This window comes from Pinus tabuliformis, chromosome 2_1, assembly GCF_031772625.1.
Source record: "Pinus tabuliformis cultivar Carrire ecotype Pingquan chromosome 2_1, CPIR1, whole genome shotgun sequence".
Classification (NCBI taxonomy): Eukaryota; Viridiplantae; Streptophyta; class Pinopsida; order Pinales; family Pinaceae; genus Pinus; species Pinus tabuliformis.
Window position 1 is genome coordinate 845,959,105 of NC_142299.1, and position 72,089 is coordinate 846,031,193.

General features: G+C 37.1%; 1 protein-coding gene and 1 pseudogene across 2 annotated transcripts; one reads left to right on the forward strand and one right to left on the reverse strand.

The window, feature by feature from the left end:
- Nucleotides 1-41,468: 41,468 nt before the first annotated feature.
- On the reverse strand, nucleotides 41,469-44,228 carry LOC149203301 (transmembrane 9 superfamily member 4 pseudogene; annotated as a pseudogene).
- Nucleotides 44,229-52,998: 8,770 nt separating this feature from the next.
- LOC149203302 (uncharacterized) lies at nucleotides 52,999-57,123 on the forward strand. Of its 2 annotated transcripts, none has more exons than XM_089403384.1 (3): nucleotides 52,999-53,283; nucleotides 54,216-56,827; nucleotides 57,044-57,123. In XM_089403384.1, exon 2 carries the CDS (start codon nucleotides 54,240-54,242, stop codon nucleotides 56,811-56,813), a length of 2,574 nt encoding a protein of 857 aa, XP_089259510.1. In that variant the 5' UTR covers nucleotides 52,999-53,283; nucleotides 54,216-54,239; the 3' UTR covers nucleotides 56,814-56,827; nucleotides 57,044-57,123. The 2 variants fall into 2 exon arrangements, with proteins under 2 accessions (XP_089259510.1, XP_089259509.1); XM_089403383.1 differs by having other exon boundaries at nucleotides 57,059-57,123.
- The last annotated feature ends 14,966 nt before the right edge of the window (nucleotides 57,124-72,089 follow it).

The following is a 72,089-nucleotide window of genomic DNA, read 5'->3' on the forward strand; positions in this document are numbered from 1 at the left end:
TTTTAAAAAAATGCCACTTTTATATTTTGAGTTTCCTTAACTTGTGAATCAAAATGGAGCACTACCTTCAAGTGTTGCAACACAATGCATTCCTTAGTGTTTTTCCTTTCCTTTTCTTTTTCTTGACTTGAGGAATGAGACCTTGATTAAGTTTTATAACCATGACTATAATGGGACAATAATATAGTGTTCGTCCTAGGGTTTGATATTAATTAATTAGTAATATAATATCCCAAACTACTTAAGCATGTTCACTCATGGAGAAGATAAAATATCAAAACCTATCTAGTGAATGAATAGTTATGAAGGGAAAGTTACATGAATTAGGTTTAAATAGATCATGTGCCCTCTAAGGATTGGGATATAGTGAAATACAAGCATAATGCTTGTTGACTCAAGGGACACAGTGAAATGTGATGTAATGATGAATGATACTTAGGAAACATGATGGAAAGTGGTGAAATGTGAGCATGGAAAAGAGATAGTCAATGAAAACTCCCCACTGTGAAGACACAAACAACTAAGATGAGGACATGAACATACTATGAAAAAACCAAAGGAAAGTGGTGAAAATAACATCATGAGTAAGGAGAATAATAAGATGATCTCCTAGATAAGGATTAATAAGGACAAAGGAATCCAATAAGATGGTCATTTAACAACTCTAATTCATTTTTTTAAGTATGGGGGATTTACGCAGTGCATTATATTAGATATCATTTTTTGGGATTCAACTGTGTTAAGTAAGTCATTCAAAGTATGACCATTTCCATGAGAGGTAGTCGTAAAGTGACTAATTTCTCATGATTTTTGAATAGTTCACTTAGCACTCATTGCATCGGGTGATGCTCACAGGGGTGAAGAAGTGGGATTGAAACTAGGACTACCTCTCATGGAAATGGTCATACTTTGAATGACTTACTTAACGCAGTTGAATCCCAAAAAATGATATCTAACTCTAATTCATGTTGCAATCATGCAAAAATGATCACTGGTACTAGGCACTCCATCCATATGTGCAAAAAATATAAAAATGCATTGTCCCCATGCCAATTAATAGAAATATCTTGAAGGGTTAATTGATGTGTAATCTATGCATCCTTGACCTACAAACCATGTTTAATCATCAACATGCCAACACAATGGTGAGTAATATATTAGCAACTTTTGATCTTGATTGGATTGTTACATCATTTTTCATGATGATTTCAAGTGGAAATATTGGAGGACTCAACTCGTAGGACCATTTTCACTGATGTTTCCTAGTTTGGAAAATTGGAAGCACTCTGAGGCACTAAACAATGTTTTTTGGGGGAATTATTTTTCCACTAAAGTGTGGCACTCCATAATGTTATTCTACATTCAGAAAACCTTTCGAACAATGCAAGATATACCTCAAAAAAATTTGTATGAAAAAGTCACGCCTCCCGTAATTTAACCTTCATGTTTTTACCACCATGATTTGAGAGGATGCCATGCCAGCCCCCATTATTCATGGGAAAGGGGATATCCATGTGAGCATGATGAAGAAGATGCTAGAAGAGTCAATAATGTAACTCTAATTAAGAGTTGAAGGAGTCAAACTTAACCACTAGTAGGCTATTGAGTTGTGTCATAACTGGGCCACTATAAGGAAAAGGGGTTCCATTATATTCGAGTGCATTTGGTTCCATGGATGATAAGAGTAGTTGAGTGTGGATAAACAGAGAGAAAACAAAGAGGATTAGCAATAATTTAATATTAATTATAGAAAATAAATTCAATAATAAATTAATAAATTAACAACCCCTAATATCTGTCGGCAATGCATCTCTTACATCTATTTATCAAACTAAAGAATAAGACCAATTTTCTACTAATCTTTCACATCTTGAAGATGAACCACCGTTGATGGTTCGAAACTTCGATCAATAATAACCAAATGCGATGAATCCAGAAGATGATCTACACAAAGAGGATTAGTGTTGGGTCTCCATTTTTTGTATTTTTCCACACATTTTACATCTATCCATCATCCTTTTCTATCATATCATGGTCATTTTCCCACATTTTTTCCTCTTATTGCACTTTAAGGTAAAAATAATTGTCTTTTAAATTTTAGAAATTTTAGTAAAAATTTGGTATTAAAAATTATTTTGACTAGAATAGAATTTCTCGTAATGGCTCCTTTGAAGTCGTATGTGCAGGACACCTGGGTGGAAATGGAAGCTATATTCGAGAAGCTTGGGAACTAAGGATTGGCATACTCCTATTGGCACAGTCCAAATGAGTCAGAACAGGCTTGGTCAACGTTGGTCAAACTTGACTAGTCACCCAGAAATCCCTAACTAAAAGGGGCAGTTTTGTGATTTAGTGGGATTTTGCCATATTTTGTGCAACCAAAAGGATGAGTTCAACCTAAGTAGATGGATTAGGACTCTTATAGGTTGTTATAGCTATTTTAGCTAAGTTTGTTATATTTTTGGCTTATTTAAGCACAATATTCAACACTTATGAACATGTATTATGACTATTGAGACTACTTTACTTCTGAATATAATTTGAAGAGCTTGTTTTCCATTTTCTTGTTGTTCTTGCTATGGAATGTGATTGTTGATCTACAGTAGTTGAAAGTTTCAAGTGTATCAAGAAAGGGTGGAGGACCCCCATTCTGAGCTAAGTACACTGCAGTGTAATTCTATGCATAATTATGAATATTTTAGATTGTTGTTTTCTTTGCAGTTCTTGTGAATATTTTTTGAATAGATCCATTAAATGTCATGTTCGTTTATGTTTTTAAATGATTTTATTTCAGTAATTAGTTCAAGAAATGAATGACAACCAAGGTATCTAAATTAGATCCTCTTCCTTCTAGATTAAGAATTGAATTGTAAATTGTGTTTATGCATTTGATCTCTTATTGCTTTGGTTTTCTTATATTTTTTATGGTGAACTAATCTTGTTGGGATAAGCATGATGAGGGAGGACAAACAGGACCTCTAAGTTAGAGCCTCTCCCTCATTTCCTATGCTCCACAAAGACTCATTGCACTCTTGCTTTTAGATTACATTTTCAAATTTTCTTTTCAAGTAAATTACATTTGTAATATGCATTTCCATTATTTTTATTTGAACAACTACTTCCTACACTAGTTAATCTAAGCTTCCATAAACTTTGGTTTTCTTCTAAGTCTACCAATCCAGATTGATAAGAAAATACATGTTTTAATTTACCCAGTAAATTGAACCAACATTTTGGCGTCGTTGTCAGGGAAGCATACTTAGATATAACTAATTAGGAAGATTGTTTAAAAAAAACACATAAAAACATAAAAAATAAATAAATAATAAAAAATAAAAAAGTTTTTTTCATTATGGTTATTTATGCCTAGACAAAGAGATGAAAAGGGTAGATATACAAAACAAGACCCCCCAACTACTAAACCATTGGTGGGAGCAAGACCACCTACATTCGAATTAACTACACCAATTGTTAGAAAACCAACTTTGGAAGAGTTAGAGGAAAAACAATGTTCAGGACAAAGGTTAACTCTTGTTGAAAGACAAACTTTGTTGGCTTATGAAGTGAAGAGAAAACAAACACAAGCAGAAACATCTTCTATAGGAAAACAAAGAGAAACAAGAAAACCAATTGTTCAACCTATTCTTGAGCAACTAGAAAAACCAATTGATCAACCTATCCTTGAACAAATAAAACAAATTGAAGACACACAATCTCAAATTGTTACTGAAACATTTGAAATAGCTAAGAAATAAATGGCAGAAGAAGGACAAGGATCCAATATTCCTAGACTAACTCCAGAACAACGACAAGAATATGAAAGACAACAAAGAGAATGGGAAAGGAAAAGAGAAGAAGATAGGAAAAGAGAAGAAGATGCTAAAAGAGAAAATGAAAATAAAAGAAGAGAGGATGGAGGAGTAGACAATGACCAAGAAGCTACTTTTGGATTTCCAATCTTAGACACTAGAGAAATCTTGGGAGAAGAAGTAAAAATGAAAAATATTCCACCTTCTGTTTTACCAAATTTCTATGGTATGTCTTCTGAAGATCCTGACTCATTTTTGTTTGAATTTGATATTCTATGTCGTACTTATGGTTATACTGATGATACACATAAGCTTCGTCTTTTTCCTGCCACTCTGAAAGCATCAGCATTAAAGTGGTTCATGGGATTAGGTGAACATACTATTAGCAGTTGGGAAGACATGAGGAAGATTTTTCTTAAGTATCAAGCATATTGTACACCTAGAGATTCAAAGGAGGATGTTTTTAGGATGTCTCAACAAGAAGATGAGAGTTTGGAGGAATACTTAGAATGATTTCTCTATAACTTACAAAAATCTAAACAACATTCTTTAAATCCTGATACCATTTGAACAATTTTTCTCAAAGGCATACGAGATGAGTATCTTGATATTTTTAATGTGATGGGAAAAGGAGACATTTCATATTTTCCATTTGATGAAATTGTAGAATTATGTCAAAAGTATTCCAGAGGGAGAGCTAAAAGTGGAAAAAGAGATGCAAATTCAAAAGTTACTAAATCAGCAACATGAAGCATAACAAGAGTTAAATTAGGGAATTTGTTTGAGAATTTTAAAACTGATATCTTGAGCATATTAGGAACACAAGTTGATGTGATTAAGGCTAAGAAAAAATAAGATGAACAAGATCGAGTACTACAATTTTTTGTCATAAATATAGGAAGAAGCATCCACTAAGGGAATGTCCTTTAGATGGTATTCATATTTGTGGACTTTGTACTGAAAATCATTCAACTGATAATTGTCCAAAACTATGGGAATTACAGGAAAATTCAATAGAAAAAGGTCAAGGGATTGACTCTCTCTACTAATTAGCACCAAGAACACCTTTGCAACCACGATTTACAGGTATGCCTCAATTTACCTCAGCAATTTAGTCAACAAATTCCTCAAAATTATCAATATATTGCTCAAAATTCATGGAATGCTCCTTTTCCATGGCAGGCTTGGCCTCCTCAACAAAACCAAAACCAACCTTCACAAAGTTGGCAAGGATATGATTATGGATCCCAACCTCCCCAAAAATTTTACCCTCAACAACCATATCAAGAACAATATCAATCTTATCCTTAATAGTGATATCGTCAACAACGATTCCCATATCAACAATTCCAGCAACCCCCTCAATCAAATCCATTTCCACAACAGTCATCACTTTCACTAACTCAACCCCAGCAGCTTCAGTTTCCATATAATCAAACACCACTCAGACCAACTCAATTACCATCCGAGCCAATAGAAAATCCAAATAACAAGGTGCAAAGACCAATTTACAATACTGAAGAAGGAACTTCATCTTCAATTCTTCCTATTCAAAACATCCACTTAAGGTATGAAAAATCTTACAAAAATACTCTCCTGTGATTATATAAGAACAAGTTGGGGAGGAGATAAATCCTAAAAAACTTAATGTAGAACATAAATTTCAGAAGAATAGAATAATAACAACTCAAACACCTCATTTTCCATAAAGGTTAGTAGAGAAAAAATCTTTAGTCTCTCTTCCTGAATTTGATATTTTAGATCAATTAAAAATTTCTTATGTTAAAATTCATTTATTACGCGGTATTAAAAATATTCCTCTTTATACAAAGGCAATTAAGGAATTCTGGACAAATAAAATTGGAAAAAGAAAGCAAGATCCACCTACGGTTCATGTCATTGGGAAATTAGCTAGTCTTATGTCAACAAATAACACAATTGAAAAATATTTTGATCCCGAAATACCTATGGTAACAATTTCAATCAACAATTTTTCTGTTTCTAAAACTCTAATTGACTTAGGAGTTTCTATCAATGTCATGACAACAGAAACCATGAAATGTTTGAACTTGCCAAATATTCGACCGATCACTACAATTTTGGAACTAGCTGATAGATCCAAAGTAGTTCTTGGAAGAGTAATTGAAGACATCATTGTTTCTTTGGATTCTTCGGAATATCATGTAGATTTCCTATTCCTACAACCAAAGTCAAACTTAGGAGACCATCCCTTAACTCTTGGCAGAACATGGTTAGCCACAATTGATGTCTTTATCGGATGTAGATCAGAAAGTATGATCATATCACATGGAAATGAAAGAAAGCACATAACACTCTATCCTCCTTCTCAATCTCCTTCTTTATTATCTTGTCCTGATGAACAAAAGGAAGAAATTCAGCCTATTCTAAGCATTAATCAAGCTTTTGATTTTATAGAAGAAGATAATCAGGACTTAATAGATCTCTTCATTTCATAACCTGATATTTCAGAGCAGCTAAGAACCATCCAATATGAAGCTGCAAATCAACTTTTAGATCAATGTTTTCAGGAAACTTGCACTATTAATTCATTACAAACATCATTTGAAGCAATCTTTCCTGTTAACTCAATTACAAATTCTCAAAGTAAAGTGATTCAAATCAGCCTCAGAAAGAATCTTAACATTGGTAACAATTTACAATCATCACAAGTAATTGCACTATTAAAGAAATACTCAAAATATTTTGCTTGGGATTATACAAATATGTAGGGAATTCATCCAAAAACATGTATCCACCATATTTACACAGATGAAACTATCAAAACCTGTAAGACAACCAAAAAGAGAATGAATCCAATGATGAAGGAGATAGTAAAAGAATAATTGCAGAAACTATTACAAGTAGGATTTATCTACCCCATCTCTAATAGCCAATGAGTTTCTCCCTTAGTTGTGGTTCCTAAGAAAATGGAAAATGGAGAATCTATGTAGTCTATAGGGAATTAAATAAAGAAACACTTAAGGATCATTTTCCACTACCATTCATTAATCAAGTCTTAGATTCATTAGCAGGGAAAAAGTTCTTTTCTTTTCTTGATGGATTTACCAGTTATAATCAAATCAAGATAGCATTAGAGGCTCGGGACAAAATTACATTTACTTGTCCATGGGGTACATCTTACAATGTGTTACCTTTTGGGTTATGTAATGCACCTGCTACTTTCTGAAGAGAAATCTTGGGTATCTTTGTTGATATTATACATGAATGTGTATAGGTTTACATGGATTATTTTACTGTTTATGGAAATACATTTGATGATTGTTTAAACAACTTAGAAAGAGTTTTACAAAGATGCATTGAGACAAATCTATCTCTCAGCAACGACAAATGTTTTATGATGTTAATTGAAGGGATAGTGTTGGGACACCATATTTCATCATCTAGAATAAAAGTGGATCCAACAAAGATACAAATCATTATAAACCTATTACCACCAACAACTCAAAAAGAAGTAAGAAGTTTTCTAGGTTATGCTATTATCAAAGATTCATTGAAAATTTCAATAAAATAGCTTTGCCATTATTTAAATTGCTTACAAAAGGTATAGAGTTTCAATGGAATATTGATTGTCAACATGCATTCGATAAACTCAAACACAAATTGTTCATAGCACCAATTCTTAGAGGACCAAATTGGTCATTACCATTTCATATATCTATTGATGCATTAGGTACAACAATATGAGCATCTCTAGGATAGAAAGAAAATCAATTTAACTATGTTATCTATTTCACCAACAAAAATATAACTCCAGCTGAGTTAAATTATACAGTAACTGAAAAAGAAATGCTAGTTGTTGTGCATGTAGCAAATAAATTCAAACATTACATAATAGGATATCAAGTGTTTATTCATATTGATCATTCAACCATAAAATATATAATGAATAAACCAATTGCTAATGGAAAAATCACTAGATGGTTGTTATTAATGCAAGAGTTTGACATTACTGTTTTAGATTGACCAGGAAAAGATAATCAAGTGGTAGACTTCATATTTCTAGTGACATTGTTCTAGTTTTTGATAATTTTCTAGACAAACACTTATTTGCTATAGCAGTCAAAACTCCATGGTTTGCTAATATAGCCAATTATTTATCATCTGGAAAATTAGCTTCTCATTTTACAATCAAATAGAAAAAGAAAATAATTAGAGTTAGTTCTAGATATAGTTGATTTAATGGTGACCTTTTCTATACTAGATTTGATCTTTTAATTAGAAAATGCATAAGAGAAGATGAAATTCTAGATATTTTAAAAGCATGTCATGATGAAGCTTGTGGTGGTCATTTTGCAGACAAAAGAACAACATACAAGGTGTTGAATCTAGGCTATTTTTGGCCATCAATATTCAAAGACTCAAAGACTTATGTTAAAAAGTGTGACAGCTACCAAAGGATAGGCAGGCCTATAGTATCTGATGAAATTCCATTGAAACCACAAGTACTTATAGAACCATTTGAGAAATGGACTCTTGACTTTGTGGGTCCTATCAATCCACTCTATAATGGCAAGAAGTACATCCTAATATGTACTAATTATGTAACAAAATGGGTGGAAGCAAAAGCAATGTCAAAAGCAACAGAAGATGCAGTGGTATCTTTTCTTTTTGAAGAGATATTTGTAAGATTTGGAGTTCCAAGGAAAATTGTCACAAACAAAGGAGCACAATTCACTTCCAAGCTTATTCGAGACCTTACAGAGAAATATAAAATCAAGCATAGGAAATCAACTCCATATCACCCTCAGGCGAATGGACAAGTGGAATCAACAAACAAAGTCCTTGAGAACATCATGACAAAGACAGTGAAGATGCACAGGAAGGATTGGTCAGAGAAACTGAATGAAACATTATGGGCTTACAAAATACCATTGGATTTAGCCCTTATCAACTTATCTATGGTAAACAATTTATGCTACCAATAGAGTTTGAGATCCATACATATAGACTTGTAGCCAAACTAGGACTAGACTTGTCAAAAGCACATCAACAATTAATTCTGCAGCGAAATGAACTAGATGAGATCAGAAAGGAAGTTGTAGAACATACATTATTATTGCAACAACAAATAATGAAATGGCATGACAAAATTATAAAGAATAAGATTTTTCATATAGGGGACTGGGCGCTTCTATTTGATTCAAAATACAAAGATTTCAAAGCAAAATTTACCACTCATTGGCTAGGCCCATATGAAATAGAAGAAATCTTTGACAATGGATCAATGAGAATTAAAACAATAGACGAAGTTGCAACATCATTCTTAGTCAATGGGCATAGACTAAAAGTGTATAAAAAGTCAGTGAATAAGGAATATTTTATTAAGAAACTTTCAACAGAAGAGAACATGCAAGTTTTGGAAAAGCATAGTCATATGCCTTCCTTACTTGTAGAATAAAAAATAAATAAATAAATAAATAAAATAAAATTGGTTGTGGAAATCCATACTTTTGGCACAATACAAATCTGAATTCATATTGGAAAACCAGTCACTTGGCTAATATGAATTCTTTTCTTTTTAATGCAGTTTATGTTTCAGTTTGACATTCTATCCTCCAATTTCCAGACTTGAATAAAACAGGTGCATTTGTTTTAAAAAGTTGAGAAAATCAATGGACTGCTCAACTTGATATGGAAGCAACTCAAAATAGGAAGGACTTGTGGAAATTGCAAATTTTACTTAAGAGGGACCTAAAAGTTCAAACATCATGTCATAACGGACCTGAATAGGAGTAGCATCACATGAACAACCTACAAAGGGACCTGAGGATCAACATAGATTTTTTTGTCATAATGGACTTATATACAAAGATCAGCATCAGAAGGGACCTGTATTTATTCAAAGTTCATTATTCAGAAAGGGATCAATACTAATCAACACTCACTATTCAAGACTATTCAAGATCATCATCAACTGAAAAGAGCTACTCAATCAAGAAAGTACTATAAGTTACAAATTATTTTTAATACCATTTGATTTTGAAGAAAATTCTTAATTTATAAGACTAATTAAACCTTAAATGTATAAGAGAGAAAACCCTTCATTCCATGCACATTTTTTATAAAATCCTATATCCCTCTTTCATAAAAAAAATTACACCATCTTACACCCTACTACCTATTTAAGACATATCTCTTTACTACAAACCATTCTCTGCAAAACAAGCAAGCATGGGTTAGTATCATAAAGGAAAAACAAAAGAGAATGATGTATGGTTCAATGATATATTTTTACTCTAAGAATTGAAATGATCTTAAAAATGGTCATTTCAAAAGAGCTACCTCAAAATCATTTCAAAAGAGTAATAAATGAAGAATGAGAAAATATGAGCATCGTGAAAGGAAAAACATGCATCAACCCTAAAGTACAAGGGGGAAGAATAAATTATGACCAAGAAGACTTTGCAAAAATCATTAAATGAAATGTGCATGAATATGATTTTAATGGATATGAGTATGTAATGAAGGTGCACAATGGTTTCAATGATGAAAAATACAAAGTATGCATATAATTCAATATACCAAAGAGGGCGCATATAATTCAAAACCATGGTGGGTGCATAAATTTAAAAATATTTTGACAAAGTATATGGCACAAACAATAATACAAAGGAATGGAAATAACAAATTGATTTTGATTTCAAACATCGATTTGAGGCATAAAAATGATGCAAGGGAATGGTAATATAAAACGACAAAAGAGGTGACAGGTTGCCACGAACAAGATTCAAAGCCCAGTCAAACATCCACGAAATAGCATAAGCAACGGTCATCATCTACACAAAAGCAAAGATACAGAGATACAGAGCCAACACCTTCATGCAGAGGGGAGAAAGGAATTCATCATCTACGCAGAAGGGAGTAGCAAATACGGAGGGTACCTTCACGAGAAAAAAACAAGGAACTCAATGAGATTGTGACACCTCAGCTCAGGTAGGAACACAACTCTTTGATATAGAAACAGAAGAATAGAATATGTGTAATTTTTAATAATAGAAAGCTAAGGAGAACTTCGAGTGATTAGAATCCTACTAAATAAACGTTGAGATCTCCAAGCATATCCCAAGAATTCCGTAGTCAAGTGCGAGTAGGATTTCATTACAGGTAGTTCAGATCTTAAGTCTAAGATTGAGTTAAATTATGGCAGTCAAAGGAAACCAAGCAGTGTTGCAGTTGAATTAAACTCTTAGTAGCAAACGTTGGAGGAAATCCAATTTATGAATGTATGGTGGCATTATTTAGGCTCCAGGTGTGAGATTATTGCATATAAACTCTAGTTAAACAATGCTACAAACTCCAAGCAAGGAAAAGGTTGGTGGAAAATCTGAGTTCCTAACTACGTAGTGGCATCAAAATTCTACATTTAAACTCTAGGTGTGAGGTTGTTACACATGAAACTTTCGTAGTATTAATTAGACTCAACAACAAATCCAAAAATGAATGTTAATTGTTGTATAAACACGCAGAAATTAATTTCCTCCAAGATTTGATTTCTCAAGAAGTAGTGAACACAAATGCTAAGAACATAGATGAATTGACCTATAGATTGATTTTTATTTTTCCACTTGGTATTTTGAGGAAGATTATGCTGCTGAGAAAAATTGTGATTTCCCTGTGGGTTATTTTCATTCATATCTCCAAAAATCAATTTCTCAAAGGTAGTAAATGAATGAATGATTTTGTTGCATATAGTGGATAATTGGTACATCTCCAATTTCGATTTCTCCAGGTGAGAAAATCTTATCCAAAATCGATTTTTGAGGGACAAAGAAGAGTGTATTTACAAAATCGATTTTTGAGAGATAGAGAGTAGTATTCATTTCCAAAATCAAATTTTGAGAGACAGAGAGTAGTATTCATTTCCAAAATCGATTTTGAGGGACAAAGAAGAGTGTTTTATTCCAAAAATCGATTTCGATTTTTGAAGAAGACAAAGAACAATGTTTATTTCCAGAAATCAAATTCAATTTTTGAAGGATAGAAAGGAGTGTTTCATTCAAAATCAAATTCAATTTTTAAGGAGACAGAGAGGATTGTTCATTTCTAGAAAATGATGATTTCTAAAGGTAGAGTAAGATTGGATTTCTAAAACAAGTATGGTGTTGATTAAAGGAAAAGAAGGTTAAAATCAAACCTGAAGGTGTCCAGAACTCGGTCATAAAGAAGAGTAGGGATAAGAAGAGTGTTCTCAAAAGAATTTTGACAGAGTATCTTCCAGAAAGGGTGTTTTCAAAGACAAACTTAGAATATTTTTCTTTTCTCTCATCACAAAAAGTGTTCAAAAGTCCAAATCAAGTCTTGGTAAGTCACACTCTTATGATTTTTGAAAGCAAATCTTGTTTTTCAATACATATACCAAGAAAAATCTTTATCCTCTGGCTATAAATATGATTTCTCTATTGTATTAAACTTGCAAACAAAATTTAAAAAAAAAAACACAAAGTTATTTTTATGTCATGAGATTATTTACAGTAGAGGGTTATTTAAATTGGTATAGAAACCAAAAGGAACAAAGGCACCCATATTTCGGTATGGGAAGTAGGATTGAACCAAATGGGTTTCAATTGGAAAACTGGAGCAGAGAAACAATAGAAAGACTCTACCAAGCAAGGCTATTAGAATTCCTAAGAAAATTTAATGGGCACAGTGGAAAAGTAACAAAGGAATTTATAGCTAACTTTGACAATGAGAAAACCAGAGTAGGAGATATTTTTGTTCCTATTACTCCATAATACATTGCCCAAGCCACAAATTTGCCACTCATAGGAGAAGAATACCACAAGGGGCAACATTTTAGAGAGAAAGGGTGGAATTTCTTTTTAGAAAAATAGAGAAAAGGAACATTTGATAAGTCTAAGGGAATTCCTAGGGATTGGATAAGAGAACCTTGGGCAGAATTGGCCCTTGTTGCTCAAAAATACCTTACATGTGATGGGAGATATAGTGTTGTACACTTATATCACATTAAATTACTTCAACACATCAAAGGAGATTGCACAATAAATCTTCCCTATTTCCTTGCAAAAAGTTTGATAAAAATGATTGAAGGGTTGAAAGGAAAAACAAAGAACAGAGAAGTTAGTTACTACCATCAAGGGTTAATTAAGATGTTGATTGAGTATCAGTTGAAGAATAGGGGAGAAACATGGGATAGTTTCTTGGACAAACACCACTTTGTAGAAATCTATAAGGAAGAACAATCAACCAAAAATGAGGAAACACTTGAGAGATTGCATCTTTCAAGAAACCTTATGCAATCACCCTTGTATCCAAGAACAAGGTCTAAGAAGAAACAAGAAGAAATAGCCACTGAGAAGGAAATATCTCTCATATCCATTCCAAGGAAGCCAAGAAGGAAAACAATGGAAGAATCATATGAGAATGTTGAAGTAGAGATCCTAGAAGAAGTGCCTCCTAGTACACATGAACAATCACCTCAGGAAATCATTGAAAAACTTGAAAAGGAGGCACAAGAAAAACTTCGAGAGTTAGAGAAAGATTCATGCTATGAAGACATTGAAGGAGGATCATCATCATATGTAAAAGATATTGAAGAAGCTTCCAAGGAAGGTCACAATGAAGAATATTCCATGAAATTAAAATACTTAACCACTCAGCTTAAAATCAGTGAAATAATGGAAAGATGCCTTAAGAAGGAAAACGAGATGTATAAAGAACAAAACAATAAGGTAGTGAAAGAAAACAAAAGACTGACAAAGAAAATGAAGAAGTTAGAGACACAAAATATGTTTATTTCAAAACAAGCATACATGTGGTAGAGATAAAAGAAACTTTGGCAATATAAATATGAGAAACAAAAAGGGAAGAATGCCATCTACAAGGAAGAGGAAAAAGGACATGAGGGCATTGATGTCATTTTGCAGGTAGCTCAACAAGAAGATTCAACATCAAGGGGCAGAGCCACAGGTACATCTGCAAGACAATCATCATACAAAGGCATAAGGTCAAAGAGATAAAGGCAAGCATGAGCACATGCTTGAGACTTAGCAAGGGGGAGATATTGGCTCTCCATTTTTGGTCTATTTCCACAAACATTTTCCATCTATCCATCATAATTTTCTATCATATCATGGTCATTTTCCCACATTTTTGCCTCTTATTGCAATTTAAGGTAAAAATAGTTATGTCTTTTAAATTTTAGAAATTTTAGTAAAAATTTGGTATTAAAAATTATTTTGATTAGAACAGGATTTCTCGTAATGGCTCCTTTGAGGTCGTATGTACAAGACATCTGGGTTGAAACTGAAGCTATATTCAATAATCTTGGGAACCAAGGATTGATAGTCCAAATGAGTCAAAACAGGCTTGGTCAACGCTATTCAAACTTGACCAATCACCAAGAAATCCCTAACTAAACGGGAAGTTTTGTGATTTAGTGGGATTTTACCATATTTTGTGCAACCAAAAGGATGAGTTCGACCTGAGTAGATGGATTAGGACTCTTATAGGTTGTTATATCTATTTTAGCTAAGTTTTTTATATTTTTGGCTTATTTAAGCACAACATTCAACACTTATGAACATGTATTATGACTATTGAGACTACTTTACTTCTGAATATAATTTGAAGAGCTTTTTTTCCATTTTCTTGATGTTCTTGCTATGGAATATGATTGTTGATCTACAATAGCTGAAAGTTTCAAGTGTACCAAGCAAGGGTGGAGGGCCCCCATTCTGAGCTAAGTACACTGCAGTGTAATTTTATGCATAATTGTGAATATTTTAGATAGTTGTTTTCTTTGCAGTTCTTGTGAATATTTTCTGAATAGATTCATTACATGCCATGTTCATTTATGTTTTTGAATGATTTAATTTCAGTAATTAGTTTAAGAAATGAAGGAAAACCAAGGTATCTAAGTTAGATCCTCTTCCTTCTAGATTAAGAACTGAATTGTAAATTGTGTTTATGCATTTGATCTCTTATTTCTTTGGTTTTTTTTATATGTTTTATGGTGAACTGATCTTGTTGAGATAAGAATGATGAGGGAGGACAAACATGACCTCTAAGTTAGAGCCTCTCCCTAATTTCCTATGCTCCACAAAGACTCATTTCACTCTTGCTTCTAGATTAAATTTTCATGGTTTCTTTTCCAAGTAATTTATATTTGTAATATGAATTTCCATTATTTTTATTTGAACAACTACTTCCTACACTAGTTTGCTTCTAAGTCTACCAACCTGGATTAATAAGAAAATACATGTTTTAATTTACCCAGTAAATTGAACCAACAGTTAGTGTATTGTAGCATCCCATGGGCCACAAGTCTCACTCCTTTGAACTTGCATCCATTTCCATTCCAATAAAGAGAGAGCGGAGCAACTTCACCTTCTAGATGGTTTTTCTCTCATAATGGTTTCCAAGATCATATCTTGTGTTCTTTGTGGTTTTCTAGTTTTATTTCATTATTTTGTATTATTTTATATATTACATTTATAAGCATTACACAATAGTTAACCACAAATCCATAAATCTAAGGAAAAATTAACCCTCATAATGTGAATTTTGAATTTTAAAATATATTTTAGTAGATTTATTGTGACGAACTATCCAGTGGAATACTCATCACAATTTATGTATCATATTGGTATCATGAAAGGAATATTTAGCTATTCATGGGAGTTGTACTTAACGCAAGTCTTTTTATTATGGCTCTGGAAAACAAGTTGGGCATAAGGGAATACAAAGGTTCCAACTTAGAGGTTAAATCACATGGGAAACTGAGGGATTGGGAAGAATAAAAGATGGGGCTTAAGAAAAAATTCAAAAATGGAAAACCCAATTCAATGTCACGAACCATCCATAGTCCCTGCTCAATACAGAAGTAGAGTTTGACTTCAAGACATATCAAGGTGATATTGATGATTTAAAATTAAATCATTGGTTGTAGCAGTTAAAGGTTTATTTTAGTGTTAACCACATAGAGGAAAAACATAAAATTTCATTTTCACATCTAAAATTAGAAATTCGTGTCTTGACCTAGTGGGATAGCCATATGGAATCCCTAAGACTGGAGAGATATCCTTTAGTAACTAAGTGGGAGGATTTAAAAACTCTAATGCAGTCACAATTCTACCTTATCAGGTATGTGGAGAACTAGTGGATCCAATGGCATTACTTTAGGTAGAGAGGGGAAGATTGTACAAGAGTACACCATAGAATTTAGGAAGATTGAAATAATCATCAAGTATCTAGGGGACTCTACAAAACCATCGATCAAATCAAGTGATGTTGTTCAAACTCGGAATGGTGGATAAGGTTTGTGTATAGGAACAATACCTGGATAATAAAGGCTAAAGGAAAGGGAAATCAAGCTGGTCAAAGTAGAAGGAGAACAAAGAAATTTCCAAGTAGGGGAAGAAGAAGGGGAAATGTTGAAAAGAGAAAAAGACAACAACCACATCACACTAGTGAAAAGATCCCAACAACTGCTACAACTGCTATAACATCGATTATCATACAAAGGAGAAGTACTATATGTTACATATAAATCTCAACTAAAAGAATTGAAATAAATATACTAAGAATAATAATATCATGGCCATGGATTCGAGTAATCAGGTGGAAATTACCTTGGATGTGGATCAGAAGATTGTATGTGCACCAATGCAGAAGGGGGTGAACTTAAGTAGCCTTCAACAACAGGAAGAGAAGGAAGTGGCCATACTCTTGTTATTTTTTCTTCAATTATTATTATTTGATGCAACTATTACTTCAAGCAATATTCAATAGCATCCAATTTACAATTTCCACTTCTTCAATTAACCAATAATAATAGAGAAATTGTATATAGAACAATTATACAATGTGCACAATGAAATACAACCAAGAGACAAGAGATACAGTGTTTGCTCCATGACCAAGGAAAAAACCCCACAAGGGAGAAAACCTTTTGCAATTCTTCTCCTATTAGATTTCCATCAAATGTTTAGCAGAGAGAGTACATCATCTAGGAGTCATATTCAAGCTTTGACTATCCAATATCCAAAACCAATATCCAATCAAATCAATATGCCCAGCAATTTCCCAAACCAGAGACAAGAGAGGAAGGGAGTGAACAAAATTCAACTCTACAAATATGTCCAATTCATTAGTAGGTAACAACAGTGATGTGTACCCTAATCATTCAACAGTTAAAAACATCCTCCAAGGGCTCGCTTAACAATCAATGAATTCAACCTTCTTTTTTGTTCAATCAAAATTCAAAACAGTTCAAATCTTAGCGGTCGAAGCAATGATGAAGCATGCGATCAAAGTCTGCAAGGAAAGGAAATAAATTTGAATGGACAGAAGAATGTGCAACAAATTTTGAGCGGTTGAAGCAGTTGTCCACAAATGCGCTAGTTCTCAAGATTGCAGACCCCGATAAAGAGTTTGTGGTGTGTATAGAATCCCGTAAGAGAGGACTTGGTGGAGTATTGATACAGGAGGGATAGGTGGTATGTTATGAATCAAGGAAATTGAATGAGCATGAGAAGAATTATGTGACACATGATCTTGAGTTGGCAGTGATCATCCATGAATTAAAGATGTGGAGACACTATCTTCTTGGTGTAACACTCTCCTCCCACATTTACCCAAGCTAACCAGTCCACCAAGGTAAACATGTGATGAAGAGTTACTATGATATGTTCAACTCCCCAAGCACAGTTAAGGGAGTGGAACCGACAAGGCAAGACCAATCTAACCTTCCTTAGGAGTTACAAAACCTTCAGGAGACAACCAACCCTTCCAGGTGCCTAACCCCCGAGACAACTTGATGTTTTGTTGATCTAGACCTCCAGTTGCTCCTGTGAAAAGCCATGCATGTGAATAAAACCCTTCAGTCACTCCCACAACAAAGAATGCATGTGACTGTGGCCTTTTTCAGGTAGTTCTATTCCAGTGACCCCGAATTTTTTGCCACATTTTCAGGGCCATGATTGAAGCCACTGCCCAGAGCTTCATGAAACTTCTAGAATTGATAAATAAAAATGAAATAAGGCTACTAATGCAAACACTTAAACACAAAATTAATCTAAAGCCTACTAGCCATGATAGGCATTTTGTCAAACATATTGTAAACATGAAATCTACATGTCATAACAACATTTTTAACATAGGGATCTCATACTTATCTAAGAATCATCAAGGAGGATTGATATCTCCTCCAAATAGCTGCATTGTCATATATTGGGTCATTCATTCATTATTATTTCATCTACTAACCAAAACATGATGTGATCCATACATCAAGATTATCATAAAGCATGCTCATAACTAGGAAATAACCAGAGATACATCAATGATGAAACAACTCCTAAAGCAACATAATGACAAGCACATTTACGCATGAAAATACCAAAGGAAAAGGAGCTCTTATTAACATATGAAAATCCAACCAAGTCAAGGACGTCCACATGCCACCTGACCATAGATTGGGTTGAACCAAATCTCTCTTTCACCTAATCACCCCCATGCCATATTTCAAGAATGAATGTGCGATCTCATGGAATAAACCAAGAATACCAAACTAGGGCTTCCAGAGGCCAAACCATCTCAACCCTAAACCAATGATTCCACCTCACAATCGGACATCACTAACCATCACTAAATTAGTCTCTACCCAAGACGTACAGTGATCTAGAGTGTTTGTTCCAACTAAGGCTTCCAGGACTAGTAACTCAACCCACAACTGCTACCGAGCTCCAGAGCGTTTGTTCAATGAGGGCTTCCAAGACTAGTAAATCAACCCACCAAGGGCTCTAGAGCCTTTTCCCAACCAAGGATTTTAGGACTAGTAACTCAACCCAAGTTGTTACAGGGATTCCAGAGCGTTTGTCCAACCAAGGCTCCAAGAACTTGTAACTCAACCCACAACCATAAGGAACATGAGAACCAACCAAAAAACAAAAGGAAAGAAACCCACAATGCCATGTCCATCCAAGAAATGGCAAGGATAGGAAAAACCATTGTCAATCCAGGCAATCCTCCATGCCAATGACGGATCATGACCAAGAAACCACATGCATGTGCCATGCATGCCAAAACTAGCAAGGAAATCATACATGCATCTCGGTGCCTGCAAGAAAAAAACTATTTTCGTTGTTGATCTCATTGTCCTCTTGTGCTTTCCTACTTTTCCTTTGCCTCCTTGATCCAAATCCCAAGTATGCCACCATCCTTTAAGAGTGCTCCAAGAAAACTCTAAGTGTCCACGAGTATGAGAGAGTATAGAAGAGAGAGCTCCATGCTAAAACTAACAAAAATGCATGAACTGATCTTCAAAAGCCTTTTTACTAATGAGGCTCTATTTTCTTCATTTTCCCATTATTTTCCTTCATTTTCCTCTTTAGATGCAATCTATGACCTTTCACCTTCATTTTCTCCTATTTTCCATTATTTTCATAAACAAAATGTCAATTAATGCCACGTCACCTCTCCAAAGCCTTTGCCATTTTCAATAGCCATAAATTAATCACAAGTGATCTCTATCACTATGTTGTTGCCCAACATTCAGCTTGGAATACGTGTTCTGTGACCTTGGTTATTATTTTTCCTTTACTAACTTTATTACATGTATTTTTTACCAGGCTTGTTACAAAACCCTCACCTTTGGGGGAACACCATCCTCAGTGTTCATTGACACCTACAACTAGCAAGACTGCTAAAAAGCAAAACATGCTTCCCATGGAGCTTTATATCTTAGCTCATTGTAGTATTTAGAATGATAAACCTGCTGAGAAGCAAACCAACATAACCAACATGACAATCATAACGACATGACAACCATACCGCTTATTGGAGATTTATAACACAACTGATGGTGGTATTTACATCCATATACATATATACATATACCAAAGCACCACACCAAAACATATACCAAAAGACATCCTCTCAACTAGTGAACAGAGAAGGATACATAGCCTACATCTGATAAGCCATCTCCCAAGTAGTTTCATCGGGCCCAAAGTGCTTCCATTGCACTTTAACTTGCTCAATTGCTCGGTTCCAGAGCATGAGCATATTTCTCTGCAATATGCACTGAGGTTCTATATGGAATTCTCCTTCTGGCTCCACCTGCAATATAGACTAGTCAATCACATGATAAACATATCTAGCATACTTATTCAGCAATTACACGTGGAAAACATCATGGACTTTCATTGTCGGAGGCAGTGCAAGTCGATATGATATTGGTCCAATCCTCTCAAGAACCTTGAAAGGCCCACAAAACTGAGGTGCCAACTTGGCACATGATCTAATCCTCAAGGATCTCTTCTTGTGCTTGATGTGAAAATACACCTATTCCCCAACTTGAAACTCCTTAAACATCATTTTTTGATCTGCATAACTATTTTGTCTATCATGTGATACCTTTAGATTCTCCCTGATTACCTAAATTTCCTATTCCATCTCTGCGAACATGTCTAGTCCTATCAACACCTTGTTCACTAGATCAATCCAACTGATGGGAGTGTTACAACTCTGCCCATAGAGTGCCTCAAATAGACTCATCCTTAGTGACTCTTGATACCCATTGTTGTAAGCAAACTCTACTAGTGGAAGATACTCTTCCCACTTTCATTGTTGATTCATAACATACATCCTTAACATGTCCTCAAAAATCTTGTTGACCCTCTCTGTCTATCCATCTGACAATGGATGATAAGTTGTACTGAAGGCCAATTTTGTACCTAAACCAACAAATAACTCTTTCTAAAACTTGGAAGTGAACTCAGCATCCCTGTCTGACACAATATTCTTTGGAACACCATATAACCTCACTATCTCTCTGATGAAGACCCATGCTACATCATTAGCTAAATAAGTAGACTTCACTGGAATGAAGTGAGTTACCTTTGTCAACATGTCAATGATCCAGGTGGCTCCATAGATGCACACAGGGCAAATAGAACTCAGGAAATCTCAAAAATCAAAGTGTTTGGATTATGCTCGAACTGGGACCAGAGCGTAGATCTCGTCGTCCTAGTCGCGGTGGTGTGAACGGTTCATCAATCCGAGTCCGTATGCAAAAGTTAGAAGCAGTCAAAGTTGGGTTGACTTTTTGATGACTAGGCGAGCTTAAGGAGGCCAAAATTTGGAATTTTCTAGCCACTGGATTCTGGTCAACCTGGGTTGGATTCCGAGTGAAATTGTGGGGTCATTAAATGCACTCCTACAACTAAAATTCGAATTTCAAAAAAATGTGCATTTTTTTATTAAAAAACAAAAAATATATATAATAAAAGGGGGTGGGAGCCACCAACCCCACCATCCCCATGTAACCATCGCTCTACTAAAAGAGAGGCCTGTGGGAGTTGAACCTGCCTGGCCACATGGGCCGGCCCACCGGGTGACCCATAACCAACCATTAACACAATGTAACGCCAACCCATAACTATATTGCAACAACTATAGCACATTAATGCGCAAATGGATACAGAGGTAAGGGGCGGGCCGCCCAATGCAGACCCGACCCCCTTTTCTTAATTCATTTTGTTTAAAAAAAACAATAACATGAAAAAAAATGGAGGGTGGGGTTTGACCACCCAACCCCTCCTCAACCAATTTCTAAATTTACCATTATGCCATAACCGAACTCCTTGGTTAATTTGCCTTGGAAAAATATTTAACCTTCATTTGCATGAATTTCGAGATAGATGGAGGAACCAAGAGTGAGCACAAATTTCAAGACAGAGGAGGCAGAATCCTGGCACGCAGTTCGAGGCAGCATTTTGCAGGAGGGGTGAAATTTCATTTTGTTAGAATTTGACAAATTTTATATGGATTCAGCACCTCTCGACGCCACGAATGCAATGGTGTCGTCCATTTCTCCATCAAAGTTCTACATTTTCGGCCATTTTTTAATGTGCAGGTGGAACCATGATCGCTGTGAAAAACAGGGAGCGGACCCATGAGCCTTGAAATTTTCCCGAGGAGGTAACTTTTCTCCATGTCGGAATATAGTCAAGTTTATACTAGTTTTTCATGGTTTTCCACAGGGATCGCAATGGCAAGGTCAGATTCGCCATTTGAGTTGCAGATTTTCAGTCCACCCATGGAGTAGAATCTTTGAGGAATCTAGGGGGAATCTAAAAGATTCCTTGAGCCCCAGATTCTCAATTTCTCAGAATTCAGATTTTGGACAATCGATTTTGCACTACTTGATGCCACAAATCTGATGGTGCATTCAGATTTTTCATTCTCTCATTTCATTTTCCAGCCACTTTTCTAAGTGCTAGTGCAGATGTCCACACTCATGTGCGAGCAGTCATTTTCATGCGATTGATGTTGTGAGATTGATGGTCCGAGCAGCTTCAACAGTTTGACATCTAATTCTTCAGATGGCCCGTGGTTGTGAGGCATATGATGTGTTCATGTACTTCTTCTTTATGCATTATGATGCATAGATCCTTGATTGATGTTGATGTAGGATATTGTTTCTTACATGCTTTCATGATTCCTTGCTTGATGTGATGCGGAATCATCTATGTGATGTATTTGCTGTCATGATTCGTCATGTTATGTTTTGATATCCATTTGTTGTATGTTGCTGGGATACTCTTGTTGTCGTCATGCATGTTTTTGCATTGAGATCCCTTTTATGCCATGTTGGCAGCTCATCATCCATGAATTTTATGTCATACTGATAGGAGTCTTTTGATTGAGAGTTTCTGTAGCGGAACATATCTTAGAGCCACTCCTGCGTGAGGGCATTTTTCCTTGTATGATATCGATGTAACCTATATGTACATCATCACTATTGACAACACTTAATGCAGCGGCCTACACCATCTTGACACCGGGGCTCGGAGACATAGTCCCTCCTGGATGAACTCCGTTATCAACATCTGTTGTTTTTATGTGTTGATGATTGACATGTTCCTATTCTTTACAACATGCAGATGTATTCATTTATGTTCTTTTAAAAATGCAATTTAACACATCACGAAAGTAAAAGGTCTTGGAAGGGTCCTTCATCACACCAGGACCTGGATCAAGTGGTATTAGAGCGGTCTTTGTGTTGATGTGAATTGTAGTGTGAACAATGGAACGTGTAGCGACAGAGGATGAAAAAGCAATGTATGAGACCATGCTCAACATTTTGAAAAGAGTGGAAATAATGTATGAAACTCTACAGAAATAGACAGAGGAAAAGGAGCGATTGCAGCTTCAGTTGAGAGCCATGGAAGAGACCCTAGAAGAACTGAAGCAAAACAGACATAATCTTCAAATAGAGAACATTGAATTGAAGATGTGTCTACATGAAGAGAAATAGGAAAAACATAGTTTGCTACTGTTAGAGTCGGTCTTGAGCCCTCCATCAACGATCAAAACTCTTTGCATTTGCATAGGTAGGTGTCTCATCAGTGTCAATTCTTGCATCCCATTAGGCATGCCATAACCCTGATGGAGGAGCTGGTGTATTTGTACCCCTCTTGGCATTGCTGGATCAGGTCATTTCAGTCATTAAACTCTTTCAAGCTTGTCTTGAGGTCAAATTCCTAGGTCTAGGGTTTTGGTCAAGTATGTTTACAAGGTCATGTTTCGGAAGGTCAATAAGTGCTCAGCAAGCCAGAGGGAATATTGTAAAGATGTTTCTTCGAAATTTTTATCTTGTACAATTAATTTTCACCTTGGATTTAAAAACTTTGTTTTTAAAGCCAAGGTCATTTTTCAAATTTTTGTAAAAAGTGATCAAAATTTCAAAAGACTTCAGCGGATAGCATGTAACCCTGGTACTCTTGCCAAGATCCCTCAGATGATCTCCCTGCAAAAAGAATCAAGCCAAAGCACTAAATGAGTCAATTTCAGGACAAAGGAAACCAAAAAGTCAGTTTTATAAAATGTCAAAGAGAAACATTAGAAAGTGGGTTTGAGCATGAAATTTATTCAAATAAAGTTTATAAAGACCCAATCTCCCTCCTTTTACTCTCATTGTGCATCCAAGACACTTGCAAGAGAGATTGGGTGAGCATCCAAGCGATTTTGAGTGAAACTGGTCGAAATTGGGAGTAGGACAGGTGCGCGACCCGTCAGGCCAGGCGCACGACCCGTCAGGTGCGCGCGACCCGTCAGAGCTCAACCCGCAGTGCAATTTCATAACAGGCGCGACCCGTCAGGCGCGCACGACCCGTTGGGTGAGGCGCGCGACCCGTCAGCGACCTCCCTTCCAAACTCATTGCAAATTCGTTCAGGCACCCTCCAAATCATCAAGTTGCTTGAGGTAGGTTCTCCAAACTTGGAAATGGTTGCTGGTTATGTTTAAAGGACATCATGAATGTGTTTAAAGATCAAATTGTGCATGAGAAAAAGCTCCATATGGCTGTATGTTAAATTTGTAAAAATTTGCTAGGGTTTTATGCTGTTTCAATGGTTTTTCCCTTGTAATCATTTTTCCTCATTCCCATTTCATTTTCCTTGTATTTCCATGTAAATTTCCCTTTTAAATTTGTAAAGAAAATAAACCCTACCCCTTTTCCCTAAAAACTAAAAAATCAAACCCTAACCCTACCCCTCATAATACCCATGTAAACACATGTATTTAATGATGCATATGCAGTGATATTTGCAGTGTTTTTCCCTAAATTCCCTGTTGTATACATGTATTCCCATTTTCCTTGTAAAAAATGTCCCTCCCCTAACATTTCCCTCATGTTCCTTGTCCCCTTGAAACAGCATATAAATCAGCTTTTTACAGGCAGAAACAGCAGCACAGTTTGTCCACTTTGCTCCTTAAACAATGTCAGAAACCGAAACCTATGAGCAAAGTGATGACCAGTCATCAGCTTCAGAGATTGAGGTACAGAGGAGGCCCCATAAGGGTGGAAAAGGTGGTCATCATAGGCGAGAGGAGCCCACCTCTTTAGCATATTTACAGGCTTGTCCTATGGCAGTCACATGTTTCCAGTATATGTCTTGCTATGAATTTTGTGAGAGGATCTCTAGGATTCAGCACCACCGAGAGTTGGCTCGCCTTTTGTTTTACACTTGCATGATGGACATGTCAACCTTGCCGGGGTGGACTTCACTTTGACACCCGAGGTGATCTCACATGCCACAGGGATACCTAATGTTGGGGAGGTGTGGAATAAGCGCAAGGTGCTGGATAGTGTTCACTTTGAGCCTTTTGTCCAGCCACCATTCATGAGACATTTGGCAGGTGTGTTTCCATTCAGGTTTCTCAGGAGCGAGTATGCTCCCATGATGAGGCTCATCATGCACTATTTTACCTGTGAGGGCAAATTTTCACAGGTATATTCATATCATATTCGCCTCTTGATGCACTTCACCCGAGTGAGGATGATGAACATCCCTGTTTTCTTCTATCAGAACATTCAGAGGATGGTGTCCATGTTGCAGAGGAAGAGCCCGACACAGCAGTATAGGAGCCTGTACCATTATGGTTTGATTCAGCTTGTAGTATTGCATCAGTTGGCTCAGCAGGGCATCTCATGGGAGGAGTTCATCTCTCGTGAGTTTTTCACAGCACCACCCTCGCCACATCCTAAGGTTTTTCATGAGGAGGGAGGACCATCACAGCAGCATGACATCCCTGTCACTAGACATGTCAGCTCCTCACCTTTAGTTACCTATCAGAAAGGCCCGAGGGCCTTATTTGCAGCAGCTCGGCGAGTACTATCTCCACAGCAGATGGAAGGGATCTCGCCTTCATCATCAGCTCAGCGAGTGTTATCTCCACATCAGGTGGAAGGGGCCTCGCTCTCTTCAGCAGCACAGAGGGGCAAGCAGCCCATGATTGATGAGGGGCCATCAGGAGTTCCAGATATTGAGCTTATTGATCTTGAGGCCAGTTCTCCGAGCCAAGAGGCAAAGGAGATCATTCAGCACCTTAGAACTGAAAATGAGGTATTGCAAAAGAGACTAGAAGGTGCACAATGGAAAATCTCATACCTGGAGCAGCGCAACAAACAGTTGGAGGATGAGAAAACTCTTGATGAGTTGTGGAGGATTCGTAGTGACCGAATCTTGAACCGAAGAAGACCCGGTGATCCTTTGCCCGCTGACCGAGAGTCCATGCTCATCCGGGTAAATGCACACTTGGAGAGGCTGTTGGCTAAGGCCAACCAAGAGAAGAAATTGCTGAGGAACATGAAGAACCATTACTGGGCAAGGATGCATGTGTGCAAGGCAAAGATGAAAATGTTTCAAAGGCGGTTGACCGAGGCACTAAAACGGAGAAAGAGGCCCAATCCCCTCCGTATCTTGGCTGAGGCTTCACTCAAGGATCAAGGCACTAAATAGCCTAGTCACAGCACAAATCCCAAAAAAAATTGAGAATTTTGAGTGAATTTTGGCATTTTTAGGCAATTTGCAGGTTTTTCCCATTAACGGGTCTCACCCCCCGCGCGACCCTTCATCATGGCAACTCCATTTGACAAAAACTCAGCATTTCCAGATTTGTCATGAGAAGTTACATATGCTCATTAATGGACTTGAGATTTTATGAAGTTTTGGGCCTCCAGAAAGTCAAAAAACAAGCAAAAATTGACTTTCTGCCACATTTTTGAGTTGCAGAAAGCAGTCTTGGGAGATTGCACTTTTGGAGGGGAAAATGACCACCAAATTCAGAAATTCCAGTTGTGTTGGAAAGTAGACTCACAGACCTTTCCAAAAAGCCTACTGTTGCTCAATTTGGCCACCTGAAGTGCCCCAAATGTGGTCCCAAAGGCGCGCGACCTGTCAGGCAGAGGCGCGCGACCCGTCAGGCAAACTTCTCCATATTTTAGTGTACAGCTCAGAAAAACGCAGTTTGACCCTGTTTGACTTTTTGGGGTGGATTATTATCCTATTTGATTTAATTAATGTACTTTATTGACACTTTTACTCTTATGTACCTCTTCTAGAAGATTCATTCATGAAAAAGGTGAAAGTTTAATGAATGAATTGGTTTCCTAGCTTATAGAGGCAAGTTGTTTTGACTGCCTAGATTTTAGTGCTCAGTTTAGAATTGGTTGAAACAGCTCCTAGAAGGATGAGCTCGACCCCTAGAGACAAGGAAAGGTGTTAGCTTGCCTATATTATGTATTTTCTTAGTCATTTTCAGGGGTTGGAAGGTTGGACTCTTGAGGGAGAAGCTATCATTGTATTATTCACTGTATCTCTGCAATTTTTGGCTAAGGAAGACCAGGGTTTTGCAGTCCTCTTTGGGATTCTTGTGGACTCATGTGTTGATGGCGTGTTTCTCAATGTACTTGTAAGCTTGTTATATGACTCATTTCCTTTCTTTTATTTCTGCAGATTAAACAAATGAAGTGTTAAAGTAAGAATTCATGCCTGCCATGCTCTGCTTTTAAGTTTGTTTAATTTCAATGTTTTCTACTGTCTAAAGAGAATTCAAAGTTATTGTTTGCTCTCTTTAGCTCCTCACCTTTCATTCCTGACCATCCACCTCAAATCAAAGGCATCAATACTGTCTCCTACCTCGCCCCAAAGAACTCCCTGTAGAAACTGTGTCCAATCCCCGCACCCAAAATTGCCCTCTCCTCAATTTGCCACCAAAAACCCAAAAAACCCCAAATCAACCCTTTTGAGCAGTTCACTAGCCTAAAATCAGTGTTACCCTATTGGTTATCTCACCCATTGAAAATCTTTACCGAGGTAGAACGGAGAGAGCCCTCTCCTGCCCCGTAGGGCTAGCTACGAGGCTAAGTGGTTTGGTGTTGCCTTGAAGTTTACCTTTCTCATCCTGAGGTGAAATTTCAAGCGCTAACAGCTACAACAACTATAAGCAAAGGACGAGGCCTTGGAAAAGTGACAGCATGACCCATGCGAGGTAAAAAGTAGTTCTCCATCTTCATGTATGTTTCTTGATGATGATTTCGCTGTTTTTGAAAATCATACCACAGGAATTGGCTCCAAACTGTTGAAGAAAATGGGGTATGAAGGAAAAGGCTTGGGCATTAATGGCCAAGGCATTGTCAATCCCATCAAAGTAGAGGAATTACCGTGTCGAACAGGACTTGGGTATGTCAGAAATGAAGTTGGGGAATGCGCTGAGACAGTTAGCGAACCACCAACAACGGATGATGAGAAACCCTCATCAGTTCTTTCCAAATCGAAAGAGGAGGTAAAAGATGTTGATTTCCTTTCGGTTTCATCTTCACATAGTATGAGTTCTGTTGGAGATTTGGAGATCCCAATTACAGGGAAAAACATGAGGCTCCTTACAAGGATGAGGCATGAGGATAAAGAAGAACTTGGTGTTAATAAACAAGGCATAACTCAACCTTTGGAGGTTGTACACGAACATCGATTTGTAGGCTCGAGATATACTAAAGGAGAATGCTCAAAGGTGTCAGAGTCATCTCAGACAACGTTGAAATCGTCGAGGAAAGAGAATCATGGGAACACATCCCCATCATCCCACAACAGTGCCCATTGCAGGGAGAGAGCTGACGCAAGCTCTCATTGCCATATTGACATCAGAGACAGCAAGGGAAGATATAACCACTTTCAATCTTCGAATGTTCATTTCGATTATGATCATGTTGATAATAATGAACGTAAAACATGGCATTGAAAAACATGCACCTTTTGTGGATTACATAACCATACGTTTCCTAAGTGTTGGAAAAGAATGGCGGCACACAAAAGGATGAGGCGTGAAAGACTCTCTCAACAGCATGAAAAGAAACAGGTTAAGTAGATATGGAGGAAGAAAACCTAATGCATTCATTGTGATAAAAGTGGCCATCAAAGAGCCACTTGTTGGAGGCTCCATCCATAGCAACACCTTAAAGACAAAGCATTGATGCGTGAACCAGGTGAAGCAGTTGTTCGACAAGCAAGACCGCCACACGGAGGCGACCCATTCACATTAATAAGTGAAAAATGGTTTCTAGACATGTTGTCGTTTCATGGTCGTTCTTTTGTAAATCATTTGTTGCATTTTAAAATGTAAAAGTGATGATGTGTTTTCCATCACTTATTCAGCAACAATGATGTCTGGTATTATTTTGAGTTGCATGATAATCTGTGAAAGTGATGTTGTGTTTCCATCACTTGTCAAACAAATAGTGTTTGGACTTATCTTTGTAAATCATGTGTTGCATTGGTGATGAGTTTTCCATCAATTGTTGAAGCAACAATGATATGTTGGCCTTGTTTTCATAGCTGGAGTATTGTGCCCATCTTGTCGTAAACTTGACTGCCAAGTATGTGTTATAAACTGGTGGCAAGTGTGGGACGCTTGGGTCATTAGTTGGTCATGTCAATCAAGCATGTAATTTGCAAAACAATGTACTATAGGTTGTAGAGGTTATAGGTGTCGGCTCATTGCTTAAGGCTCCGAAGAACAAAGGTGAAGGAGATGGAAGCAAGGCCTTTCAGGATGCTTGCGATGCAAACAAGGTACACAGAAGTTGCAAATTATTTTTCATGCTTTTGGAGGACTAAAAGCTCCTTAGTAGGGAGGATTGATCCAGGTGGCTCAAGAGACGCACATAAGACAAAGAGGACTTAGGAAAGCTTAAAAATCAAAATGTTTGTATTATGCTCAAACCATGACCAGACCTAGATCTCGTCGTCCTGATCACGGTGGTGCGAATGGTTCGTCAATCCGAGTCCGTATGCGAAATTTAGAAGCAGTCAAAGTTGGGCTGACTTTTTTATGACTGGGAAAGCTTAAGGAGGCCACAATTTGGACTTTTCTAGCCACTAGATTCCAGCTAACTTGGGCCAAATTCCGAGCGAAATTGTGGGGTCGTTAAATGCACTCCTACGGCTAAAATTCGAATTTCAAACAAATGTGCATTTTGTTGTTAAAAAACAAAAAATATATATAATAAAAGGGGGTGGGGGCCACCAACCCCACCACCCCCATGTAATTATCGCTCTATTAAAAGAGAGGCTGACAGGAGTTGAACCCGCCCGGCCACATGGGCCGACCCACCGGGTGGCCCCATAACCAACCATTAACACAATGTAACACCAACCCATAACCATATTGCAACGGCTACAACACATTAATGTGCCAATGGATACGGAGGCAAGGGGAAAGCCGCCCAATGCGGACCCGACCCCCTTTTTTAAATTTTTTTGTTTAAAAAAAATAGTACCATGAAAAAAATTGGAGGGGCAAGTTTTGACCACATGACCCCTCCTCAACCAATTTCTAAATTTACCATTATGTCATAACCAAACTCCTTGGTTAATCCGCCTTGGAAAAATATTTAACCCTCATTTGCATGGATTTCAAGACAGATGGAGGAACCAGGAGTAGGCACGAATTTTGAGACAGAGGAGGCAGAATCTTGGCACGCAGTTCAATGCAGCATTTCGCAGGAGGGGTGAAATTTCATTTTGTTAGAATTTGACAAATTTTATATGGATTCAGCACCTCTCGATGCCATGAACGCAATGGCATTGTTCGTTTCTCCATCAGAGTTCTACATTTTTTGGCCATTTTTCAATATGCAGGTGGAACCATGATCACTGTAAAAAAATAGGTAATGGAACCATGAGCCTTGAAATTTTCCCGAGGAGGTAATTTTTCTCCATGTCGAAATATAGTCAAGTTTATACTTGTTTTTCACGGTTTTCCATAGGGATCGCAATGGAAAGGTCAAATTCGCCATTTGAGTTGTAGATTTCCAGTCCACCCATGGAGTGGAATCTTTGAGGAATCTAAGGGAATCTAAAAGATTCCTTGAGCCCTAGATTCTTAATTTCTCAGAATTCAAATTTTGGACAGTCGATTTTGCACTACTCGACACCACAAATCTGATGGTGCATTCAGATTTGTCATTCTCTCATTTCATTTTCCAACCACTTTTCTAATTTCCAGTGCAGATGTCCACACTCATGTGCGAGCAGTCATTTTCATGCGATTGATGCCATAAGATCGATGGTCCGAGCAGCTTCAGCAGTTTGACATTTGCTTCTTCAGATGGCCCCTAGTTGTGAGGTATATGATGTGTTCATGTACTTCTTCTTTATGCATTATGCTGCACAGATCCTTGATTGATGTTGATGCAGGATCTTGTTTCTTACATGTTTTCATGATTCCTTGCTTGATGTGATGCGGAATCATCTATGTGATGTACTTGTTGTCATGATTCGTCATGTTATGTTTTGAGATCCCTTTGTTGTATGTTGTTGGGATACTCTTGTTGTCGTCATGCATGTTTTTGCATTGAGATCCCTTTTATGCCATGTTGGCGGGATGCTCATCATGCATGAGTTTTATGTCATACTGATAGGAGTCTTTTGATTGAGAGTTCCTGTAGCAGAACATCTCTTAGAGCCACTCCTGCGTGAGGGCATTTTTCCTTGTATGATATCGACGTCACCTCTATGTACATCATCACTATTGACAGCACTTAATGCAACAGCCTACACCATCTTGACACCGGGGCCCGGAGATGTAGTCCCTCCTGGGCGAACTCCATTATCAACGTCTATAATTTTTATATGTTGATGATTAACATGTTCCTATTTTTTACAACATGCAGATGCATTCATTTATGTTCTTTTAAAAATTCAATTTAACACATCACGAAAGTAAAAGGTCTTGGAAGGGTCCTTCGTCACACCTGGACCTGGATCAGTCAACCACAACCATGATGGAATCATGTTGTCTATATGTCCTTAGAAAACTTGTAATGAAATCCATGGAAATGACCTCCTATTTCCACTCTGGAATTAGAATCAAATGTAGTAAGCCACCTGGATGCTTACATTTTTCCTTTATCTATTGTCAATCCAAGCATCTAGCCATAAACGCTGCCACTTCCTTCTTTAATTTCAGCCAATAATCAGACTTCTTCACCATTTTCAATGTCTTATGATATCTTGGGTGACTTGAATATAGCTTAGCATGAAATTCCCTCAAGATAAGCTTCCTGAGCTCATTATTATCCGACACATATATCTTGTCCCTAAATCTAACGAAACCAATTGTTGTGAGACTATAGTCCACAAATTGATCACATATACCCTATTGTAACCTATGCATAAGCTCCATATACTTGTCATCCTATTGTTTTTCCTGCAAGATCTGATCCTATAGATCTGTCTCGTATGAACTCATAACTTCTATGTGATTTATCTATACTCTCCCGCTAAGAGTATCTGCAACCCTATTCTCTTTACCTTTAATGTACCTGATATCAAAACCGAACTCACTGATCATGGCCAACCATCTAGCTTCTTTGGCATTCAGGTTTGGATGGTCAAATAGATACCCCAACCCACTGTGATTTCTCATTAATACAAACCTTCTGCCAAGAAGATAGTGTCTCCACATCTTCAATGCATGGATGATCGCTGCCAAATCAAGGTCATGTGTCAAATAATTCTACTCGTGTTCATTCAATTCCCTTGATTCATAGCACACTACCTGTCCTTCTCGCATCAAGACTCCACCAAGTCCTCTCTTGTAAGCATTTCTACATACCACAAACTCTTTGTCTGGATCTACAATATTTATTAATGGAGCATTTGTCAACAAATGCTTCAACTTCTCAAAATTGGTTGCACATTCCTCTGTCATTCAAATTTCTTGCCTTTCCTTTGCAATGATGTAATGGGATAGGAAATCCAAGAGAAGTTCCTGATGAACCTCATATAATAACCTGTTAACCCCATGAATGATCTTACCTCATCCACATTCCTAGGAGCTGCCCATTCCATAATTGCTTTTATATTTTCTGGATCCACTATTATGCCTTCCTTGGAAACATGTCCCAAGTAATGTACCTTTGTATGAAAGAAACTACATTTACTGAGATTAGCATACAATTGATTCTCTCTTAGCAGTATCAACACTATTGCTAAGTGTTCGGCATGCTCTTCCTCATTCTTAGAATATACCATTATATCATCAATTAATACAATAACAAACTTGTCCAGATAAGGATCCAACACATTAGTCATTAAGCATTTAAAAGTAGTCGGAGCATTAGTCAAACCAAATGGAACTACAACAAACTCATAATGCCCATACCTGGTCTCAAAAGCAATCTTGTAGATGTCTTCTTCCTTAATGCATACCTGATTGTATCATGATCTCACATCAATCTTCGAGAACACTTCTACTCCCTTCAACTTGTTAAACAAATCATCAATCCTCGGCAATGGATACATGTTCTTGATGGTCACTTTGTTCAATTTCTTGTAGTCAATGCATAACCTAAGAGTACCATACTTCTTCTTCACAAACAACACTAGTGCACCCCAAAGTGGTAGACTTGACCTGATGTATCATTTGTCAAGCATTTCCTTCAACTCCACTAACTCTAGTGTGCTCATCCTATATGGTTCCTTTGATGTTGGTGTTGCCCCTAGTACCAACTCAATAGAAAAGTCCAATTCCTTGTGAGGTGGTAACTTTGAAATCTATGTGGGAAATACATCCTAAAACTTCTATAAAACTTAGTACCTACTCAATACCTTTGCATCCTCAACATCCTTACCTTTAACACTAGAAACAAGCACTGCAAACAATACACATCCTTTCTTGTGACTATGCTTCACCTGCATAGTTGTAACCATTCTAATTGATGTTTCATTTTTCTTACCCTACAAAATTCTATGTTCTCCATTGTCATCCAAGCACTCAATTGATTTTTCATAACAATCCACCTTTTTCCTATGAAGATACAACCAATCCATACCCAACAACATATTGTATGATCCCAACGAAAGCACATTCAAATGTGCTGATGTAGACATACCATTCAATTCAAATGCACAAGCTCTTACCGAGTGATGAACTCTATTCTTAGTACCTGTAGCCAATTGCACTAAACAATACTCTGCACGCACTTCTTTATTCAAACAAAATTTATCCACCAGGTCAGGATTAAAATAACTATAATTAGATCTAGGGTCAATCAAAATAGAAACAACTTGATCACAAAGCTTACCATCCATCTCGATAATAGATAACTTGTGATATGTCTGTCTGTTATCCAACGCTGCATAAATATGAGGAAAACTTTGTCCAACATCCCCCATTATTTGTGCCTCCTGCTCATTGTAGATCTATAGTCTACCACCCTAATTTTGTGGACAATCTCTCATGTGATGCTCTCCTCCATAAGTCTAACACTTCAAGGGCTTCCTACCATCACCCCTTTTTCTACTCGTTAGACCAAAATCGCACTCCTCTGTCAGATGCATTGAACTTCTTAGGCGTTGTTGCATTCTCTTTGTTACCTATGTCCTGAGGTTGTGTTCGCTTATTATCCCATTTTAATTTATTCTTCTCATTAACTTTCCAAACCTGGTTAGTATCAAATATGTGCTTTGATTTCTCATAACAATGCTTTAGCTTCCTGATGGCTTCCTCCAACGATCTAAGCTCATCAAACTCAATCATGTCCTTGAATGCTTCCGACAAACCACTGATGAATCTCTAAATTTCCACTTTCTCCTCCTTAATATAAGGTACATGCCTCAATACCTCCAATAATCTGCTAGTGTACTCCTCATTAGTCATGGATCCCATCTTAAACTCATAGAATTATTTTTCCCTATCATCATAGTATCTCTCAGATAGATAATTCTTCCAAAAAAGTCTCTCGAACTCACTCCAAGTCAACTCCTCTTCATGAATACCTATGACATTCTTTACATCTTCCCACCAGATGTTTGCTTTACCTTTAAGACTGAATGTAGTTATTTTGACCTTCATGTTCTCTGAGTAATCATGTAATCTAAGAACTTATTTATCCCAAGCAACCACACTTCTTCATCTTGTGACTTCTTCATTTCCCCATCAAATGTAGGTGGATTTTCTTTCTTGAACTCATCCGAAAAATATCCCCTATCACTCCTCCTGTAAGGATGATAACGATGATGAACATGATACATGTCTGAACTAGAACTAGAGTAAATCCCATGTCCAATGCCTTGTCTATCAGGTGTATCCAAGAATCTACCATATCTAACCATTTCATCTCTATCCAATATTTTCCCACCATGTAACTTGCTACCATATGCTCCATTAGTCCTATCCTCCTGCCCATGTCTGATTCTAAGCAATCCTTATTTCTACAAGTATAACAAGCTCTAAAGAATAGATGCATTGATTTTTGCTTGTTTCTCATGTGCCATAGCAAGTCTCTCTTGTGATTGAATGATTCAGTCATTATCTTCCTTGCAACTCCTTATTTTTGCCTTCAAAATTCTCAAAGTGTCTTTTATGTCAGGAGAATATCCCTCACCATGTTGCTCATATGATCTATAGGGAGAATCTTGTGAGTTGTAGTCTACCATCTTGATAGTCATCTTTAATATTCTCTTCCTGTAAGGTATATCATGTAAACTAAACCAAATTATAAACAAACCAACATACCTTAGTGTATTTTAGGGGAGGATCTCTCACCTACAAGATCAACCAAATTAACAAAATACACGTATAATCATAATCATCACAATATATAGACATCATCTTAATCATTATCCAGTTACCATTCATAATTCCACAGTTGTAACATCGACTAGATACTATTCATAAAAAACATATGTATGACACCCCTGCATAATAATCAATACACAATCGACATACATTCATGACAACACATTCAACAACATCATCATCTTTTGCATGGCATCACAACAAAAACAATGAACAATACAATAAATACATAACAAACACATAAACCACAAGCATAATGGACACATATGCAACTGACATGTATGCATGACAACACATTAATCCAAGGAGAACGAAAAACAAACATCACCTAAGGAAAATGGAGCCATGCTCTGATACCACTCCGTAACACCCTCCTTCCACATTTACCCAAGCTAACAGGTCCACCAGGGTAAATGTGTGATGAAGAGTTACTTTGATATGATTTAACTCCCCAAGTATAGTTATGGAAGTGGAACAGACAAGACAAGACCAATCTAACCTTCCTCAGGAGTTACAAAACCTCCAGGAGACAACCAACACTTCCAGGTGCCCAACCCTTGAGACAACTTGATGTTTTTTCTAATCTAGACCCCTAGTTGCTCCTATGGCAAGCCATGCATGCTAATGAGACCCTCCAGTTGCTCTCACAACAAGGAATGCATGTGACTGCGGCCTTTTTCAGGAAGTTTCGTGCCAATGACCCCAAATTTTGTGCCACTTTTTCAGGGCCAGGACTCAGGCCACTACCCATAACTTCATGAAACTTACAGAATTGATAAATAACAAAGAAATAAGGCTACTAATGCAAAAACTTTAACAATGACTTGATCTGACCCCTACTAGCCATGACATGAATTTCGTCAAACATATCATAAACATGAAATCTATAGGTCATAACAACAGATCTTAACATAGGGATCTCATACTTATCTAAGAATCATCAAGGAGGATTGCTATCTCCTCCCAATAGCTACATTGTCACCTATTAGGTCATTCATTCATTATTATTTAATATACTAACCAAAACATGATGAGATACATACATCAAGATTATCATAAAGCATGCTCACAACTAGCAAATAACCAGAGATACATCAATGATGAAACAACTTTTAAAGCCACATAATGACAAACACATTTACTCATGAAAATACCAAAGGAAAAGGATCTCTTATTAACATATGCAAATCTAACCAAGTCAGGGACTTCCACGTACCATTCGACCATAGATTGGGATGAACCAAATATCTCTTTCAGCCAATCACCCCCATGCCATATTCCAAGCATGAATGTGGGATCTCATGGAATAAACCAAGAAAACTAAACCAAGGGTTCCAGAGGCCAAACCACCTCAACCCTCAACCAGTAATTCCACCTCAGGATCGGACATCACTAACCATCACCTGATCGGTCTCCACCCTAGTTATTCAAGGATCCATAGCATTTGTCGAACCAGGGATTCTAAGACTAGTAATTCAACCCACCAAGGGCTTTAGAGCATTTGTCCAACCAAAGGTTTCAGGACTAGTAACTCAACCCAAGTTGTTACAAGGATTCCAGAGCGTTTGTCCAGCCAAGGCTCCAAGAAATAGTAACTCAACCCACAACCATAAGGAACATGAGAACCAACCAGAAAACAAAAGGAAAGAAACCCACAACACCATGGATATCCAGGAAATGGAAAGGCTAGGCAAAACCATTGTCAATCCAGGCAATCCTCCATGCCAATGGCAGATCATGAATAAGAAACCACATGCATGTGCCATGCATGCAAAAACTAACAAGGAAATCATACAAGCAACTCGGTACCTACAAGTAAAAGTCAATGTCAATAATGATCCTGATGTCCTCTTGTGCTTTCTTACTTTTCCTTTGCCTCCTTGCTCCAAATCCCAAGTATGCCACACTCTTCCAAGAGTGCTCCAAGAAAACTCTAAGTGTCCAAGAGTATGAGAGAGTATAGAAGAGAGAGCTCCAAGCTTAAATTGAAAAAAATCCATGAACTAATCCTCATAAGCATTTTTATCAATGAGGCCTCTATTTTCTTCATTTTTCCATTATTTTCCTTCATTTTCCTCCTCACATGCAACTTGTGACCTTTCACCTTCATTTTCTCCTATTTTCCATTCTTTTCATAGATTAAATGTCAATTAATGCCACTTTGCCTTTCCAAATACTTTGCCAATTTCCATAGCCATAAATTAATCACAAGTGATCCCCGCCACTATGTTTTTTCCCAACATTCAACTTGGAATAGGTGTCTGATGACCTTGGTTATTATTTTTCCTTTACTAACTTTATGACATGGATTTTTTACCAAGGTTGTTACTCTTGGCAGGAGGTTTGTATTGATAAGCAATCATAGTGGGTTGAGATATTGATTTGACCAACTAAATTTGAATGAGGTAAGTTAGATGGTTGGCCATGATCAGTGAGTTTGACTTCGGGATTAGGTACATCAAGGGTAAAGAGAACATGGTTGAAGATGATATTAGCAGAAGAGTACAGGTAAATCACATAGCAGCTATGAGTTCATACGGGACGGATTTACAAGATCATACCTTATAAGCAGGATAACAGGATGACATGTATAAGGAGCTTAGGCACAGGTTTTGGCAGCAGGGTACAGGTGATCAGGATGTGGACTATTGCCTCACATAAGATGGTTTAGTCAGATTTAGGGACATGATCTATGTGTCAGATAATGATGAACTTAATAAGCTTATATTGAGGGAATTTCAAGTTAAGCCATGATATTCATGTCATCTGGGATATCAAAAGACATTGACATCAGTGAAGAAGTTATAATATTGGTCGAATCTAAAGAAGGAAGTGGCATAGTTTGTGACTAGATGTTTGGATTCTCAACAGGTAAAAGTAGAGTGCAAGCATCCAGGTAGTCTACTACAACTGATTCCAATCCCAGTGTGGAAACGGGAGGTCATTTCCATGGATTTCATTACAATTTTTTTGAGTAAATCTAGACAAAATGATTCTATTATGGTTGTGGTTGATAGGTTGACAAAGGTAGCACACTTCATTCCTGTGAAGTCTACTTATTTAGTTAGTGATGTAGCATAGGTCTTCATCAGGGAGATAATGAGGTTGCATGGTGTTCTGAAGAAGATTGTGTCAGACAGAGATGCTAAGTTCACTTCTAGGTTTTGGAAGGAATTATTTGCAGGTTTGGGTACAGAGTTGGCCTTCAGTACAACTTATCATCCATAGACAGATGGACAGACATAGAGGCTTAATAGGATTTTGCATGACATGTTGAGAATGTATGTTATGCATCAACAACGAAAGTGGGAAGAGTACCTTCCACTGGTAGAGTTTTCTTACAACAATAGGTATAAGGAATCATCGAGGATTAGTCTGTTTGAGGCACTTTATGGGAGGATTTGTTATACTCCCATAAGTTGGAGTGATCTAGTGAATAGGGAGTTGATAGGACTAGACATGTTGGCAGAGATGGAATAGGAAATGCATGTTATCAAGTAGAATCTATATTCAACACATAATAGACATAAAATTTATGCAAACAAGCTAAAGGAATTTGAGTTTCAGGTTGGGGAACATGTGTACTTCCACATCAAGCCCAAGAAGAGCTCCTTCAGGATTGGGTCATGTGTGAAGTTGGCACCTCGGTATTGCGAGCCTTTTGAGATCCTTGAGAGGGTTGGACCAGTGGCCTATAGACTTGCACTACCTCTGACAGTGAAAGTCCATGATGTTTTCCATGTTTCATTGCTTAAAAATATGTAAATGATGTTGATCATGTTATTGATTAGTTTGTACTAAGGTGGAGCTAGAAGGAGAATTCTATCTAAAAACTTAGTGCATATTGCAGCAAAAGATGCTCATGCTATGGAATCAAGCAATCAAGAAAGTTAAAGTGCAATGGAAGCACTATGGGCCCGATGAAGCTACATGGGAGATGACTAATTAGATGCGGGCTATGTATCTTTCATTATTTGTCGGTGAAGGAAAATGAGTTTTAGTATATGTAAATATTTAGGTATGGTAGTCATTGTAAATACAACAAAGAGTTGTGTTATAAAGCTCCAATAATTGGTATGGGTGTCATGGTTTTATGTTTGTCATGTTGGTTTTCTTTTTAGCGGTATGATAATTGTAAATACTGAATCGAGCTAAGTTATAAAGATCCATGGGCAGTATGTTTTTCTTTTCAGTGGTCTTGTTGGTTGTAGGTGTCATAGAACATTGAGGATGGTGTTCCCCTAAAAGGGAGGGGTCTCTACAAACCTTGAGGTAAAAGTTAATGTAATAAAGGAAAAATAAGACCAAGGTCATGGGACACTTATTCCAAGCTGAATGTTAGGAAAAGAATCCTAGTGGGTGTTCATTTGGTTTATTATGGCTAGGGGGGAATTGGCAAAGGATTTGAAAAGGAAAGAGGCATTAAATGACATTTTATTTATGAATATAAAATAAATTAGGAGAAAAGGAAGATGAAAGGTTAGAGGTTACATGTGAGGAGGAAATTGAAGAAAACGGAGGCCTCATTAATAAAAAGGATTCTGAGGATCAATTCACAACCTTTTTTCAGTTTAGTTTTAGAGCTCTCTCTATTCTCTCCCTCTCATACTCTTGCACACTTAGAGCATTCTAGCATTGGAGAAAGGAAGGACAAGGAAGTAAAGCGAAGCAAAGATCAAGAAAGGAAGAGTTGGATCAAGTAACTACAGTGGGATCACTTGTAGGTATCAAGTTGCATGTATGATTTCCTTACTAGTTTTGGCATGCATGGTATATGCATGTGTATTTGGTTCTCTTACTGTCATTGGCATGGGTTTTTCTAGGTGTGACAATGGTTTTAGCCTTGCCTTTCCATTTCTAGATAGCCATGGTGTGATGGGGTTATTTTATTTGGTTGAGCTGGACTATCAGATGGTTTTGGAACTGGGTGAAGTGATCTCAAAAAATCCCCAAAGCCCTATGAATCCCTTAACCGATAATGGTGGGATACACAGTAAATCCTGAGGGTGGAGACGAGAAAATTACTTGAGGTATTGGTGAAGAAATCCATAGGCATGCATGCTTGTTTAGGCATAGTAATCGCTTGACCGGTTTTTGTAGGATTGCAGTAAAGCCTGGTAATGTAGGTTTCTTTGTTTGGGCCTAGGAATCCATTGACCAGTAATGGAAGGATACACGGTAAATCCTAGTTGTACAGATGAGGGTTTCGGGCCTAGGAATCCCTTAACCGGTAATGGCGGGATACACGGTAAAGTCTGAGAAGCCCTGGTTGGTTTTGTTGTGAATCCCACATTCGTGCTTAGAATATGGCATGGGAATGATTGGGTGAGAAATATTTGGTCCAGCCCAATCTATGGTCGGGTGGTACGTGGAAGTCCGTGACTTGGTCAGCTTTTGCATATGTTAATAAGAGTTATTTTCCCTTGTATTTCACGAGTAAAAGTACTTGCTATTATGTGGCTTTGATGGTTGTTCTATCATTGTTATTATTTTGGTGATATGCTAGTTATAAGTATGGTTTTATGACAAAATTTAGTTTTGGCTCTCATCATGTTTTGATTAGTAAATGATTTCTTAATGAATGTATGACCAAATAGATGATATTGTAGCTATTTTGAGAGGGAATCTGACCTTCTTGACAATTCTCAAATAAGGATGAGATCCCTATGTTCAAATATGTAATTATGACTTGTAGATTGCACGTTCATGATGTTTTTGACATAATTTATATCATGGTTAGGCCTAGCTAGGCCAAGTTCTTGTTTAAGTTTTGTATGGAAGGATGTGTCCTTGTGTCATTCATTATTATAGAAAGTTTCATTAAGTTCTAGGCAGTGGTCTGGAGACTAGCCCTGAAAAGGTGCCTTGGATCTTGTGGTCATAGGCATAGAGCTGGGTGAAAAAGACTGCAGTTGCTCCCTTGCAGGCTTATTCATGCGACTATGGAGTTGCAGTTGAATTCAGGCAGTGTTGTGCTAATGTATGGGAGTCCAGATCAGAGAAAAAGAGGCTTAACTCAAGGTTTGGGAATCTAGAAGGGTGTTTTAGCCCTTGGGGGTCCTGTAGCACCCAAGGGAAGTCAGTAAGGTTTTGGTTTTGTCGATTCCACTTCCTTAAGGTGATCTAGGAGGTTGAGTCATATCATAGTAACTCTTCATCACATATATACCCCAGTGGACAGGTAAGCTTGGGTAAGTGTGGGAGGAGGGTTTTTCACATAGCATATTCTACATTGATGAATACCAGTGAAGAACTTTCAATCTCTTGTTCACCTTCGCTAATTTGTAGTTCACATCATCTCCAACCAAACAACTACCACTATGCACATGAAGATCATTAATAGTCTTGGTGGTGTTCATACCTGGATTCTGAGTCTCCACCCACTTAACTGAGTATGTTAAATCAACTTCAATCTCCTTGTCCTCAATATTTTCAACAATAAAATTTGGATCTGTATCAACAATAGTTTCTATGACACAACCATTATTGTACAAGATTTCAAAGTGGAGGTGTTTGTACAGTAAAATTGGATCTGCATTATTTTCTTTATATGTTTTTCCTATAAAACCCTAGATAGGCAAGTCATCATAATACATTTGAAAATAATAATCCTTCTTCACTGCTTCTCTAAACTTCACCAAATCCTCCTTAGTTAATTTTTTCCTGCAAAGAAGTTCAAAATTTGTCTTCCTAGAAATCAAGCTTATATCGAGCACCAACCATTCAGTCACCATTTAACACTTCTCCAAGATCTTCCCTCTTCTCAGTCACCTTATTTGCAATATTTACAGAACATTGCTTATTAATAATATGCCACAACAAACATGCTCGTTTCTTCTACAAAATACATAGTCAAGAAATTCAAATATGCAAAATTTGTACAAACTTGGAGGACAAAATGGCAAATCAAATACCGATATGTTTCACTGCAAAATAGATATAGAAGAAATGAACATTTTATAATTGATAGAGAAATGCCTAAAACTAAAGATACTTTAAATTTAAACAGATAAAATTGAATTGTAGTGACCCTCGTTGATTCTGGTAGCACACATAACTATCATATCATTATTGTATTTGATCCACAACTTTTTGGAACATGATGTTTAGTCTATGGGCAAGTTTGATACATAAAGCCAAGCTTTGCTTTTGTGATGTAGGTCCTTTGATAGTGTATTAATGATTCCTCAACCCCCCTCACTACCAATAGATATGTCTTTTCCTCCTTAGATATCCTTTAGGAAATTGTGGTTCCATGGATTTTTGTTGATGAAGCCTCTCACCCCTTCTCCAAGGGAAATTTTATCATGTAGAAGACAACATCCATCCTTGAAATTTCACTCAATCAAGAAGCTGATGATCAAGTTGAATTTACTAGGATAATGATTTGATTTGCATGTTCTTTGAAATCTACTATGGCTCCCCAATCTTCACCAGTGGATGTCTTAGGCATGGAAAACCCTCTTAAAAGAAGAAGCTTGCATTGACCAGTGTACTTGTGGTTTGTGGAATATCAGACTTGAACAAGTGGATTTTAGATGTAGGTCATGTATTTCATATGGACACATCTTGCATGTATTGAAACAATGTCACATCTATGGAATCTCATAAAAGAAGAAAGCAGGTTCCTTTGAATCCCACTTGCTGGCACGATGCTAAGGAATGCCACCACTCGATTCAACTAATAGAACCATCTCAGGATCCAATTGAATAAAATGAAAAAGATACTCTAATAAGTGGTAATTTCTATGCAAAACCTTCCATGGAGTAGATCTTGGAAGAAGTAAACAAATGTCGATGTGTAGTGGCTCATTTACATTTGTCCAGGAAGAAGTGCTTCCATTGATTCCAAGGTTTATTTTCTAGGGAATCAACCGGGTCAAGCCAGAAACACATGGCCATTGGGAAGACACCACTGCGGAGATGCACATTCATGAGAATTAATCAGATTTAATGGATGAACAATACGAATCCCATGAACCATAATGGACTAAAGAAAAAAGAAGAAAATAAAATAAAGTCATATAGAAAGTTGATATGAACTTTCACCCAAGAAAAGGGAAAGATTTAAGAATCAATTTTTCTATTCATGGTATTAAAATTTAAAATATCTTGAATATATAGAGTCGACCTGTAGCTTGTCAGTGGTTGGGATGATAGGGCATTCCCTTATAACTTTGAATTTACGAATGTAAGGTCCATTGCATTAAAAGATTTTGAATATATAGAGAAAAATTGTAGCTTGACAGTAGTTGGGATGACAGGGTATCCTATATAACTTCGAATTTAGGAATGTAAGGCTTACACCAATTTGGTAACCTTCAATGAATTAAAAAGAAAAGGATATGTACATATATGCCATGTTGACAATGTAAATCTTGCCCACGGAGACCAGACTTTAGAAAATACAAAATTAATAAAATGCAGATAAAAGGAACCATACAAACCATATTCTCACGGTGGTTAATGCTCATGCTCCCCTGCACCTACATTATCTAGCCAAATACATTCATATTGTGTCGTTGTAGTTGAAAGCTATATCACTTGTGGGAATTGAACTCATGGATGTTTGCACATCAAATAACACCTATCCAGTTAAACCAGACTATCTCGTAAACCAAGGTATGACATTAGATTAAAAAAATGCTTTAATCTGACATTGAACCCACTAACTCGAAATTGCTATCAAGAAATTCAGAAAGATTTGCATGACCATGAAGCCAAGATCTACACAAGACCAAATATTCCATCAATACTCAACCAGATCCCTCTATTTTGCAATTGGATTTCAGAATGTAAATTAGCCTCCAATACAACAAAACGCTAAATATAGCAAAACTATACTTGGGGTTGTGAAAGGGTCCAACTTTGTTGGCATAAAGTGGAACATGATCTCCTTTGTTGTATCCGTGATCAAAGACACTTCCTTCCATTCCATATCCAAAGAAAAGTGCTAATGCCAACACCAACACTAGAAAACTCCCCATTGCTATTGAATTTGCTTCCACAGACCCTCAGGGTTTGTTTAGAAACATTGAGCCTTATATTCACTGAAAGCCCTAGTTCACTCCATTGTAAATTATCTTTCTGCTTCTGCTTCTCCCGCTTCCATGCTAGAATCTGTTTAAGCCACCACTATGGTAATTAGAGATATCGATAGATCCATCAAACAATACAAGAACAAGGTTGCTTCTTTCAAATGAAGAGTACCATTCTTTGAGGTTTTACATCTTACCCTTGGTCACATGGTGGAGGAGGCTCTAAAACTGTTTATGACACACAATGCATAAGCTCTCAAGAGAAAAAACCATGGATTCTATAGAGTCTTCATTTCTAACGGCTTCGCATATTCTCGTCAATACATTCTTCGCGCTCGAAGCTATGTTTCTCGACGACATCGATGTTGACAAAGCCATTGAGCGCAGATGAACACCACGAGGAGGGAAAAGATGATCGATGTTGACAAAGCCATTGAATGCAAATGAACCCCACAAGGAGGGAAAATATAAATTGCAATGAGCTGCCAAGAATATTGCATGCTGAAAATTAGGTGGCACATGTGTTCAAGATTATGTTAAGGACAATGAATATGAATAGTGTTGCCACCAAAAATCCCACAATATAACACATAACGACGTAATTACAATGATTGTATCAAATGGGGTTATATTAATACCTATGTAGGAGGGGCTAGGTGTGACTGTCTACTTATTTGCAGTTACGAACATACCAATACAAATGAACAAATTGTGCAACTAGAACACTAAGTATTAACTGATTCACAAATCATATTGCTCTTTCAAAAAGAAATAGAAATAGGGAATTGAAATTACCTTGCTGACAGGCTAATGAAGCTTGCAAGTATTGAGGAAAATTTATGAGGACTTGACCCTGTTTCATACTCAAACTTGATAACCCTAGAGGTGAGCAGAGCCACTAGATTATCTGATGCAATAAGAAGCACCGAAATAGTTAGACCACAGACAAAGGATTTGAGGGTAAAACCCCTTGTCATAACCATAAAAGCATTGAAAGAATTAAACGAGATATACGCTGAAATTTACTAGAGGAATAAACACCGAGCAACCTAGGTAAACTAGGGAATTTTAGCCAAGTGCTTGAATCCTGCCATGAAGGGGGCAAGAAAGTAGTGGCCATTCCTTTCTTAGAAGAAAAAACCCTACAATGTTGCACCAAAACCAAACCCTCACAGAGTAAGGTTCATTGAGAAGCTTCGGTGAGAATGAGTGCCAATGATGGGACATGGGTGAGGTGGTTACCCTAACCACTACCCACTTGATCCCCACCGTCCACCTGTATGGTTGAATTCCAAACTTTAAACATGACAACTCACTCAAAATGCCATGTCGTAACAACAGGGCACCATGTAGCATGGTGCATGTAATTAAATTGACATAACAGAATGTGCGAGGAAGAAGTAAAGTCCAAATGTCGCAATACAAACATAACCAAGCCATATAATCTGAATATAACATGCACATTGTATGTGAAGAATACATTGCAAAAACCTAAGTTGAGAAGGCTCAAACCTAAAGGAAACACCATATTAATGTGTGCTAAGTATGTGTCCCAATGATGTCCAAAGCCACAAAGCCTAGCACAATCATAAATTCGAACAATGTCAACAATAATATATTGTTTGGATCTAAAATATAACTCCACGAGTCATATTAAACCCTACCTATTTAAATATAAAAAATAAAATAATTCATTCATGTAATATGGTTTCAATACACCTTTCAAAACTATGTTCAATCGTAATAATCTAGAATTAAAAAAAAAATTCTCAAAAAAACACAAGTCAATAAACAAGTCTATAAAAATAGGCATTGAATGCAAATATTACCGCGTATTAAATAAATAACTAGCATTTGTACCTTATGTTGCAAAGGAAACGCCGTAAGGCATAGAATGGTGAAGAATAGCATAGAGTGGGGAAGGATAGGGACATGCGAATGGACATTGTTGAAAGCAAGGGTGGATGATAATGAGTTACAATTGCAATAGTTAGTTATGTGTACTCTGAAAATTGATATTTTGTAAATAATAATAGTTTGTGAAAGAATAGCGACATGTGAATGGACATTGTTGAAAGAAAGGGTGGATGATAATGAGTTAGAGTTGAAAGTATTAGTTATGAGTATTTTGAATATGTATATTTTGTAAATAATAGTAGTGTGTGGAAAAATAGAAACATGTGAATGGACGTTGTTGAAAGCTAGGGTGGATGATAATGAGTTATACTTGAAATGAGTAGTTATGTGTATTCGAATATGGCTATTTGGTAAATAATAGTAATGTCATGTAGAGGTTATTTATTATCCATGTAGTTGTTTTTGTTTATGTGAACATGTTTTTGTCCTCCACGATGTAATTTTTCCATATGCTACCTATTTATGGTGTTATTAGAAAATACTACTATATTGTAATGGAAGAGGTGAAAGAAACGATACGACATTGTGAACAATATCATGGTCGTCGTTCCATATTTGAAAATGCATGAAAAATTGTTGGAGCCATCATGATAATAATAGAGATTCCAGCATGATTTTGAAAAAATTTAGCTAAATTTTTTGAAAAAGTGGATTATAGTTGTCAAGTTTTAGAATTTTGAGTGCCTTAATTTTGCACAGAAAATGATAGAAATTACAGCATAATTTTGGAAAAATCCAGCTATTTTTTCTGAAAACGTCAATTACAACGGTCAAGCTTCAGTATTTTGGGTACCCAAGCATTCATGATGGATGCTAAATCCATTTCCGCCATCCAAAAACAATTTAAACACTCCCATAGTCAAATTTCAGAATTTGTCGTCCAGACAAAATTGTGACCTCTTTCGATAAGACTGGAAAAAAGTGGTCTACCTTTGTGTGGGAAACATGATTGAACAACAAAGTTTCAAATGAATGCGTACACGCATAGAGGATTATTATGATTCTTCAGGGAATCATAATATAAGCCATGAGGATATTAAATGTCCTGAAAAACTAAAGCATAGAACTTGGGAGCTTCAAGACCCAGGAATGGAATTTGGTATTTGGTAACATTTTACAAGGGAAACATGGTTGAACATCAAAGTTTCAAACGAATGCGTACACGCATAGAGGATTATTATGGAATATTCCTTCTTCAGGGAATAATAATATAAGCCATGAGGATATTAAATGTCCTTAAAATCTACAGCACAGAACTTGGGAGCTTCAAGACCCAGGAATGGAATTTAGTAACATTTTTAAATGGAGTTTCCAATACAAACTGACGGGAATCACCCACAAGATTTGAAGTTCATGGCCCCTAAATTTTTGCATTCTTGATAATGTTTTCTCATTGTTTCAATGTCAATTTCATGATGCTTCCAAAAAAAATTACAAAACAATTTTATAAGTTTTAATTTCTACCTATAAAATAGCTACTCCATCATGAAGAATAGAGAACTTGCGAGCTTCGAGACCCAGGAATGGAATTTGGTAACATTTTAAATCGAGTTTCCAATACAAGCTTTCTCAATCTGACAGAATCACCTACAAGCTTTCAAGTTCACGGGCCCTAAATTTTTGCATTCTTAATGATGTTTTCTCACTGTTTCAATGTCAATTTCATGATGCTTCCAAAAAACCATAAAACGATTTTAAAGTGTTAGTTTTTATCTATAAATTAGCTACTTCATCATGGAGAATACACATTTGTTAGGTATTATTTGGCATTTCACATCATGTTGTATTATGAGTCATTGTGTAAGTAAAGGAACATGGGTGAATCTACTTCATCATGGAGAATACACATTTGTTAGGTATTATTTGGCATTTCACATCATGTTGTATTGGATTCAGCTGCTTTAAGTAAGTCATTCATCTATGACTATTTCCATGAGAAAAAGTTGTAACTAACTAATTTCTTATGATTTTTTAATAATTCACTTAGAATTCATTGCATCGAGTGATGCTCACAGGGGTGAAGAAGTGAGATTGAAGAAAATACTTGTTTCAAAACTTATCAACATGTTCTACTCCTAGTATTCAAAAATAATAATCAATAATCATATCATTTGAGCAATTACACATGACAGTAATCGGCTTCAATTTCTGCAAGACCATAATCGCATGTCAGAGAAAATTAATTTAGTAAAGGATGATTGACAAGAGTACATATGGTAATGTCTGCAATTGTGCCTATTGCTTCTAATACGAGCATAAGGGCAGGGAACAAGACGACAACAAAAGAGACTTGCTTGGTGCACAAACATTTGGTACTTTAACTATGTAGTAATGAATGAAGAAAAAACAACTAACTTGCCAACTTGCCTGCTTGTAGAAGGAACCGATAGGTTTATGTCTGCCTTAGCTCTGACGACACTGGAGACTCCATACATCATGAATGCTATAACACAGAAAGGTGGACATTGCCTTATTTAGTTATTTGGGTTCAATGCTAATACAAAACTAATCATGTTCAGTTCAACTTGCACAGTGAGTTCCTAAAAGATTTCCCTGTTACAAGGTACCACCCACTGCCCAAATTGCGGCCCATAACTGATTGTGTAGAGACAATGTGATTTATCTGTGGAAAAAGACAATCGAGCCATTACATCAAGAGGGGCAATATTTCCATACTTATTCTTTTATGATAAAAAAATTCTTAAAGGGTGTACGGCTTCAGAGTACACGAGGCTTTCAAAATGTGAGGTTCATGTTCTTTGGGAGATGTATCATGCATGTTCAAAACAAATCTATGGGAATTGAGCTGCTGGCTACCAAATGTCAAATGTCAGCATGTTAGACCAATATAGCATCTATTGGAAACAAAATATTTTCAAGCAATACAAATACAGTGAAAAAAGAAAAAAGAAAAAAGAAAAGTAACGTGTTTTCCCAAAAAAATTACAGATACAGTGAAAGTGAAAATGGAAAAAAAAGGAAGGAAAAGTAATGTGTTTTCCCAAACAATTTCATAAGTGTTATAACCCTACAAACCATAAGCAAGTTTATTGAAAAATCGGTGAAGTATATTGAAGGGAAAAAGAAGATACAAAAATTGAACCAGTTCCTTCGGTATGGAATCCCTTGTACCTTTCATGTTTACCTCTCTAGATTGACTTTTCAGTACGTCAAAAACATACCTAAGATATAAACCAGCAATCAAGCACTTCATTCTAAGATCCATGGAGCCAAAACTAATTGTATATTAAAAAATCGCTATAGTGAACAACTAAGAGTCTATTTTTACCTAGATGGTCTCAGAGAAGTGAGAAAATATTGGAAGAGACTCCATACACAGAGGAGTACATATAATGCAATGTACCTGAAAATGAACAGAGTTAAATTTTAGTTATGATTGAATCCTCCCTGAACCTTGACAACCTTTAAAAACAGACCCTTAAGAGATATGGCCACACATTCGAAGACAATTAAAGAGATGGATATAACTATTAAAAACAAAATTTAAAACATCTCTGTTTTCATGAAAACTTTTAGATTTGCTTTGACCATAAAGTTGAAAGAAACCAATTTCTCTGAATTTCATGATGCAAAACTATCATGAGTTTTTCTTAGTGACTACTTATTTATTTAGAATGCCAGAAAAAGACAGTGCTCTAATTTAAGAAATGTCCTTGGATGGGACAAGTCATTACACACTGATTTTATTGGCTATTTAGTATCGTGATTTATATAATTTATATGTAGGTGGCACCATTATTCTTTCCTTCTTTTCGAGAAACACATTTATATATTGCAACATGGAACAAAGTGATCTAACAAAATGAATACAAGTTAATTCCCTTTCTAAATAAGCCATAAACACATTTACACATTTGAGCCTGTGCCCCAGTAGGTAGGCATTCAAAAGCTACTCATTTCGGCACACTATAATTTTAAAGATCGTAATATGATCTAGCTATGTTACTGGCCTGATGGCCTGCTTATAATAAGGATTGATGACTAGCACACCGTCCAATTTCTTTCATTTTTCTCATTATTTCTAGTTGAATTTGCATATATTAAACACAATGATCCATATTGATCCTTCTTCTTAACTCATACCCTTTAAATAGGCAGATCTCTCCTTGTTTGAGCGTTTGGCTTCTCTGTTTTTTAACTTTTAACGAGGCAATCATGCATGCACAACAACATAATTCTTAATTTACATAAACGGTGTTAATTCTTTATAAGGCTAAGTAGACGACCATTTACTAGTCTGTAGTGATTTATGACCCCTCAAAATCCTTTTTCTCTCCAACGAGGTGCCAGGGAACAAGAACTTAATCATGAAGGAGAAAAACCATTGGACAAACCATAGCTTTTAATAATAAATCTGTAACAATTTTAGAAGAGATTTGAAGGAAGCAATTCATTTGTTTGCTGGTGACCAACTGGACACAGTCAAATACTTAGAGGATGGCCTCTATTGGTCTCATCAACAGGGGAAGTCACACAGAGTCATCACATTCAAACAAAAAGACTCCAACGGTGAGGGCAGCATTTTACCAGTATCCACTTACCACAAAACTGAGGATTCGACTCTCAAATGCAATAGGAAGCTTACCACAGTTCCTTCTATTCACTATTTTCAAAATCCATGATGTCAGGCATGAAATATATCAACAAGCGAGGAAAATTGAACCCGAGGAAAAATCCAAATTCCATGATGTCAGACATGAAATATATGAACAAGTGAGGAAAATTAAACCTGAGGACAAATCCAAGGGGAGAAAACTGAATTGTAACTGTGACTAGCATTCAAATTACTATTGATCTTGAATAACGTATTTTTATCACTCAAGAACGCTGTCACACAGACTGGTGGGCATTGCCTTTTTAGTTATTTGGGTTATAATCATGTTCAGTTCAACTTGCACAGTGAGTTACTAAGAGGTTTCCCTATTACCAGGTACCATCTACTGTCCACATTGGAGGCCATAGCTAATTGTGTAGAGACAATGTGATTGGTCAGTGGAAAAAGACAATCGAGCCATTACAGGGCACTATTTCCTTACTTGTTCCTTTATGATAAAAAATTTCATAAAGGATGTTTCGTGCATATTCAAAATAAATGCATGGGAATTGAGTTGCTGGCTACCAAATGTCAAATTCCAGCTTGTTAGACTAATATGGCATTCATTGGAAACAAAAGATTTTCGAGGAATTCAAATATAGTGGAAATGAACCCCAAAACAAGTGTTTTCCCCAAAAAATAATTGCACATAAGTCTTATAACACTACAAACCATAAGCAAGTTTATTGGAACATCAGTGAACTATATACCGAAGGGGAAAGGAAGATACAGAAATTGGAGGGTTTATTCACAGACCAGTTCCTTTGGTTAGGCAACTTCCTCCATGACAACACAAATAAATAGTCAGCAGCTAACTTGGAATTCACGCATGCAATCCTTGAATTATGTGGCAAATTGAATCCTCATGGAAGAGGATTTTCTATCATGGTCCATGGATGAAATAGAAATGAAGCAAAAACTCGAAAAGGAGATTAAGGTTGTTACCGGAGATGAAGCAATACAGAGAATGTCCAGAAATGTCCTTCAACGCTGAAAGTTGAACAAGAACTACAAATTAGTTAATATCATATTTAGCTTGCAACTGCTTGCTATATAGTAAAAAATGGCTATTGTCAGATAAAGGTAGGGAGAAACAACTGCAAATTCAATAACAGAATAGAGATTAAACTGCATGCAAGATGACCCGAGAACAAGTAGTAAAGAAAAAATTAACAACACTTTCTCCAAGGTGCGTAGATATCGAATTCAGCTGTGCCTTGTTCTCATAAAGGCACTGAATAGATTGCCTCGATCTTACAATTTCTTTTGCCAAATTCTGCCCAAGAAAATTTTGACTCATTAAAGATAAAAGCAAAGCATGTTTCTGAGCACTAGCAACCTTGCTGATGTTCTTTAGTCACAAACATGATATCATTAAATTTAGTACAATATGATATCATTAAATTTAGAAATTGTACTAGAGAGAAATATAACAAGAATTGTTACTGGAGGTTCAACCCAAGAGACATAAAAAATGATGGAAAGCAGTACATCAACCAGCATTCAGTGCAAACACATCTCACAAGATTTGTCCCCTGCTTGATATCAATCACAAAGTTGCAGTAAACAATAGATTTAACATAAGAAGTGAAGAAATAAAAAAGTTGATCTTCTTGGTCTCCTAAGAAAAAAATATATCTGAGTGTGAGTGTTAGCCCTGAGTTTACTGAATGGAACTTTGTTAGTGATCAACTGGATGTGGGGTTTTATGCTTGCTAAAAACATTTTGTTGAGACCTCTTCAAAAAAATTCAAAATATCGCTGCTAGCTTTAATCATATTTATTTCATCATGTATAAAGTAAACAAAATAAATTGGTGGATGAATTACCCAAGGTAGGTCTATTGTTTGGATGCTGGTCAATGACATATTTGCAAATATTACCGCGTATTAAATAAATAAATATATAAATGTGGAGATTTATTTTATTATTATTAATTATTGTAATAATTTATTACCGGAAAGGAAGCAATCTGACCTCTTATCCCCTTTATTTTAAAACTAATTCCAATCTTACCTCTTATCCCCTTTATTTTAAAGTATATGTTTTTAAAGAATATATAATATACTTAAAAATGATAGAATATATACATATAGACTATTAGCGGGTCCAACTTTTAAAGAATATATAGAATACTTAAAAGAAATATATATATATATTAGCGGGTTCAACCGTTGGCACGCTTTGCTTAGATAAAACCCAAGATAAAACCCATATAAAACGGGAAGAATTGTGCCGCAATACAACCGAACCAGTTTTAATTATCATTAGTTACACAACTGGCCAAGATTTGGAATTGAATTCCATAACTGTAAAGAATCTGAATCTTCTTGCGTTGAATTGACACGAAAACAAGAACGTACATTCGAAGCTCTTATTATTATAGCCGTTGTGCACAAATTGCCGTTGTCGACTACGCGGGCACAAAGTTTTCCATTTTTCTGAACACGTTTCTTCTTGGTTTCCATCCAGGTATTCAACCAGCAATCTCTCTCTCTTTTTATTTTTTTGCGTAACAAATATTTCTGATTGGATATATTCTGTGCAATTTTACAGCCATTAGGTTAGCATTACTGAAACCTGATAATCAGGGCACACACACGCCCTTGTTAAATCGCTGTCGAAATGATAATTTCCTTCCCTTGGACTCTAGGTTTAGGGCTTCATTTACATAATTTTGTGTGATTGAGGTTAAAAGCGTTTTGTGCAAAATAGGGTTATCTTAAGAATGCTTAAATTTGCAATTAGGGCATGGGATCTCTGGCGAGGTTCATGAGTTTTATTGTTCCTGTGGTTTGTCTCTCCCATATGGCACGAATTTGAAAGGGATGATTGTGAGAGCAAGTTCCCAGAGATTTTGGTGAAATAGTCACCCAGTATATAATCCAGAGTTCCGTCTTTGATCCAGAGTCCTCTTTGCTATACAGTCATATGGAAAAACAGTAGTAACAGTTTTACATGTTTGGGTTTTTGAACCAATAGATGCTATGTACTCTAAAGTCCTGGTGGTGAGATGCCCATGTGTTTGCTTGTCTGTCACTGTGTGCAAAAAAATATACTTTTAAAATTTTTAAAATAATCATAATGTTAAAAAAATTGAAGAATTATGGAGTGCTCTTTGTATGCATTTTCCACAAATATTGTGTGTTCGAGAGTCTGCTTTTGTTAAGAAAATGTCCGTTGGCAGAGAATTAGGTTTTGTGAATTATTGCAGAGGAGCGGGGCCTATGTGTGCGCAATTTTACAGCGGTAGTCTTTGATTTCTTGCAGGACTGCAGATATGAAGTCACTGTTTTTGTCTACAATTGCAAAGAATTATTGGATTCATTATGTGTGTATGCTTGTACAGGGTTAGGCCATTAGGGCATATACTTATTGTTACATCTCTTCTTGTGCAATTATAGGTTTATTTGCAACAATATTGGAGAATGATGGAACCCGGGGAGGAGCAGTTCGATTTTGGGGATGAAGATTTTGGAGTAGTTGAGCAGAACAACATTTTTCAGACAGATCAGACAGTTGGTGCAGCTTGGGGTGATGATGATGAATGTGATGATCTTTACAATGATATAAATGTGAGTTTTATCCAGGCACCTGTAACTGCCTACCTGAGCACCAAGCAAGAGAGTGTTGGGAATGGAAAGGCCCAGAAAAAGTTTCAATATGGAGTTGAGCAGGCTACTGGAATAATCTCAGAGGAAGGTAGAATTGGTGAGGCTTTTCCTGGTAGTGTGGGGTACATCAAACATGATGAAATTAATAAAGTCGAGCAAGGAGCGATCAGTGGCAATATTACTGAATTTTCTATGGGGTCTCGTCCTAAAAGGGACCGGATGGACGATGATGAGATAGAACAACAGATGGGAGGGGTGAAAAAGGAACTCAGATTTGGGCATCCTGGGCCTTCTTCGTCAACAACTTCATTTACATCTAATGTTAATAAGGCTCCAAAAAATTGTTCATTGTATGAGAATGATGAATCATATATGCAACCAGCTGCCCGAGGTGCAGAAGCAGTAGGATCAAATATGGAAGTACCTGAAGTATTCCGAGGTGATGCTAGAAATGTAACTGCAAGCCTTAGAGAGTCTGCGGCCTCAGGCAAATCAGGTGGATTGAATGTTGGTGGTGGATCAATAAAATTGGGAGAAAACAATTTTGGTGCTTCTTCCGGAAAGGGCAGTACATCATCTCCTGCCGTTTCCACTTCCAATAGAGTAGGTCGAGCTACATCTCCTGCGACCTCCACTTCCAACAGAGTAGGTCGAGCTACATCTCCTGCTGGCTCCACTTCCAACAGAATAGGTCCAGCTTCAACTCAATACACAGGCCGGCAAGATAATTCATTTTTACATTCAGGTGTAGGAGAAGCAACTCTGTTTGTGGGAAATCTGCACTGGTGGACAACAGATGCAGAGCTTGAAACTGCATTGTCAGAGTATGGGAAAGTGAAAGATATGAAATTCTTCGAGGAAAAGGCAAGTGGTAAATCGAAAGGATTTTGCCAGGTTGAGTTCTATGATCACACTGCTGTTTATAAGTGTAAAGCAGGAATGCATGGCCGACTCTTCAATGAGCGACCCTGCGTGATAAATTTTTCTCCTCCTGCAAATTTGTGGCAATCCAGCTCACCACAGGTAAACAAAACTCAGACACAGGATCAGAAACCATCAGAAACTCGAACACAACAACAGCCAAGGAGAAGGTTGAATGATGGAGGTGGTGGCTTTTATCAAAGTGGAGAAGGTAGAGGGAACTATGGCAATATGGAATCAGGTAGGAGTGGATATACACAAGACATGGTTGGTAGGGGATGGGGTTGTCAAGGAAGAGGAAGAAAGATGGGCTGGAAAAATATGGGGAAAGGAGTTGGTATGGCTAGTGTTGGAGGTCGATGTGGACAGGGCCTACAAGGTTTGATGGGAGGTACACCTATAGGGTCAATGGCTCCTCATGGAATGATGGCTCAAGGATTTAATCCACTATTTGGATCCCATATTGCAAGTGGGGTTGGTATCTATGCAGGATACAGTCATGGAAATCCATATCCTGGAATGATTGCAGCGTTTCCTGCTGTTGGAGCAGGTCTTCATGGGGTTACTCCTCATGTCAATCCTTCTTTTTTGAGCCAAGGGCTAGCAACTAACGGAATAGGAATGCTTCCCACTGGTGTTATGGAAGGGAATCACTCTACAGTGCGGATAGATGGAAGCATTGGTAGATGGGTCAGGGAAGATCAAAATAGGCAAATGACTGACTATGAAGAAGATGCAGAATTGGACAATGGATATGTTGATGTGAAACATGAAAGGGGCAGGTCAACTGACAAAAGGCATAGAGAAGGTATCTATGAAGAAGATGCAAGATTGGACCATGGATATGGTGATGTGAAACATGAAAGGGGCAGGTCAACTGGCAAAAGAGACAGAGAAAGTGTCTACGAAGAAGATGCAAGATTAGACCATGGATATGGTGATGTGAAACATGAAAGGGGCAGGTCAACTAGCAAAAGGGTTAGAGAAAGTGTCTACGGAGAAGATGCAAGATTAGACCATGGATATGGTGACGTGAAACATGAAAGGGACAGGTCCGCCAACAAAAGGGGTAGAGAAAGTATCTACGAAGAAGATGAGAGATTGGACCATGGATATGGTGTTGTGAATTATGAAAGGGGCAGGTCAACTGGCAGAAGAGATAAAGAAAGTACCTATGAAGAAGATGCAAGATCGGACCGTGGATATGGTGAGGTGAAACATGAAAGAGGTAGGTCAGGTGCCACAAAGAATCAAGGGAGAGGATTAAATAGTCAGTGGGTTGGAGCTAGGGAAGTAGACTCGAATAGGGATCACTACAGGGATGGCAGAGATACATCTAAATATCAAAGGGGAAGAGATCAAAGCTGGGAGAAAGAAACAAATTTAACACGTCAAAGCAATCAACGGTCTCAATCTAAGGAAATGAATTATGTCAAGAGGCGATGGCTGGCATCAGGAAGGAAGTAATACACACAGAAATGGTATTTGGAAACCTCCTTTTCCATGCTTCTGCTTTCCATGTATTTGATTTGATGTTAAGAAAAGAGCATATTTAGTTTACGGTTGGTTTTGTGTATTTGAGTGTCTATCTGATAGTCTTTCTCAGTCAAATTGCATTTTCATTGACAGAATTACAATCTTAAGAGGGTATAAATGAAACTTCTGATGAAGGTGGGATTGTGTCCTGATCATTGCAGAAATGTATGTTTCAGATAGTACCAAAAATAGGAACGCTTCTTGCCTTTGATGAATGAAGGCAATGCTTGGCGAGGTTTTATGGAAGTTTCCACTGAAAGGCATTCAACGACGTCGATAAATTGCTTACAGGTCTTGTACAATTTTTAAAACGACATTGGAATTATCCCATATATTTGCTTAAGGGAAATTTTCCTCAACATACCTTGGATATTCGTGCTATGTGGGTTTGACAAAGGGCAGACATTTGAAAGAGATATTGTGGAACTTGTCTTTTGTGTACTAGGTTGGGATAAGTCCACACACAGCTAGCTGATGCAGGTAAGAATCTAAGATCAGGACTTGGTCTTCATCAGGAGGTAATACCCAACAATTAATTATACACCACTAGTTATTTCTTTTTTCTTATTGCACTAAATGTTCAATTTAAACACCATAAAATGTGAACACGTAATGGGAATAATTGTCACAATTCATTAGTGTATGTTATGGTTTATTTCTACCAAATTATGATCCTTAGTATCTCTAAGTTTTGAATTCTGTCTGAACTATCCAATGGTTTTGTTTGGTCCCTCCACTTAGTTATCCAAAAGTTAAATGCTGGCATCTTAGTCTAAGACCTAGCATAGCTAAGTTGACCAAGATGCCAGCATTAGCTTTCAGAAAATCAGCCCTTTGATCCCAAAGGGCATGGATTTGAGAGAGCCTCATGAGAATTTGTATTGTTGAAAGACGATAGATTCATTTAGTTGATGAAAAAGTTACATTTTCCTGAGAGGTAAGAAAAATATATATACAATTGTGAACTAATTATCGAACATACGAGTTTATATAGTTCCATGGGTGACTCCTTTCGGATTTATATGAATAATAACAGCTTTTGGCTACCATTGTGTGCTGACAATACAGTAACATAGGATTCCAGGTTGGTGAAACTACTCCCAACTTACCACTCAATCAAGGGGCAATGGACATTTCCATAGTTGAAATTTTAAACAATCCTAACGTTTCATTCTGTTTTTCCTGATGACGAGTCTTTGAAACCAAATAATCATTAGTTATTAGTTATGGCTTCTTTGATTCTTATCACGTCATTTAATATAACTATATAGCAGAAACTTAGTTCTGTGTTCTTTTATAAAGATTAAAAGGTAAAAGCAGTATTATGTCATCTCATCCATTAACATCTACCAGGCTAGAGAAATAATAACCATTGACTATTGCCTTGCATAATTTCCAAACTTGAAAAAATAGTTGATGATCTCATTATAAGATATGCAGTTTTAGTTATAATGTTCATTATAATATGAAATAGAAGATTTAGCCTTGACGAAGCAATCCTTGAGCACAGTTATCTGGGGTACAAGTTTTTATTATTAACTATTTTTAGACATAGGACAGTAAGATCTATACAAACCTTGCCCGTCTTTAATCTCTTTATTTATCATTCCTTGATGTTACCGAATATTTCTTTTCCTTAAAATAGCAAACTTTAAATTTGTAAGATAAACATATTGCACAGATATAATTTATAATAAAGAATGGTTCATAATTAATCTTTATTTCCTTACATTAAAATGTTCTTAAAGCAATTGTATCATTTAGCTATCTAAATTGGCATAGACAGTAAAATATCTGCTATATTATGATGTCTGGCACATTACAAAAACAAAAGTACTTTGGGATATTATCGATTTTTTTAAACTTTTTCACAATCTAACACATTGACAGTATGGCATTTAAAATAGAAAGGCTTGTTATATTATAAAAGCCATTGTTTGATTTAACCATTTCATTGGTTTATAGCTATTCTTTACGTTATGTTACTTCGTATATTATAAAACTATTTGTGAAATTATTATTATTATTATAGTTTTTTTTTTTAAATATAAGATTATTGATAGTCAAAAGTTATTAGTTTAGATTTATTTTAAATAAGACTGGATTAATGTTTGGTTTCTCTAAATACTTGATAGATTTGGGTTTAAGATAAATCTAATTTATTTTATTGTTTTTAAAATATTGTCATGTATATTATTTTTTATTTTTATTGTTCATTGTCAACTAATTAAAATTATTTTTTATATTTGATTAATGATTGTATTTTTTCTTTAATTTACTTTATGTTAAAAAATATATTATACAATTTTAAATTTTTTTTTTTTCAATAGGAATGATCATCCATTTACAATTTTCATTTCTTTTTTCAATAGTTTTTTGGATTATTTAATGAGAAATGATACATCATATGGACAACACATTAACATATGAACCATAACACAAGAATCAACACATAAAATCAACACTTGTAGACACTAGATATAAGTGGAAACCCATAAAGGGAAAACCACAGATTTTATTATTGTGATATCAATGTAAGCGGCCACTTCTTTTTTACATAAGCTTTTGTAGGCACCAATTTATAGGAGGCTTCAACCTCTTTTCTATTTTGCAAGCTACAACTTGCTGGAAGCAACCACTCCCACTTACAACAATTTTTGTAGTCTCCTACCTACAAGAGGATTCAACCTCACTTGTCTTCTGCAAGCTACAACTTGCTGGAAGCACCCACTTCCACTTATAGCCTCCAACTTGTTTTTTTTTAAATGGGTTACTACTTGAAAGGAGACACCAATTCCTTGATACATGAAAGTTTTAATATGCAAGCTTACACGGTCTTTAATTTTGAATAACTTGATCTTTTTATTTCTATTTTGTACTTTGTCTCTGCCTCTTCTTTCTCAATGCTACTTCACATCAATGTTCTTCCTCATTTTCTCTTTGCTAGACAATGCAAGAACAAAGTCTCACAACTCTCTAGCTAACCATTATGCTATCCAAACACACATCTTTTTAATATACATAACTTCTTGATTGTTAATATTCCATGTAGGAATTGAAATGAAAGGTTGTCTCTTTGTGGTCCACCTCTTTTTTTTCAAAGTTTATCATATTTTGAATATCAAAACAAAATTAAAGGTTCCACCAAATATTACATAAGAGTAACATTAGCTAACTGTAATGATTTGCATAAATCAACTTCAATGTAGATTTCTTTTTGCACATTACATGATGCATACACCTTTTTCTTAAAGGTAATATGACAAGATGAGTATATTATGTTTCATTTTGATTGTTATTCCACTCAAACACATTATCCACTCTTTTGGCTTATCAAACATTTGCAAGCATTTATGTTACAACATTTGCAAGCATTTATGTTATAATATTTGCAAGGTATTTACATCACAACATTCACACTTGTGGCAAGGCCATACATCTGACAAAGATGAAACTCATTCATAGCTTTAAATGATCAACAATACATGCATAGGAGCATTGACAATAATACAAACTCAGGCATAACACTCTAGCAACAATACATTACATCAACATACTCATACTATAACTTGTTGATTGTTAGTGTTCCACGCGTGAATTTAAAATGAAAGGTTGTGTCTTTATATTCCAAGTTTTCTCTTTCCAGTCCACCTCTTCATTTCCAAAGTCTTTGAAATTTATATCAAAACAAAATTAATGGTCCACCAAATATGGACAAGGAGGGTAATTTCATATGTTTTGCAAATAAAAGTAACCCCATAATACCACCAATTCAGCCTTCATATTTGTGCCATTACCTCCATTCCATTAAAGCTTGTAGAAGTGCCCCATTTTGATTAACACCTCACCACATCAACTAATGCCATCTTTGCTAGCTCCATCAAAATATGCCTTAGGAAACTTTAGGGCATGGAACGATACTTGTATGTTCCTATCTTTGCAAGGGGTTGGGAGAAAATTGTGTTCCGAAAAGTCTCTGACTATCTTCAAGCAAGTTTTTCCAATATTCAAAATTCTACTTTCAAAAGTGAGCTTATTTTTGCATTGCCATATACCCCAGAAAATGAAGAGGGGTAATTGAAAGAATCCATTGAGAATATGTCCTTGATTTGTTGCACCACTTCAGGGTCGACATCTAAATCAAATAAAAATGACTTGTTATTACTCATTGATAGACCTATAACTTTCTCAAACTTCTTGATCATATGATGGATATTTTCCCATTCTACCAAATTTCCTTTACCAAAAAGGAGCACATCATCAACAAAAAGTAAGTGTGTATTCATAATGTTTCGTGCCATTCTGATACTCGAGATAGTATTGCTCCTTTTTCGGAGTGAATGTATCTACTAAAGCTTTCAATGGCTAAAAGAAAAAGCAAGGGTGAGAGAGAGAAACTTTGCTAAAGACCTCTGAAAGCTTTAAATAATTTGGATGGAATACCATTGATAAGCACTGCAAATCAAATAGATGACACATGCCATAATCCAATCCACTACGTCTAAAGTGAGGCACACATTCTCAAAAAATCCCACACTATCGTATGCTTTCAACATGTCAAGTTTAAAGACTACAACATCAATGCGTTTTGTTTTTATAGAGTGGATGCTCTCTTGGGCAACCACAACAACATCATGGATTTTCCTCCTATTTAAAAACCCAAACTGCTTCGATGAGATGGAATCTGATAATTTGTCTTGAAGTCTTAGTGCAATGAACTTAGAGATCAACTTGTACAATAAGTTGCATAAGGAAATAGGCCTAAAGTCCTTATAGGTTTGTGGATTGAAGGATTTCAGTATGAGAGCAGTAAAGGTTAAATTTAGAGCCCTCAAAATTCACTTGTGCATACGTGATTCCTCCACAATAAGAAGTAGATCCTTCATCTCATGAAAATTGAAAAAAGCTCCATCGTCCAATCGTCAGCACATTCAATCTCAGAAAGCACAATAGGTTTTCTTATGAGAGGAGTCATCCATATTGAACATCCCTCCTAATCATTTAACATCTAGAGAGTAATTGTATTCCATTTATGGGAAACAAATCTATGAATTGTTTTTGTATTTCTATCTCCCCCTGAATCCAAATGGCATGACCCTTCAACCTCCACTCTTCCTCTTGTAGTTTGAGAATATACTTTTGTGTCCTGACTAGTCCTGTAAACAACCATTTTTGTTCTATAGAGAAGAAATCTAGAGAACTTGGGTATTCCAAGAGTTTCGTGTTATGTAATCAGCTCACAAAATATAAGAAAAGATAGATCAACGACTTCAAAATGAGCTTCTTCAAGGGGGCAACCTCCTTTACATTACACAAATGAACAATTCTTAGATGATACAAAAGACAAGACCTTCTTTCTATATATAGGAGTCTAAGGGGTCACAATATAATCATAGCCGACATAACAATAATAATGCAAGGGCACAACAATAACAATAGTGGATTTCTATGGGGAACAATAGTAACAACATGGGGACTATATGGGCATAATAATACAATAAGGGGGTTGCACTAATAACAATAAGGGGTTACACTAGTAGTATAGGGACCTAACATGCCCCTCCTTTAAAAAGTGTTGTTCTCAACGCTTGAGTAGTTTTGGACGCTTCTGTATAAAATTCTCATCCTCCCATGTGGAATCTTCAGTGGGTAAGTTCTTCCACTTGATGAGATACTCTGAAATTGATTGATTTCATAGCTATTAATTTCTTATTTTTGTGACTGCTTCAGGTTCCAATATGATTTTTCCTTCCTTATCAAGTTCTGGCAATATTGTTTGAACTGAGATCTTTTGCAACTTTTGAATGAGTGTCCACACTTCTTCGTCATTCTTTCAGTCATCTCTTACTTTGTTTATCCAATCTGGTTGGAGAATAGAAATGGCACAAAATAATGCTTCCACATCCTCATCCTTTTTTGAGAGTGAATATGCAACAACATTTTGCTTCTCTTTTTTGTCGATGATTTCAAAGTCATAAATTAACATCTTTGTGACCCATTTTTGCTCTTCTTTTGAAGATAATCTTTATTCTAAAAAGTATTTAAGATTATCATGATCCGTTTTTACTTTGAAGTGTCTTCCCATTATGTAAAGTCACCATTTCTTAAGTGCATGTAGTATTGCCAACATTTCCTTCTCATAAATAACTTTGTGTAAATATTTTCCTTTGATTGGAAGACTTTTTTTTTTTAACTGAAACGGTTGTGCTTTATTGATAATTCCAGGTTGGGCAGAGCCTAATCAACCAAATTACAATTCATGGGTTTACATGGGCACCTTTCCCAGTTAAGGGATGATTGCCATTTTCAAAGCGCCTGCGTTTATGCTGATCATTCCACTTTGCTGAGTGCAGCCTGTATTTGCCAATCTGTCCGCCTCCTTGTTTAAATCTCTGAGGATATGAAATGTTTGCACCGAGGAGAAGTCCTTCAAAATTCTGTTCACTCTTGAGAGCTGTTTATTTAATAGGGGATCCTTCAACCATTCCTTACTTATTAATGCCTTTATCAGCAATTCTGAGTCCCCAAAAATGATGATTTCTCTTTGGCTTTCTTTTCTGGCTAATTGACAAGCTTTTAAGAGACCAAGAGCTTCTGCCTGGTTATTGGTTTTCGTTCCTAGGCCCCAACTGAAATCTTCTTTTTCTCCATTCGGATAGTAAATTACCCCTCCTGCTCCTGATTTGCCTGGATTGCCTTTTGAAGCGCCGTCAAAGAAGATAGTGCACTCACCCTGGGATTTCCACCACTACTGAAATTTATCCTCGGGTTCTCGGATCTGCCATCTTTCCTTGCGGGTTGGCCGAGTGCTTGCTGAAGGTCTGATGATGAATGAGAAACCGTCCAACCAGGCCTTTTCCTCTGTTCGAAGGGAATTGTCTTCTTTGACTGAAGCATAATTCAGGGTTACAAGAAGGAGTTTCTTTGCCTGTTCTGCCACTTTTTCTGCTGATATTTCATTTTGGTTGAAGATAGTTTCGTTCCGGGCAAGCCAGAGCTTCCAGCATACATATTTTGGAGCAGCAATCCATATCTTGTACCATAGAGTTTTGCCAGCAATGCTGTGTGGGTAACTGGCTTTCCAAGTGGTGAACATTTCTGCAATCGTACAGTGAGTTGGGGGTCTCACATTTAGTCCAGTCAGAAAATTAATCCAGACCTTCTTGGCATACTCACAATTTATAAACAAATGATCTATGGTTTCCAGAGCATTTTTGCATAGAACACATCGATGGGGGCCTGCTATGTTTCTCTTGCTTAGGTTTTCTCCAGTCAAGATTTTGTTATGGAACAGAGTCCAAAAGAAAAAATTGATCTTAGGAATGCTAAAACTGTCCCATACCTGCTTCCATATTTCTTTCGGATGAGGCAAGTTCTTTTTGCTTTGCATTTGTAGATATCCTTGCCTTGCTGTGTACACACCCGTCTTCCCCCATCCCCAGGTGTCTTCATCTCTATGGATTGGAGCGAAGTCTGTAATCGCCTTTTTAAGAACGTGAAGCTGAGTGGTGAGTTGCGCTAGAGCCTTGGGGAAATTCTAGCGTTGCCATTCTCCTCTGTTATCCCAGCCAGCTATGTCTTCGATCTTACAGATTCCTTTTGACTGTAGCCATAATCTTAACGCTGTGATTTCACTGTTTTCTTTGAGGGGGGGGGTGTCCCATGACTCTGTCTTTCCATAACATAGTGTTTTTGCCGTTCCCAGGAATTTTGTACAGGTGAGCTTTGAAGAATTCGATACCTTTGCTGCATAACTTCCAGGCTTGCGTTCCTTTAGGGGCTTTCTCCGGAATGAAGGTTCTGATTGGCTGTTGTTTGAAATATTTGCGTTTTAATATCAGACTGACAGGGTGACTAGGCTCTTCAAGCATTTGCCACAGTAATTTGCATCCCAGTACTATGTTTGCAAGGAGAGGGTCTCGTATTTGGAGGCCTCCTTCCTCCATAGGTCTTTTCACTATTTCCCAATTTATTAAATGAAATCTATTGTCATTTCCTCGCCCTCCATTCCACAGGAAATTTCGCATAAGACTGGAGATCTGGTCTGAGATTTGCTTTGGAGCTAACATTAAGGAGGCCTGGAACGTTGGTAGTGCCGAGAGTACAGCTCTAATGAGCGTGAGTTTGCCTCCTGTGGTGAGCCAATAACCCCCCCAACTTGCAATCTTTTTCTTAAATTTGGAAATCACCTCCTCCCACAGTTGATTCCTGTTGGATCCCATTGTTATTGGGAGACCCAGATATTTAAATTTGTCCCAATCTGCGTATCCATTGAAGCCCAGGTCACTGGCAATTCTGTTGATAGTCTGCTGATCTGTGTTCCACCCATAGACAACACTTTTCCTTTCGCTGATTAATGCTCCAGAGATGCTGCAAAACTTTTTGAGAATGTTTTTGAAGGAGTTCGCAATTCGTGGTGATGCGCCCCCAGCAACAGTGAGTCATCAGCAAATAGCGCATGGTTCATTGGATCGATTTCCTTCACAATCCTGATTCCATGGAGGTGACCATTTTGTTTTTCCAAAGTTAATTTTCTGCTCAGAGAGTCTGCCATCAATATGGAAAGAAATGGTGACAAAGGGCAGCCCTGCCTCAGTCCCCTGGTGGCTAAGAAGAAATCTGTTGGTCTACCGTTTATCATTGGGGCTATCCAGATATTTTCTAGACATGCTTTGATTAGATTTATAAACTCTTGATTGAAACCAAAGGCTGTAAGGACCCTGTACAAAAAAGAGCGATTAACTCTATCAAAAGCATTACACATGTCCAATTTTATAAGCATACCTTGTTCTTTGCGTGAGTGGCTCGAGTGCAAAGCTTCTTGGACTTGAATAACATTATCCAGAATGTGTCTTCCTTTCACAAATCCCCCCTGAGCCGGAGAAATGAGCTTTTGCAAGAGAGGCTTGATTTTGTTCGCCAGAAGTTTGGACACTATCTTGTAGGACGCATTGCATAGAGATATCGGCCTGTACCTGTCGAAAGATCTTGGATTTGTCTCCTTAGGAATTAAGGCAAGAAAGGTTGAGTTAATTCCGCCCCCGATCCTTGCCTTTCTCATGAATCCACGTATCATTCTGAGGAGGTCTGGTTTGATTAATGCCCAACAGATTCTATAGAAATGAATTGTAAAACCATCGGGTCCTGGCACTTTGTCAGGCTCCATAGACCACACAATGTTGGATACTTCTTCTTCCGTTACCGAGCTCATGAGGTTTTCATTATCCTCCGTACTAATTAGTTTTGGAATGTTAGCAAGGAACTCTTATGTATCTTCCTCACTCCCCTCTTTTTCTGCTGTAAGTAGAGTTTGGAAATGGTTTACAACAGCTTTCTTGATTTGGGCGAATCCTTTGCAAACCTGTCCGTTAGATAAGGTGATTTCTGCTATGTGGTTTCGGCTGAGTTGAGCCCTGAATTGTTTATGGAAATATGTGGTATTTCTGTCCCCAGCTTTAAGCCATAGACTACGAGACTTTAGGCGCCAGTACTCTTCCTCATTTCTAAAAGAACAATATGTTTTCCTTTGTGCAATTTTTTCTTGATCTAAGTCCGCGGAATGGATGTCTTTCTCTTCCATATCAAATTGAATTTCTTCCAACTGTGTGACAGCCTCTTTCCTCTGACTGATGGGAGTTTTCAAAGGTTTCTTTATCCACTCTTTAAGAGCCTTTTTAGTATTTTTTTGTTTTTTGCTACCAGACATAGCTTGGGGAGCCTGAGACTTCTGTACTCCATGCTGCTTGGACTGTTTCCATGAATCCTTCTCTTTCTGCCCAGAGAGGACTGAAGCGAAAGGGGAGGGGTCCTAAATCCTCTTCATCTTTCAGGCAGAGGAGGACAGGTTTGTGATCCGAGCTGAGCTTTGGAAGGATCTTATTAATGACTATTCTTTTTCCCATCATTATAGAGCTGCTGACAAGGAATCTATCCAACCTTGCTGCAATATGATTTTCTCCTGTTCTATTATTGGTCCATGTGTATTTTCCTTTAACCGGCTTGAAATCTACTAAATCCCTCTGTAATATTATGTTCTCTACTGTGGTAAGAAAAGGGTCTTTTGAGTAAGTCCCTCCTCTCTTCTCTTTGGGGTCAAGAATTATATTCAGGTCACCTCCTATTATTATGTTCCTGGGATTGTTGTGGTCTAGAAACTCTGATAGTGTCTTCCAGCACTCTCTCTTTTCTTCGTAATGCACAGGAACATACATATTAAACAAGGCTATGCTGAGATTGCTTGCTATGTGCCGTAGTTCTGTAAATATCCAATGCTGGGTCTCGAATGATCTTTCTAGAGAGAAGGAGTTTTTTGCCCAGAATGTTCCTATTCCTCCTGCCGTGCCTCTTGCACTCACAACCTTTCCAGAGTCAAATTTCCATTTGGTATTACAGGTGCTTAGAAGGATCTCCCCTTCTACTTTTGTTTCTTGGAGCATGAGGATGTCTGTGGGTTCCATTTTCAAAAGATCTTTTATGGCTTCTGCTTTTGTGGGATTCCCCAAACCCCTACAGTTCCAAGAGATCAACAGCATCATTTACCACTTATATGGGTAGGCCCTCCTCCTTTGGAGGCCCTAGGCCTGGTATTTCTCCCAAATGTCATTTCTATGGTGGCTTGACTGCCGAGGGTTTTTTGTCTTTCTGACTCCTCTTCTCTAGATTCCCTATTTGTTCTTCGTCCAACCTTTTTTGCTGGCCTTTCAAATGTTTCATCATCTGATGAGCCCATGTTCTCTGGGGTTTTCTTCTTTTGTTTGATAATATCTGCGTAGGAAGGGGAGCAAATATTGCTTGGGGTAGGGATTGAGTTATTACCTGGATCTATGGTGTCGTTATTCTCCAGTTGAGGTGGATCTTCTTTTTCTGCCTCTGGAGGATCTGTAGGCGGCGTGAGAATTTCGAAGGGGTTTTTGTCCCCCTCATTGCTGTTTGTGTCTCTGCTTCCGGTGTTTTGATTGCTTGTACTTCCATTACCTGCTTTATTCTCTGTCTCTTTGGCCTTATTTTTGTTGCTCTGTCTACTGTTTGTAGGTTTCTTTGCCTGTTTCCATTGCTCTCCCTTTTCCTTCTCTGTTGTCTCCTCGTTTCTCTTTTTGCAGTATCTTGCGAAGTGCCCGTACTCATGACAATGTCGGCACTTGAAAGGCAGCTGTTCGTAGTCGAGCTCTTGGATATGTGTCTAGTCTGCCACCGATAGCTGTATTGCTTCCGGTAATCCTATTTCCAGGTCAACCTCCACACAGATCCGAGCGCAGGAGAATTGATCCTTCCTTGGGGCCTGATCTATGTGTTGGCATTATGATTCTGGTATGGCTTTATGATACATATGTTGTACTTGATGGCAACCCACTCATCTCAGATGATAAATTATAGTGCAGAAAAGTTCACGCACTTATATGCAGAGAAAAGTTTATTTCATGTAGAGAAAAGTTCACGCACTTTTATGTTGGAGAACTTATCTTTGGTCCATGGTAGTTAGTCCTTGGTATTTGAACCTATGGTTTTGGACCATGGTACCTCGTCAAAAGTGTGTATATGTTGGAGAACTTACCTTTGGTCCATGGTGGTTAGTCCTTGGTATTATTGAGCCCCATGTTTTTGGGCCCCTTGTATTGGTTATCTATGGTATTGATCCATGATTTTAGGAAGAAGCTTGCCTATATAAAGCAAAGGAGATCACTTGGCTAATTCATTCTTGCAAATCGAATATCTTAAGATCTGAAATATTGGTTTATTGTTTTAAAAGTTTGATCTATGAAAGGGAAGTTGAAAGCGAATCTGTGAAGGGTGATCTCTTGAGCGCTGCAGCTGCGGAAGTGCGGAGGCGCCACAGAAGGTGCAGTGCGGAGACGCCACAGAGGCGCCATAGAAGGCACAGTGCGGAGGCGCCACAGAAGGCGCAGTGCGGAGGCGCCACAGAAGGCGCAGGTGCGGTGGTCGCGGCGCCACAGAAGGCGCAGGTGCAGAGGGTTTTGGGTGCATAACTGATGTTTGGTTACTGGTATTGAGTTCAGATAATAGCATGATTAATGACTTATCTTTATGTACTAGATCTGGTTGATAACTCTCATAATATCATTGTATATATATGGATCTGGTGATTGGGTGATTCAGAAGGTTGTTTGATTATGAGCTTCAATGTTGTTGTTGGATCCAGTTTGAAAATTTATGAAAAGTGGTCCTTGAAAGAAAAGAAGTAGGGGGTTGTAGCTCCCTTCCAGGAGAGACTCGAAAACGAGAGAGATTTGTAGCTCTCTGCAGGTTGTAGCCTGCGTACTGGTAAATGACTGCACCAGTACAAAATCATTGTAACAGGAGTTTCTAATTTGAAAGAAGATAGAGACATATTGCAGCAGGTGGTTTTCACCCACATTGGGTTTCCACCTTATATCTGGTGTTCTTTGGTGTGACTATCTGTTTTTCTTGTTCATGCTCATTATTTTATGGTACTGATATGCAAAAATAATTCAAAGTGTAAATAAGGAAGATTTGTTAAAAGAACTTGATAATACTGATTCACCCCCCCTCTCAGTATTATTTTCAACAATTGGTATCGGAGCAGGTCCTTGAGAGAAGCTTGATCGCTTGAAGGTAGATCATTCATGATGAGCAACTACGAGAGAGAAGCATCAATCAGGCCACCAATTTTTGATGGGACGAACTTCAATTATTGGAAGATAAGAGTTACTGCCTATCTTCAATCTCTTGGTACAGAAGTTTGGGATATCATAGAGACAGGCTACACTTTTCCTTCAGCTACTCCTACAGATTCAGCCGAGAAGAAGAAATATGAAACAAATGCGAAAGCAATCAATACTCTATTGGGATGCTTATCCCAATCGGAATTCGTGAAGGTAATGCACTATAAATCCGCAAAAGAAATATGGGACAAAATTGTCACGAGCTATGAAGGAGACGAACAGGTAAAGCGTGCTAAACTTCAAACTTTCAGGATTCAGTATGAGAATCTCAGAATGTATAATGATGAAAGTGTGGCTAACTATTTCCTTAGGGTAGATGAAATTGTTAACTGCATGAAAAACTTGGGTGAAGAAATAAAAGAGGCTATTGTGGTTGAAAAAGTCCTAAGATCCTTGTCCCCCAAGTTTGAATCTAAAGTGTCCGCTATAGAGGAAAAAGCAAATCTACAAACTCTCACCATGTCTCAACTACATGGAATTCTAACTGCTTATGAAATGAGAAAGGGAGGTCCATCAGACAGAAGAGAAGCGGCTTTCAAGGCTTCAGGCAAAGGAGATTACTATGAAGCAAGTCACGTGCCAGAAGAAGAAGAAGAAGAAGAATAAAATTTTGTCAGAAATCTTCAAAGGGGTTCTGGAAGGTTCAAAGGTAAGTTACCTTTTAAATGTTTTGCTTGTGGAATAGTAGGTCATTATGCTGCAAAATGTCCTTATAAGGATAAAGGAAAGGAACCTGCTAGATGGAACAAGAAATAGAGTGCAAACAAGAAAAGTTACTACACTCATGAAGATAGTGATGGTCTATCGATTAGTGATGAAGATGAACAAGGTAATGACTATAAACTGTTAATGGCATTTGAAGATGATGATTATATGGATGCTATAGATGTGGATAGCCTTTTTGAAGAAATTACTAGACTCAAGAGATGTATAGAAGAAAAGAATATGATCATTGATACTCTACAATTTCAAATTGATGAAAAGGAAAAACATCTTGAAAAATTAGAAGGTGAAATTGTTGGTCTCAGAAAAGAGATTGAGAAAACAAAAGCTATTAATCTTAAGTTTCTCAAAGGATCTGAAACTTTGGATGAGATTATCAATGTACAACGTTCTCCACTAAACAAGACAGGTCTGGGCTATAATGGAGAAACTTCTCAAGCAACCACTTCAAAAAGTTATCTTGATGCAGCAAGAAGGAATGAGCAAAAGCACAATGAAGACCATCAGACAAGGCAGGGATGAATTGCAAACAGAGACTATCAAGGGCAATCCGTTTTAAGGGTGAACAAAAGCTACAACCAGCCACAGGTAAAATCTTCTCAATTTAGTTCAAGAATGGATGACAATAGAAATTACAATCATTTGGCCCGTAGATTTGATAACCGCAAAAATTTCTTCAATGGACAATGTTTCTCTTGCCATAACTTTGGTCACAAAGCAGCTCAATGTGTTGCATATAAAACAATCATGACTAGAGAAGCTCAAAAACAAAGAAGTATGATCGGGATTACAAAAAGGACCTATAACAACTTTTCGGCTCTTGAAAATGAAGTTGAATGTTCTATTTGCAATAACTTTGGTCATGAAGATTCTGAATGCAGGAGCAGGTTTCAGCAGACAAAGGAACAAGCCTCAAACACCAAAACATGGAGAATAAAGGAACCACAAACAGAAAGATGTGGGATAGCATTCTATGCAGAGGGACAGGAAAATCTATGGTACATTGACAGTGGATGTTCGAAGCATATGACAGGTGATAAAGAAAAACTTGAGTCATATTCTCCTCTAGAAAAGGGAAAGAAAGTTTCTTTTGGAAATGATACTCCTACAACTATAAAAGGAAAATGCACTGCTCAGTTAAAAGAAAAGGTCAGGGCTGGAAATGTTTTGTATGTTGATGGATTGAAACATAATCTTCTAAGTGTCAGCCAGATGTGTGATCAAGGAACCGAGGTGATATTTAGAACAAATGGATGTCTTGTTCGTGATCTTGATACAGGTAAAACGGTGATCAAAGGTAAAAGAACTCCAAATAATCTATACGTATTTGAAGAAGGACAACAACAATGCTATCTAAGCAAGGATGATGAACACTGGCTATGGCATCGGAGGTTGGGGCATCTAAGCTTTTCACAAATAAGGAAAGCATGCAAATATCAGGCAGTTCGCGATCTTCCAGATATCAAAATTCCAGACAACACCATATGCAAATCATGTGAGTTTGGAAAGCAAACCAGAACTAATTTTCCAGAGAAGGAAGGATCAACTAGCATGCCTCTTGAGCTAGTACATACAGATACATGTGGTCCATTCAGAAAAAGAACACCTCGAGGAGAAGAATACTTGATATTATTCATTGACGATTTCTCCAGGTTTGTCTGGTTAGGACTAATGAAGCACAAAGATGAAGCATTCGAAAAATTCAAATCCTTCAAAGCCTTGGTTGAAAATGAATCAGGATACAAAATTAAGTGCCTCAGATCTGACAGAGGTGGGGAGTTTA

Bases quoted from the DNA above. Each gene is read 5' to 3' on its own strand.
- LOC149203302 (XM_089403384.1), top strand. From the start codon at position 54,240: ATGATGGAACCCGGGGAGGAGCAGTTCGATTTTGGGGATGAAGATTTT.